Source organism: Benincasa hispida, chromosome 6 (assembly GCF_027475165.1).
Source record: "Benincasa hispida cultivar pf3 chromosome 6, pf3_genome.v1.1, whole genome shotgun sequence".
NCBI lineage: Eukaryota > Viridiplantae > Streptophyta > Magnoliopsida > Cucurbitales > Cucurbitaceae > Benincasa > Benincasa hispida.
The window spans coordinates 58,189,546-58,261,634 of record NC_143483.1 but is presented as its reverse complement, the minus strand read 5'-3'; the positions used below and the strand labels follow the sequence as shown (position 1 = coordinate 58,261,634).

The following is a 72,089-nucleotide window of genomic DNA, read 5'->3' as shown; positions in this document are numbered from 1 at the left end:
TAAGGTTTTATAGTTCCGTCTTGGGTATTGTTTTCCATTTCGGAGCGATACTCATACCATTCTATAAGATCTGAAAATGGCGGGTTTACACTTACAGAATTATTAAGTGTTAATACTGTATGACCAAAAGTGGTACCTAAATAACTAATGGAATATGAGTTATTTTGGAGGTAGTATTTAGTCAAGAATGTCTGGATGTAGTATCGTTGCAAAAGAATAATCTTGGGTAATTATTAAAATTGCTAAAACTTGATTTGATATTTAAATTTAAGAATAACAAGTTCATTAATACAAGTGTTGGCATTAGATAAATTTATTGGGGGATAATTATGTGAATTAGAAATCAAATTTGAACATGATACTTGTGATAGACAATTTGCGGTTTGTCTTAAACTGAGGACTGTTCTCCCACTTCTAGCTCTAACACAAATCGAAATGTTCAGGATGTATACGACGATGGGTCAAGGCTAATGATATATCCTGTGCTTATATCCTTGCCAGCTTATCTGATGTGTTGACTAAAAAAGCATGAGGATATGTGTACAACCAAAGAGATTATGGAATCTCTGCGAGGGATACCATTAACTACGTTTACAACAGTCGCATCAAAGTGGAGACCAATGTTTGTGAACATGTCCAGGACATAATAGTCCACTTTCATATGGCAAAAGTAAACGGTGTTGTCATGAACGAGAGAAGTCAAGTTGGTTTTATTCTAGAATCTCTTCCGAAGAGTTTTCTGCAATTTTGAATGCATTTATGAACAAAATTTGACTACTCTACTGAATGAGCTATAGGCTTACCAAACAATGTTCAGAATAAAGGGTCTGGTGCCAGAAGCAAATGTTACTACTGCCAAAAAGAGAGGAATGTCCTCCAAGCATGATGTTGCCTCTTCTTCGAAGAATAAGAGTATTCTTCTGAAGAAAGGCAAAGGGAAAAGGAAGAAGAAGCCTACTGGATTGAAAGGCAAGGTTAGCTGCAGAGGGAAATGTTTCCATTGCAACGATGAAGGGCACTGAAGGAGACACTGCCTTCAATATCTTGTTGAGAAAAGAGTAGAGATAAGGTAACCGGGCTAACTTGTCCCTGTGACCATTTGCTCAGCTCATCCAGTGGGAGAAGTTGCTACTTGTTTTTAATTGTTAAAACTTGTATAGAACAAATTGTATATATTTTTGTGATAAATGAAATGTTCATTTTCAAAAATTATGTTTGCTCAAGCAACCTCTGTTGTGATTCAAATTTTTAAATCCCATTTGTAGATATTCAGATATCAAAATGATTAGTTCAAAGTATAGAAAGTTTAAAGATTTCTAGACCTGATTGTTCACAAAGAGTTGTTGAGACAGGTCAGATGTATCTTGCTCAAGGAGTTGAGAGTGCCTCAATGTAGTGAGAGGACAGTGTGCTTCCTGGCCATTATTGAGATTAAGATGCAATCCCCTTATAGATTTATTAAAAGCCTATCGTATACCTAAAAATGTTTACAATAATTCTCTCAGCTAAAGTGTTTGAGAATTACCTAGTAGGACTAGGAATATCAGAGAACCTAGGGCAAGTGGGAGAAATATTGGGTATAGAGATACCGAATGGTAAAAGATGGGTATGAGATGCCCTAGTTTATTGTATTTCTCTATAAAACTCAGAAACTTAGTCTTATATATCAGATGTATAAGTTACCACTAGAGTTCTAGTCCAAGTGAAAGTTTATTGGGTTTTATGTCCTAAAACTCGTGGTATGTAAACAATGAAGCTTATTCTGAAAATTCAATAAAGGTGTTATTGAATAGATCTATTGCTTGAATAGAAATCCAATAAACCTAAAAGTTCTTTGACTATTGGATGAGTACTTGAACTTTATGTGGACACATAAAGGTGGATCAGGTTCAAGTAAATAGTCAAAATGATCTATAGTACATGGATAATATTGGGTACCTTATTCTAGTAACACTATTCGATACGGCCTGCTCTGTAGTTGTTACAAGGAGTTGTAAAGTGCTACAAACGAAGTGATCCTAATTTGTTCATATTGGACATGAGAAGTGGGGTTGTCCTTGTGCAAAAGAGTTTGTACAAGATCGGACCACGAAATGAGTCACTCTTACTTTATAACGTTGTTTACTATTTAAGACTGACTATTTCAAAGCGATGACTTAGGTAACTTGACTTTAATCCTAAGCTAACTATGAACTCCTGTTTATTCAGGATTGCCCTTTGATTTGCATAGGTGGGAGTTAGCTCAACAGCACCGACTTAATATGACTGCCATTTCAGGGGTAAGGCCAGCTTAGTCTAACTTTAAAGGTCTGTACGTTTCCATCTATACCTCTTTTTCTCTTATAGATCCATTTACAACTTATCGGTTTTACTCTAGCAGGTTGATCTAAAAGCTCCTAGATAAAATTGAAGTACATAGACTCCATTTCTTGATTCATGGCTTTAATCCATTCATCCTTGTCAACATCTTTTATTACTTGTTTATAAGACAATGGATCCTTAACACCATTATCGGCTATGATGTATTGGGCTTCTATTAAACTCATGTAGCGTACAAGTGGATTCATAACCCTTCCACTATGTCGAGGCAATCTCAACTTTTAAGATCAGATGTGAATGACTAGATGAACCATATCAACAATTCTTTTTTATGTATCAACCCCTTCAACAATCCTTGTTGAAGTCTCAGTAGATTCATTAAAAATTTCACTTAAAACAAATTTTCTTCATGGTTTATGATCCCTCATGTGGTTTTCTTCTAAGAAAGTAGCATTTGACAATACAAACACTTTATTCTCACTTGGATCAAAGAAGTACTCACCTCTTGTTTCCTTGAGGTAGCCTACAAATAAGTATACTTTTAAACAAAGTTTCAACTTTTTAGGATTTGTTATTAGCACATGGGCTGGACATCCCCAAATTCTGAAGTGGCATAAACTACACTTACGACCTCTCTAAAACTCGAAAGGTGTTTGAGAAACACTCTTTGAAGGATGTTGTTCAACATATAAACAACAGTCTCTACTGCATAGCTCATTGTAGATCGAACCATGTCCAACAGGGTTCTATTTCTCCTTTTTGATACACCATTCTGTTGAGGTGTACCAGGGGCTGAGAGTTGAGACGTAATTCCATGTTCTATCATATAGTTCTAGAATCTAAGTTCATATACTTTCCACCACAATCAGATCGTAGTGTTTTTATCTTTTTACATAACAAGTTTTCAACCTCAATCTTGCACTCTTTGAACTTTTCAAATGTTTTACACTTGTGTTGCATTAGGTATAAATACCCACATCTAGAATAATCATCTATGAAAGAGATGAAATATTCATACCCTCCTCGTGCTCTTACATTCATCAGACTGTAGAGATCTGAATATATAAGCTCTAAGATCTCTTTAGCTCTATAATCTTTTCTAGCAAAAGGTCATTTGTTTAATCTTGCACATTTTCTTTAGGAGAAATTCTCGGTCTTTTAACAGTTTTTGTCGTATTGAACATTTCAATATTTAACACGGCTTTTGTAACTAACGGCCTTAGTACATACAAGTTACTTTCCATTGAACCAAAGCCTAGCTCCATTCAGTTCTTTAAAAAAACATTTTATTTTCTGAGAATGATAAGAAATTTTGTTCAATCAGACGAGAAACGGAAATTAAGTTCCTCTTGATATTAGGAATAGAGATGTACAATTTCCCCATGGGGGCAGGGTTTCCCCGATTAAGCAGGGAATGGGGGAAGAAATGGAGAAAAAAAATCTCCGTGAGCTAAACGGGGGCGAGGATGGGGAATGCATTCCTCGTCCCCGACCCTGCCTCATTTCCCATCCCCGCCTCGATTAGCTTTTACATATTTATTTAGTATAGTTATCTAATGTTATGTTATTATTATTATTATATAAATATTATATTTAAATTTCAAATTTGATTATTTATTGGGAAAGATAATGAATATGTTTAAATTTAGATTATATAGTGAATAATTTGATTTATATTTGTCTCTTTCTTCTAAAAAAAATAAATTAGCTTTTTAGGCCAAAATTTGAGCAATTTATCTTTAAATTCAAATTTTCATATAAAACTAACTATAATAAAAAATTTAGTGATAAAGTTAATTATTTAATTAAAATTTGCTCAGATTAGTGATTTAAATTAATTGGCATTTTACAAAAAAACAATAACGGGGAAAAATTTCTCTGTGGGAACTCGATCCCCGGTCTCGCCCTCGCCCCGCCCCATGGACATCTCTTATTAGGAACTACATATACGTCATCCAATAACATATATCGTTTCTTGTCCAAAAATAACTTAAGCCTGCTTACGACAACAGCTGAAACAACCTCACCAGTACCAACTCTAAGAGTCATCTCTCCAACTACCAATTGACTTCATGAATCAAATCCCTGATAGGAAGAACATACGTGATTAGTAGCTCCTGGAACAGACTCAAAATCTTCAATGAAGGGAATGCATACCAAGTCGAATTGGGCTTGCGTTTAGCTAATCCCTCATATACTTGAACCCTCTTCACCAACTTCGAGCAAAATGGCACTAAAAATTTGCAACAGAATAATCTCTTGATTCTTATTGATGAAATTTTGATGACACGCTCTTTCTAGTAAGAATACAAACAAAATATTAGACATTCAAAGTTTTTCAAACAAAATTTTAAAACTCATTTTTCAAAAGAAACTTTCTTTTCCTTTTAATTTCATAAAAAATTGAATACTTAGTCTTTAGATTTCTTTAGAACCTTTAAACTCTTAGAAACGTCATATCAACTTAATTTTCTTTATTACTCTGATAGGACAAACTTTGGTCCAAATACAACCATCTTGTTTTAAAGGCAAGTCTAGAACAACAACTTAAAGCCATTGCAGTTGAATGATAACTTGAGTTACGAGGGAAAACCTGTAGAAATTCTTGCCAGAGAGGTAAAGACATTACGCCATGTGAAATTCTTGTGGTAGAATCACCAGTTCAAGAGGCTACCTGGAGGTGAGAGGATGAGATGAGAGCTAATTACCCAGAACTTTTTAGGAATGAACTTTTGAGAACGAAAGTTCTTTAAGGAGGGAAGAATGTAACATCCCGAATTTTGTTTCTAATGTAATTTAAGTATTTTGTAATATTCGAGAACATTTTTGAAATTTTTGAAATTTAATTAGATTACTGAGTTGTAATTACTAATAAAGGGATATTTCAGTTTAATTATTTAATCAAAGAAAATTGTGAAATTTGGACTTTTTGTCAGTTGAATTTAATTTTGGAGTTATTGTCGAAAATTGAAGTCATTTGGGGAAAAGGGAATAAGTATTGAAGGGAAGAAATAAAATAACATAAAATAAAATACAATACAATAGAATAAAATAAATATTTTTATTTTATTTTATTTATTTTATATTCTTATCCCTTTCCCCTTTCTTCTTCTACTAAAACCTCTTCCCCCTTATGTTTTCCCTCCAGCCGAGACCCTAACCACCGCCCAGATCGGAAGTCGAACATCCGCCGCGCACCGTGCCTCTGCAGAAACACAGTCGCCCGCGTCCGCACAGCTATGACACCTAACAGCTCACGTCCGTGTCGCTTCGTCTACCTAGTCGCGCCGCGCAAGAGACCTTTGTCGCTTGTTTGTCCTTGTGAGATCTAGCCACCGACTGGGTCATCTGTTTGTGCTCGTCGACCGACCACCGAAGTCGCTGCCAAGATCTGTTCAAGCCCCAGCCGCACGATCCCCGTCTCACTGTACGACGCTGTTAGTCTTCGCCGTCTCCGTCGAAGCACACCACCACAACAGCCGTCCTCGCTCCGCTCGTCACGCCTGGCTGATGTTCTCTTCTTCAGCCCATCACAGCAACTGGAACCCGTGGCTAGTCGCCAGAATTTTTGACCTTAGGTAAGGTTGTGCTACCTTTTATGGGTTTCTTGGAGGTTCTGAAAACCATTGAATTTCGATTTAAGATTTGGTTTGTTTCTGATGTCTTGATGCTAGAATCAAGCTTCAAGAATTTTGGTTAGTTGCCGAACTCGTTCGAAGCCATTTCTTTAGACATTTGGGTAAGTGTTATGGAGTAGATGAATGGATTTTGGTTTGAAAGTGTTGGTAAAGGCTGATGTTAAAATTATGTTGTCCTTAGGTTAAATCTTGGGCTTGTCTAAGGCGGGAGAAATTCATGTATGCGCTAGTGCCAGACCATGATGATTATGATTTATAGAGGATCATTAGTTAACATGATATTTATGTATGCCTTCCTTGACTAAGGTTTGGAAGGACTAGAGTTAGTTATTAATAATTATGATTTATAGAGTATCATTATTTAACATAATATTCATGTATGCCTTCATTGATTGAGGTTTGAAAGGACTAGGGTCAGTTATGGATAATTATGATTTACTGAGGATATATTTATGGTTTTATGTTTATGTATGCCTTACTGACACGAGGATTTAAAAGACTAGATGCGCATAGAGATGTTTGAATGCTAGCATAATTTGAGTATATTATTATTCTTGGAGATCCTACTGAATCTGGGGATGATGAGATGTATATATATGTTATGAAACTAGGATGATGAGAGGTATATGTATGTTGTAGAGCCATGATGTTGAGGTGTATATGTATGTTATAGAACCACGTTGTGATATCTGTGATGTTGAGATTATGATAGTGTCTTCACTGATTAGTTAAATGCCCATTAGATGTTGTGTTTCCTTCGGGATTTACCAGAGGTTGTGTTTCCTTCGGGATCCACCAAGGGTTGTGTTTTCTTCGGGATTCACCAGAGGTGGTGTTTCATTCGGGATTCACCAGAGGTGGTGTTTCCTTCGGGATTCACCAGAGGTGGTGTTTCCTTCGGGATTCACCAGAGGTGGTGTTTCCTTTGGGATTCACCAGAGGTTGTGTTTTCTTCGAGATCCACCAGAGGTTGTGTTTTCTTCGTGATTCACTAGAGGTTATGTCACCAGAGGTTATTTGCTTTGCTACAAACCAATAAACATAAAATCCCTATTTATCTGTCTGTAACTTAAGCATGTATGTGGTGACATACAAGTGGATTATGTCTGTAATATATGGATATAAGAGGGAAATCTTATCCTGGTAACACTACGGATGCGGCCCACTTTGTGGAATGGTCATAATTGTTGTGACTTGTCACAGCTGGTCAGATCGTGATCATTCGTGTTGGGGACATGCGAGCGGGGGCGTTCTATACAAAGAGTTTATATAAGACTTGACCACGAAGTGTTAACATCTTATTATATAACACTATTGATGATAGAGCCTTCACTTCACTAGGATGACCATAGGTAACATGAGTGAGTTGGGAACTCCTACCATTGACGACGTCCTTTGATTTGTATGAGTGCAAGTGCCAGGTCGCTGATTCAAACCTACCATTTTGGGGATTCGTCTGATTTTCGAGCTAGGAACTCAGCTACACAAGATGGAATTCACTCCTTCCCCGAGGGACAAGTAGATAGATAGCTCCCTTAAGGGATAATTCCAGGGCTTGAACGATATGGTGCCACACATCTTCTTTTAGCTCGAATGGTGTTCACACATAGTAGGACTATGTTGTATTGTTCATTAGAGGAATGAGATGTAACTACATGGGCAAAACGATAAATTGGCCTAACTGTACTTACGAGCATCTATGAAGGGTCATTGTACTCATGATTGGTTATATCCGATGGATACAGAAATATATCTGTGGTAAGAAGAGTTCAGTTGTTGGTCTCCTGACAGTTAACGGATGGTAGATCTCGTGGCTAAAGAGTTTAGTATCTACGATTAAGTTAGGATAGCTCTAACTCTAATCTATCTACATGTTTCTACCTCTATTGAGTTCCTTAGCAGTCATATAGAAGAGACAACATGCGCATTAAGTTCTAGGATTCAATTGCGTTGATTAATTGTTAAGATAGTTTACTCAATTAACTGAATTTTCTCCAAATCTAGCAATTAGTGCGTCCTAGGATAGTCAGCCATTCAACACACAATTACTATTGCCTCTTAAAGGTCTTAACTAGACATTGTATCGAACACATTAAAAGTAATATATTCAGTCATGAGTGAAAATTACAAAACCAAGCATCTAGGCTAAACATGTTCAAGATATAGATCATTCAACATGCTTCAAGAATTAAAAACAGATTCAAGAATGCTCAAATTGAAGTTGTTAATAATAAAGAAAAGTAGAAAACTCAAAATAATTTGCAAGAACTCTTGAAATAGAAACAAGATTGAATTATTCACAAATCCATAGACAAATTCATAAAGAATTACAAGTTATTGATTACAAATAAAAAAGAAATCAAAATCTAACCTAGATAGGAAACAAAATTACCCTAGAGACTAATTGATACAGAGAGAAATTCCAGCCTCCATTAAAATTGTGCTTTCCTTCTTCAGCAAAAATGAAAGAAATCTATTTATAGTTGCGGGGTAGTGTCGTGACACTGGGGTCAACGTTGCATCGCTAAGTCATAGAAAAAGCCAAGAAGCGTTGCACTTGAGACGTGACACTGGTGCTTGACACTCCATTGTGTGAGGCACGCGAGGGATAAATCGCGTCAAAATCCAAAGCGTAGCAACACTACCCCGTTTTGCAGCAAAAAATGAGCAATCTGTCTTCAAGCGTTCTGGATGCCTATATGGGAGACTGGTAACTTACTACCATTTCTGTGACATCCCAATTTTTTTTCTTCGTAATTTGAATTCAATTATTTTGTAGTATTTTAGGAAAATTTTGGATTCTTGGAGGTTAAATTGAATTATTGTGAGAGGATAATTAAATTTTAATATTTGATTTGAGAAGAATTTTGTAATTTAAAATTTGATTAGGAAAAACATTTAAAATTTATGTCAAATGGCTTCAATTTTGATTTAATTTTGGAAATTGAATTAAAATTAGAAAGTTTGGTTTATTTTAGAATTTTGAAAAGATATTGGGATTTGAAATACCAAAAAGATTGTGAATTTCAAGAGGAAAAAGGAAAGGGATTAAATATGTTTATTTTATATTAAAAGTAAGGGAAGCCAATTAAGCCATTAGAGTCGCACAAATCCCTAGGAGGTCATCTTCTTCCACTTATCCTTCCCTCAACCGACCCATACTTTTCTTATCTCTTTCTCACCGCTAACTGCAACCAAGTCACCATTAAGAGTACCTACCGTCAGTCGCGTTTTGCTCAGGTGCCGTGTGATCTGCTGTCGTCGGCATCGTGCATCCGGGTCGAGAAGCGTGTGTCCGCAGCTTGCAGTTGCAATAGTCGTTCACCCCTAGTCCGGATCCTGGCCCAGCGCACCACCACCAACGAAGGTCTCCCCCACTAAACTGCTATTCACCGCGACGGACTTCTACTTTTGCTTGCTGGATTTGAGGGTTTCGTCGGAAAGCTTGGTTTTGGGTAAGATCTTGGTGGGTTTTATGAATTTTCGTGAATGGATCTTGATTACCCATTTGATTTTGGGTTAATTTTGATAAAATCCATTATATTTGGGTCATAGATTCGAGTTTTAGTGGAGGTTGAAGATTGAAAGCATGTTGTACGGTGTTACAAAGGTTTGATTTTGGTTTGGTAAGTTTTGGTACCTTTGGTCCTTTTGGATTTAGGGTAATTGTTGAAAATTTAGTTATTAAATATTGGTTTTTATTTATGCTCAGATTGGACACAGACACATAAATCGAGCTTTGGAACTGAACTTGAACCAAACCACAACTTTTGTTAAGCTTAATTTGAGGACCTTTGGTAATTTGTTAAATTCAATTAGACCCTAAAGAATAAGTTGCAAGCATTGGATTTATTGTTTTGTGCCAGATATGCTAAATTAAACATTGTAATTTATATTATAGGAGGGATTATGGTCTTCCAACTGTGTTCAAGGAAATATTGCTTGGATTAATTTTGAGAATTGCGATTTCAGGTAAGTAATCCTACTACTGGAACTGCCCACGGGCTAGGCACTAGATATATGCTAGCATGATAGATGAATATTATGACAAAACGATAACATGATAGACGGATAGTATCGTATGACCGATATATGTTCTTGTATGATGATCTGAAAGATTTATTTGTGTACGTAGATACTTGCATGCTAGTATGAGATGATACTTGATTCAATGAGGTTGTATTTGATATGTGGATATTGAGACATATATGCATGTTGTAAAGCCAGGATGTTGAGGTATATATGTATGTTATAGAACCATGTTGTGATAATTATGATGTTGTGACTGTGATAGTGTCTTTACTGATTAGTTAGATGCCCACTAGATATTGTGTTTCCTTCGGGATTCACCAGATTGTGTTTCCTTCGGGATTCACCAAATTGTGTTTCCTTCGGGATTCTCCAGATATTGTGTTTCCTTCGGGATTCACCAGATATAGTGTTTCCTTCGGGATTCACCAGATATAGTGTTTCCTTCGGGATTCACCAGAGATTGTGTTTCCTTCGGGATTCACCAGAGATTGTGTTTCCTTCGAGATTCACCAGATATTATGTTTCCTTCGGGATTCACTAGGGGTAGGCATCTAGAGGACATAGATGCCTAGCCCGACCCCAGTAATGGGTTACTTACTGAGTATTTTATACTCATTCTTTCTTATGTTTTTGTTTTAGGTAAAGGTAGAGATGCACCGGCGATTGACAAGCGGAATTCGTGATCGAGCCACTAGGACTAGTTTTATGCTTTCGCTCATGATATTTAGATTTCTTTCCATGTTTTTTTAACTTTCAGTTTTGTTGTTTGAAACTTACTATTAAGAATTGTAATTCATACTTATTATTATCATTTATGATTTATAGTTACCTTATTATTTGTTTTAATATTTTAATTTAATGAAGGATTTTTTAACTTACCTTATTTATTTAGTATTTATTGCACCATAAAAGGGTGTCGTTTTAAGTTTCATGCATGCATGTATTTAGTAACGGCCTAACTTAAGTCCTAGGCGGTTGGGTCGTTACAATTTCCAATTACAAGTTTTTCATTACTTGTGTATCCAGAGCAAGAGGTGATGTAATTTGGACTGGTTGCAACATGGCTTAAAGCCCCGCTATCAGCATACCAGCATTGATCAACTACACACTCAAGATTTTCTATAGCAGAATTAGTTAGGAATGCAGATAAGTTTTGAGCAGGTTGAAGAAAGCCTTTACTCTGAATGACAGCCACAGTATAGGTGGATTCAATTCTCTTTTGTGTTTTTTTTGCATTATTCAACATTGGGTTATATTGAAGAAAACAAATGTCAGTAGTGTGCTCCAACCTACTACAAATTTGACATAAGGGACGATTTGTGGAGGCATTATTCCATCTATTTCTCTCTCCAATATTGTTCCCTTTGGAACCAACGTTTTGGTTTCATTGCGCTTCTTGATTTAGATGCTGATGTTGCTGAGTATTTTGCACCATATTAATAGAAGGATTAACATTAGTATTAAGGGACAAATTGGACAGACCTATCTTCATCGTCATCTAATACTCAAGTCTCTATTCATAAAAGAGAAGATCAGACTACATATCAGCCCAACTGATATCACATTTCCTTTGAGTCGACACAATTACAGGGTTATAGTTTTCATCGAGACCAGAGAACACTTAGGAAACAAGATGTCTCTCCTAGAAGTTGGTTAGCTACCTCTAATTTTGTTTTATGATTCTTCCTATTCGTAGGTCATTTATGGCATGCAGGAAGGGCTCGTGCAGCTGCCATAGGATTTGAAAAAGGAATTGATCGTGATTTTGAACCAGTTCTGTTCATGACTCCCCTTAACTGAGACTGGCGATCTAATGCTTGAAGTCAAAATCAATTTGATTCCACCATACATATCAGGTTGGATGGATCAGGTTATATTTTAAAAGTCTTCATTTTCCCTTCATTTCTATCTAATCTTGCTTACCAGAACGGGGTTACTTGCAAAGGCAAGTCTGTCAGAGTATTTTTAATCATAGCTAGATACTCTTCCATTTTTATCGATCCTTTCCATGTCTGTTGAAAAAGACACTTTAGATGATCAATTTTAGCTCTAGATTGCACAAACTGTGTGTTGATTGAAAACCCATGAACTGGGTTGCTATTTCTTGGGACATTGAGTTGTATAGCCATCCAAAAATAAGTTGATCAATAGCAACCCAAGTTTCATAAGTTGGGTTCGACATTTCTTCACTTTCAGCAGTGCTAGACCCCTCGCCATTGATGATCCTTTAATATTTTTACTAGGGTAGAGATTATCACCATTTGGATAACCCTCCAATTGATAGCTGCAGAGGATTGGCATGCTAAGTTCTGCCAAAGAAGAAAGTTCTTCCTATCCATCTTGAGAGAGGTGATTTGATTGAGTAGCTGATCGAGTGGCAGAGTTTTCATTCCTGCCGGAGCGACCGGAGATGAAACGGAAGCAGAAGATTGATTGACGATGGCCATGGAAAAGCTCTGATACCAAATTAAGAAAATTATGAGATAGAAGAAATGATATGAACTTCTTGTTAAGAGAGTAATTGAATGTATTCACAATTTCATTCAATAATCCATGGAGATATAGAGAGGAGGATTATATATAATTACAAAAGAACAAGGGGATAACAAAATAATCGACAAAGAAACTGAAAATGAAACAACCAATATATGTGGCACAAGATGATAGATGGAATGATAACAGAACGAATAATAAGAATCCCTTTTAGAAGAACCAATCTGATATTTGAGAGAAAACACGGAGTTCCACATCAGCGACCACTTAGACTTGAGTCATCATTGAATCATCAATTTGACTCTTCTAATGATTTGTCAGTTAATCCACAATAATACCAAATCTTATATCTTTTCAAAATTTATTCAAATTCGATTATCTTGTATATCAAATCATTATGTAAACTTATAAATTTATATCCCTTTGGGGACATCCGACGTAATCTTTTAAAATTTTAATATAATTTATGTTTTTATAATGGTATGAATTAGAGGTGACATGGTCTGAGTTGGGCCGGGTTGGAAGAATTTTGTGGACCAACTCAAAAATTTGAGTTAGCTAATAATGAACCCTATCGGTTTATTTTTGAAGGGTCAACCCAACTCAACCCAAAATTTTCGGGTTGGGTCATCGGTTCTTTTTTTTTTTCTTTTTTTTTTTTTTATAATTTTGAATTTTGTCTTTTTTTTTTGTACTTCCTTTTCTATTGAATAATTTGATTTTTGTGGGTCAATAAACCTTCAGATTTACAAAAATGAACTAATTTTAAATATATTACATCAATTAATAAAAATTTAATAATAATAAAACGTATAATATATGCAAAATTTTGACATTTACATTAAAATACAACCACCATAAATTCAATATAAACTTCAAAAGAAACTTTCTCAAATAATTCAATTCAAATGTTCAAGTTCAAAGTCTCTACCCAAAATATTCAAAGTCTATATTCAAAATAGAAACAAAAAGTCCAAGTTTAATAATAACTATTGGCCTATTACATAAAATTCCAAGTTCAGTAATAACATTCAAAAGCACCCTTCATCTTTGGTATTTTTACTTCTCAATGTCTGAAAAAAATTGTAAATACATTAAACAAAGAGGATCATTTATAAGCAATAATAATATTTGCTCTTATGGTAGTAAAACTTACTGTTAAAAATAAAAATTAAGGAAGAGAATAACAACAAGGTTACGTTGAAGCCCTAGTATAGGGAGAAAAACTACGATATAAAGACTTTTTCTTATTCTTTTTAATTTGATACACTGAAACACAGAGACACACTGTATAAATAGACAGTAGAAAACCCTAGGGGTCTACACAATTACATAAACGCCCCTAGGTTAATAACCCTATTTTCAACACTCCCCTCAAGTTAGAGCATAAATATCGACAAGGCCCAACTTTCTTACACAATAATCAAAGCTTTGTCTCAGTAACCCTTTGTAAGTACATCAGCAACTTGTTGATTTGAAAGAATATAAGGGATGCATATGTTTCCACTGTCCAACCTCTCTTTAATGAAGTGTCTGTCTATCTCTACGTGTTTAGTTTTGTCATGTTGAACCAGTTATTTGTAATACTGATGGCAGCTTTATTATCACAAAACAATTTCATCGGAAGCTTATTATCTTGTTGAAGATTTGATAATACTTTCTTCAACCAAATTTCTTCACAAATCCCTAGACTCATGGCCCGATACTCAGCCTCAACACTACTTCTAGCAACAACTCCTTGTTTCTTACTTCTCCAGGTGACTAGATTGCCCCAAACAAACGTACAATACCCAGATGTCGATTTTCTATCAATAATAGACTCTGCCCAATCAGAATCAGTGTAGGCTTCAATAGATCGTTTATCGGTTTTTCTGAACATTAGGCCTTTACCAGGAGTTTCTTTCAGATATCGAAGGATACGTTCATATGATCCTCACAAGGAGCTTGCATAAACTGACTCACAGCACTTACTGCATAAGAAATATCAAGTCTTGTGTGAGACAAGTATATCAACTTCCCGGCTAACCGCTGATACCTTTCTTTATTAAGAGAAACTCTATCATTCTTATCACTGAGCTTCGCATTGTACTCTACTGGTGTGTCAACAGGTTTACACCCAGTCCTACCTGTTTCTTTTAGCAAGTTCAAAGTATATTTTCGTTAAGAGACTGATATACCTTTTTTTGAGCGAGACACTTCCATTCCTAGAAAGTATCTTAGCTTCCTGAGGTCTTTAATTTCAAACTCTCGGGTCATCTCTGTTTTGAGCCTCATGATCTCTGCATCATCATCCCCAGATAAAACAATGTCATCAAATAGACAATAAAAACAACTATCTTCCCTGATATCGATCTTTTTATAAAAAGAGTGTGATCATAATGCCTCTGAACATACCCCTGTGCTTTCACAAAAGTTGTGAACCTATCAAACCAGGCCCTTGGAGACTGTTTTAATCCGTATAGTGACTTCCTCAATCTACACACCTTGTTTCTGAATTGACTATACTTCCTCCTCAAGTTTCTCATTCAAAAAAGCATTTTTAACATCAAGTTGGTGTAGAGGCCAATCTTTATTCACAGCGACTGACAAGAGCACTTGGATAGTATTAAGTTTAGCCACAGGTGAAAAGGTTTCAGAATAATCCACTCCATAGGTTTGAGTAAAGCCTCTTGTAACGAGTCTAGCCTTGTACCGGTCAATCGTCCCATCTGACTTGTATTTTATAGTAAACAGCCATTTACATCCAACTATCTTGTGCCCTTCAGGCAAAGCCACCGGTTCCCAAGTTCTATTCTTCTCGAGAGCTCTTATTTCTTCCATAACAACAGACCGCCATTCTGGTTTTTTCATTGCAACACTTATGTCATTTGGAACCACCTTAGTGTCCAAACTAGAAGTGAATGCTTTGAACTCGGATGTCAGATTACTATACGGCATGTAACTATGCATAGGGTATTTAGTACATGAACGAGTGCCTTTCCTCAGAGCTATAGGAAGATCAACGATGCATCATGTTCTTTCACTTCTCCACGCTCCTCACCATGATCGACTATCTGTGTATCAGAAACTTCAATAGTATCCTCCACATCATCATTAGCAAGAATCATTTCATTCTCTGCAGTTTCCCCTTCTGTCACACTTTCAGTATTATTGCTTTCTTCTCTCTTGTCTTGCCTGCCTTCATCAGTCTCCATACATATATCAACATCATTAATTTCAGGAATATACATACCTGGACCTGATGACGGGTCTGACTTCTGCACTGGAGCCGGCAGTTCTGGTTCAACAGGTGACATTGTTTCCTTCCTGAGATTCTTCCTATAGTAAGTTTTCCAAGGGACTTGGTTGGTAGGAAGGACCAAACTATCATGCTCAGAACTAGGGTTAGACAAGGTTTGAATGGACGTTGACCCTAAAGGAATAGTATAAGATGACCAGTTAGTCTCCTCATTTATGTTCTCCCCTTGAAGATGACTAATAGAGAAAAACGATTGATCCTCGAGAAAGGTGACATCCATGGAGACATAGTACTTACGAGATGACGGGTGATAGCACTTATATCCACGTTGATGGAGTGGATATCTAACAAAAACACACTTCTGAGCACGTGGAGTAAATTTTGTACGGTTTGGACCATGGGAGTGAACAAAAGCAACACAACCAAAAACCCGAAGAGGAACATCAAAGATCAATCGAGTAGTTAGAAAGGACTCTTTAAACAATTCTAAAGGAGTATGAAGATTAAGAACGAGAGGGCATTCAATTAATGAGGTGGGCAGTAGTGAGAACCACATCTTCCCAAAGGTATGATGGAAGTGGTAGATAACATAAGGGACTGGGCTACTTCAACCAGCGACTTAGACTGAGAGGAGGGTTCGAACTTTGAAGTTCGGACCGTTCGGCAAGGGCGAGCGAAGCGACTAAGTGAGACTGAGAGGAGGGTTTTCGTTTTCGTTTCGCGATGTGAGGGTGACTGGGCGAGGCCGAGGAAGGGCGACTGGCGAGGGTTTTCTATTTCTTCTCTCTTTTCAGCTTTGTTTTTTTTAATATATATATATATATATATATATATATATATACATATATATAATATGAGCGAGAGCAAGCGTCCGTCCGTGACTCCGTGGGGCGTGGAGTCGTGGACTGTCAGGCCGGTGTCAGCGCGAAGGAGCGTCTATGGAGGCGTGGACCGGTTTTTTGCTTTGTATATATATATATATATATATATATATCGAGCAACTCGAGAACCGATCTAGAATTTAATTTTTTAAAAATTTGTAACCCAATCCAATCCAAAATAAAATCTAACCCAATCCGTGTTAGATTGAGTAGTCTGGATTGTCGGGTTATCGGGTTTTGAACACTCTTGGTATGAATTTCCAAAATTTCAAATGAATTTTACCATTCTCAAAACAAAAATTTCAAATTGATTGAAGAAAATGGTGGACAATTTCCCGACTAAATATGCAATTTACACTTTATAGAAAATCGTGGACTTTGACAATGGTACGGAATTGCCGTTTTTCTCTCCGCTCGTTGTTAGACCTGAAAATCTCAGTGTTAGGATTCGAACCAGGCCCAAGACTCAGGCGTGACCTCCAGGAAGAAAAGCTCATTCGGAATCGTCGCAACCATCTCGATATCCCATTCCCCAACTGTATGTTCATTCTCTTACTCGGTTATCTCAATTTCTTCGGTTTTATCGTGGATTTTGGAGCTCAAATTTGAATGAAGTATGGAAAATTCAGTACTCTGCACGATTTAGATTTCTTATTCGATCTGATTCTGTCATCTCAGACTAATGAATCGTTATTAACTTTTGATAAATCTTCTTGTAAGCTGGGATCGATGGACATTTTACTAGAAAAAAAAAGCCATGGCATTGTGGAGTTAACAATAGCACGTCTTCCTTCTGCAAATTCTTTTACGTAGAAACCAACACAACACATTAAACTTCAATTCAATTGAATCCAACTCAAATTAAAACATTTAACATTTCTTTGATAACCGATTGATTTTTAGTTTTTGAATTTGAATAAAAATAAATTTCGCTTGATTTTTTTTTAAAGTAGTTGTTTTAAGCTTAATTTTCAAAATCCTGTAATCAACGTGGCTTGAATTTGTTGGGTCTTCGGGTTCTTTAAACACCCCTAGCTTATCATGCATCGTGGAGTTAAATTTCGATGAAGCATGGCCAATTTGTTATTCTGCCATATTTTTATCTCCTTGTCATCACCAGACTTTAGGCTAGTTTTTAGGTTATGATAGTTTTACTTATAAACCAGGATCATGGAAATTTTCTGGGAAAATGAAAATCGACATTGTTTTACGGAGAAGGATGCCTTGTTTCTGATCACGAAGTGGAAAATGCTTCAAGATATCCCAATTGCTCTTTTGTTCTTATTTCTTTCCATTTTGCATGTTTTCCCGATAATGTATTTGAAAGGATAAATGTACTCTATTTTGTTGACACAGTTTTTGTTAGATCACTAGTTTAATATGGTATCAGAGGAGGAGATCTCGTATTTGAATCCCCATGGCATAGTTTCCTGCATGCCCGATAAATATATTAAGTTCCCATGTACCCTTTTTGGCTTGGTTTCGTAATCAAGTCAGAGTTTTAATTTTAGCTCGCATACGAGGAGACAGGAGAGTCTTATAAAAGATTCAATGCACCTTAACCCATTAAATTAAGGATTTTGTGATAGCGGCAATTTAACATGACTGGAAGTAAATTAGGTTCAATTATTGCCTGCTTTAAGTCATAGTTTGGTAATAATTTGAAGATGTTGGAATTTGGGTCATGTATGTAGCCTGTGGTAGGAATCAGAAAGATGATGGAAGGCAATTTCTCGAAATATTCTATTTTGTGTATTCCTTGAAAAGTCCAGTCATCTTAGACGTTCTATGCGTTTGGCACATGCTTGGAGTAGTAGAGGAATTGTTGTAAGTAGCTTTCTTTCTGTACCCAACCCTTGGCAGTGCATGGTCCGAAAAATCTCTTGGTTCGAATTTTTTGAGTTAAAGAAGGGATGGAGATTCAAACATCCAACTTCTAAGAATGTGAGCGATCCCTTGGCTAATTGTCATGTCGGCAATCCTCTCGGTTCTAATCATAGCGTTTTTCCTCTTTTATTTTTGGGTCTGTTTTTTATTTTTAATTTAATAACTATGGTGCCAAGAACATCTCTCCTAACATTATGCTCATGGGATATCCCTACCAATTCTTCGGAGGCTTCCAATCCAACTCTTATCAAGTTTTTAAGTTTTGAACATGGAAGCTTCAACCTAGGACTTTGGAAGTATTTCATAATAGTCCAAACCCTTATAATTATAATTGTAGCCTGTTATAATGATAGAAGTTTATTTCTCTAAATAAACCATCTTATAGGAGATCAATAAAGTCCATTCATCTCAGGTCTCTCTCTCTCCCTCTCTCTCTCTCTCTCTCTCTCTCTCTCTAACTCTCTCATTATTTTATTTTTAAAGATCATATATTCAACAAATGGAGAGAAAAAAACAACCAAGAGGTTGGGTGGAGGGAACTTCAATTTGGCCCCCTGTTAAACCCTACAAATTATCCCTAAATTGTGTTTTACACACTTGTTAAACCTACATACTTTCTTTCATTTTTACTCTGTCCTAGACTCCTAACTCTAATTTAGTCAACTAATACTTTTACCTGAATAGAAGGCTATCACATGAGAAAAAAGTTATTAATATATTAATGACTAGGATGATTTGTGACCTTTAACTAAACCACAAGGACTATTTTGAAAATAAAAGGGATTATGCCAAAACTAAATTCAACCTATAGGGACTAAATTGAAACTAAGTCCAAACCTGAGAGATACTAAATTGAAAATTTTAAAACCACAATGACCGAATAGAATTTTTAGCCCTACCATAGGGACCAAATGTAATTTGACCTAAAACCAATGGTTATATGCATAATTTCAAAAACATATCTCTTAGTTTCATTTGTAGCATGCTGACTGTTATATCAAATTCTTTCTTGTAAACAGGGTGTAGACCATAGTTTAGATCTATGAAATGCAATTACCACCGCTCTTTGTCATTGTGATCGTTCTGAAAAGGATGAAGTATAAGAAAGAGGAAGAGGAGGCAGTACTAGTGTTGAATGCTGAGTCAAATATCCTCTGTTAATGTAAGTTTATATTGTTGTAAGAAGAATAGGATTAATTGGGTAATTAAGTAATTTCTAGGTTAATTCCCTTTTTACCCCACTTGTAATAAAACTCTATAAATAGGAACCTTCCCCTCTTATATCAAACACATTATTCATTCTAATAAAAGATCAACAATCTTGATTCTTGGAGAGAATTCTCCTTTTATCTCTTTTAGGCTACATCATTTGGTATCAGAGCATCCGTTTGGGCCAACATCGACTGCTGCCGGTGGAAGTCCGGGAAACTCTTGGTGATGTCAATCACAAGAGGGAGTTTTGTGAGTTGTGCTTGTTGCCAAACAACCCACATCTAATTAGGGGGAACCCTTGAAATTCCAAGAAAGAAAGAAGAAACCGAAAATTTATCAAGATTTTGCAAGAATGGACTATTATCGATCAAAGGACGCCCAAGAAAAAAATCAGCTGTTGGTATAGGCAAGAAAATCAAATTTACTTCCAAAAACAATGCTGGAATTCTGACTCACGTGATTCAAAAGAAAAATTCCAACATACTAATTTTGCTCATGCTCGATTTTCTCAGAGAACCTACCATTATCCACATAGGAAATTTGATTCTAGTGATTCTAGTGACTCCAATAATGTTTCTAAGGCAGTTTGGGATGGAATAAGAAGACAACAATATCGAAAAAGGGCCCAATGATCCAATCAAACCCATTTTTCAAGAAATCAACATAAAGATTAGGAGTTAGATGAATTAAAGAATCATCAATAACGGATTTTTACAGCCCAAAAAGAATGTTCAAGACTCAAAATCATTCTTTTGGTTATGAAACACGATCAAGAAAATTAGTGAATTAGTCCTATACCCACTATGAGATTAAAACATATTCAAGAATCCAACAAAATGACTACTTTGATCCGGTAGTATTGGAGGAAATAAATAAAACAACAAAAGAAATCCAACGTTCACGGGGAAAAATGACTCAACATATTGATCAACTATCAATTCATTTGCAAGAGTTCAAGAATGGATTGATTTCATAAACCGAAGAAAAAAATTAAAGGAATCATCGTTGGAAAATTTCCAAATAAAAAAATCTTGAAGATAAAATTGAAAAAAAAAAAAACAAGAATTTGAAGATGTTGCTTTGGAAATAGTTTCAAGTGAAGAAGAAAAATCCAACGAAGACGATGAAAAAGAATTATCGAATACCGAGCAAGAATCGAGTAAGAACATCGACACATTGATTGCGTTGGAAATGGATCACCAAACTGTCGAAGAACTTGAAGCGAATGATAAAGAAGACATGATTCTTGAACAATTCTCTTTGGAAGGTGATTTTTTAGTGATTGGTTCTTTGACTACAGTTTTGAATGAGCTTGAAGGAAACATCTTTTTTGGGTTTATAGTCGATGGAGAAGTTCATCTTTTGGTGGCAATATTGAATTTTTTGTCTCGAATTTATCCCTTTGATCATAATATTTTTGTTCAAAATGTAGGAGGTTGGTTTGGTCAGACTCCATTAAACAAGTTTATTTCGTTCCTTGTTTGCTTCATAAAATTTTTTTTTTAAAACTCGAGGACGAGTTTTCTTTTTGGAGGGGTAGAAAGATGTAAGAAGAATAGGGGTTAATTGGGTAATTGGGTAATATTCTAGGTTAATTCCCTTTTGACCCCCACTTGTAATAAAACTCTATAAATAGGAATCTTCCCGCTTGTATCAAACACATTATTCATTCTAATAAAAGATCAACAATCTTGATTCTTGGAGAGAATTCTCCTTTTATCTCCTTTAGGCTGCATCATATATCCTGACAAGTGAGAACGATAATATCTTGTTCGTTATTTTGGAATACCACTTGAAATTGAATACCCTTTTTCTTGTGATTTGGTTGTAGGCTGATATTGTTTGTGTAGTATACCAAAGAACTTAATCAACTCATGAACAGCGAGTACTGAAATTGCAGTATGCATTTTTGTACCCATTGGACTTGAGGTAGAAAATTTCTCCCATCGATTTTCTGCAAATTGGTAAGCTTATATTAACATTGCCTATTTGCACTAGTTTGCTCCATTCTTGTGTCTTATCAGTGTTTTAAATCCTAAAATGGTATAGAGTTGAAACGTGATGAAATTAAACGGTTAAGCTGTTTCAATATTTTGTTTTTCCTTTGCTTTTTGTTCGAATTTAATAACTCCATGAGTTATCCGAATCCCAATTACCGAAATGGGATATGTTATCAGGTATGAAGGCTCATCCCTGTTGTCATGTATAATAAAGCTATAAACCGCAAGGGCATTCCTGATATTGAAGCATCATATGGCCATGGATAACCATCGAATAAGGTGAAACAGGAAGAACATTTTAACTAATTGAATCAGTATAATTTGATGGGGCCTCTTTTCTTCATTTTTGGAACTTTTCTAGCAGATTCACGCTTCAATTATTTATTGAGAGATTCACGCTTCAATTATTTATTGAGAGCATCTGATCCTCCATAATCAGTAGATATGAAAAGCATTCTTCTTCTTCTTGCCTAGAATACTGACTTTAAGGTCCCTTTGCCTAGATTTTTTGCCTAGAATACTGACTTTAAGGTCCCTTTGCCTAGATTTTTTGCCTAGAATACTGACTTTAAGGTCCCTTTCTGTTTTCCAGATTTGGTGCAAAGCAGTTTACCAACAAGACATAACGACAAATTGTTGGTAAGCAATTTCGACTGTGGATGGGATCACTTTGAAGTAGTTTGCTTCCTCATCATCAGTAAGAGAAAGCTTCTTCCAACTATTGATTAGATTGTCATCCATTGGAAGGTCTTGAGAGCAGACTAGAAGGCTCTCACAAAACAAGGGGGAAACTCTCACGTAGAAGGGTAAAACTCTCACAGAATCTTGAGTAAAAAAACGAAATCAAACTGAAAAAGCCCTCCATCAAATGCTTTTTTTTTGTTAGTGAAGATATGTTTTCTATGTCGTTCTCGTTAAAAGTGAGATGGGACTATTTAGCACCTTCAAAAGTAGAACGGGTGTTGCAATGGGGACTGTTTAACTAATTGGTGGCAAAACTATGTTCAATCTGAAATGGGTTTTATTACATTCAGTCGAAGACTGTAAGAACTTAAGGATCTTTAGACAAATTCATGCTCAACTGGTAACATCAGGATTAGTTTGCGATGACTTCGTCACAAGCAAAGTGATAGAATTCTTTGCTAATTTTGTTGAGTATGGTGATTATGCCTGTGATTATTTAAAACAAGGCAGCACTCGCTTAGGTTCATTTCCATTCAACTCACTGATTAATGGGTATGTTGGTGAATTGCCACAATTGGCGGTTTCAGTTTATAGAAGGATGGTGAGAGATGGGTTTGTGCCTGATATGTTTACTTTTCCAGTCCTTCTGAAAGCATGCTCTAACTTTTCAGGGAGCAGAGAAGGCAGACAGATTCATGGTGTGGTGGTTAAATTGGGGCTTTTGGCTGATCATTATGTGCAAAACTCACTGATTTGTTGCTATGGAGCTTGTGGGGATTTTTCTTGTGCAGGTAGAGTGTTTGATGAAATGCTTGTTCGAGACGTTGTTTCGTGGAACAGTTTGATATCTGGGTTCATGAAAGTAGGGCATTTTGATGAGGCCATTTCTTTGTTTTTTAGGATGGATGTGGAGCCAAGCATCGCAACTTTAGTCAGTGTGCTTGCTGCTTGTGCAAGAAAGGGAGACTTGTGTATGGGGAAGGGAATTCATGGTGTGATTGAGCGAAGGTTTAAGTTGAATTTAATACTAGGCAATGCAATGCTAGATATGTATGTAAAGAATGGATGTTTGTATGAAGCTAAGAAAATATTTGATGAACTCCCAACGAGAGATATTGTGTCTTGGACTATCATGATCACTGGATTGGTGCAGAGTGACCATCCAAAAGAGTCCCTGGAACTGTTTTCAATGATGCGAACCTTGGGTATTAACCCTGATGCGATTATTTTAACTAGTGTTCTCTCTGCTTGTTCTAGCCTAGGAACTCTTGACTTCGGCACATGGGTCCATGAGTACATAAATCAAAGACGAATCAAATGGGATGTCCATATTGGAACTGCTATTGTTGACATGTATGCCAAATGTGGATGTATTGAAATGGCACTGCAAATCTTTTACAATATGCCTAAAAAAAATACCTTCACTTGGAATGCCTTGTTATGTGGTCTGGCAATGCATGGACTTGTGTATGAAGCATTAAATCTTTTTGAAGTGATGATAAAATCTGGTGTCAAGCCTAACGAGGTAACATTTCTAGCGATTTTGACAGCTTGCTGCCATTCTGGTCTGGTCAACAAAGGGCGCAAGTATTTTAATAACATGAGTAGTCAACTTTATAATTTGTTGCCAAAGTTGGAGCATTATGGATGCATGATTGATTTGTTCTGTCGAGCTGGACTTTTGGAGGAAGCTGTGGAGTTGGCAAGGACCATGCCAATGAAGCCTGATGTGCTTATCTGGGGAGTTCTACTAAATGCTTGCAAAACTGTTGGAAATGTTGATCTCTCTCATCACATACGAGATTACATCTTGGAACTTGATCCAGAGGATAGTGGAGTCTTCGTGCTGCTGTCCAATATATCTGCTACTAATGAAAGATGGTCCGATGTGATTCGATTAAGGAGGTTGATGAAGGATAGAGGTGTGGAAAAAGCACCCGGATCAAGTGTCATTGAGGTGGATGGTAAGGCTCACGAGTTTGTGGCTGGAGATATTAGCCACCTCCAAACTAAAGAAATTTACAAACTATTAAGCCTCATCAACTCTGTCTACCATGAAAGTCATTAGATGCACCCGTTGTAGGTTGTTGGACCATTTACAGACATGTCTTTTGGGGAACAATTTCTAACCCTGTGTAGGCTGGATTATCTTGAAGTTCTTGGCCAGATGAAAAGGATGGGGATCCCTATCTTCATGTTTCATTTCAAAGGCTTCTAACAAGAGAAGGATATTCCAACTTTGCCATGAAGGCAGCAACTAAATCCAGAAAGCTCTTTGGAGTTTCAAGAGTCAAGGTTGGGTTGGAGTTTGAAGGAAGAACATCTGAAATATTTTTCAATAATAATTGGACAAAGTGGCAAATTAATTAGATGATTTCAGAAAGCAGCCAGCAGTTTTAGTTGATCAAGTGGAAGTCTTGCAGCAAGGTATGTGATTAATGATTTAAGTTGTGCAGTTGTTTCTTTTTAATTTCTCTCTAATCTTATATTCTAAAAAAATAACTTGAAATGAATAGCCATTCGAAGAATCTCATGGGAAAAGACATCAATATTTCATTTGATAGTTCTTGTTTAAAGCTTCTTCGATATGCGATCTTTCTTTTGGAAACAAAATAGTTATGCAACTTTCAGACAGGGTACAATTCCTAAACATAATTGAAAACGGGTACAAATTGTTATGCTACTTTTACTTTTTTCAACTTTCAACTCTGTTCAGAGTATCAAACTCTCTTCTGCGTCATTCCAAAAGAATGTCTCTCTTTTAATATCCTTCTTCCCATATACCTGCACCATGGAAGATTCATATTACAGTAAGGTCCCAAATACCACTCAGTATGGCAACTGATTAACTTTCCAACTTATATAGGTATAATTTAAAATTAAATTCCTAGGTATAAAAGTCACTTCAAGGAAAATTTAGAGTCTCGGGCCGGCATGATGAAGATTTGATATGATTTGAAACAATGTCATTTGACAACCGAAACAATGTCATAAGATAATCCCTTGGCAGGGCATGATCTGAAAAATCTCTTGGTTCTAATTTTTTGAGTTAAAGAAGGGATGGAGATTCAAGCATCTGACTTCTAAGGATGTGAGTAATGCCTTGACCAATTGAGCTATGCTCATGTCGACAATCCTCTCGGTTCTAATCGTAGTGTTTTTCCTCTTTTAATTTTTTATCTGTTTTTTGTTTTTAATTTAATGATAATAACTATGGTACCAAGAGCATCTCTCCTAACATTAATGCTCGTGGGATATCCCAACTAATTCTTCGGAGGCTTCCTAAACCAACTCTAGGAGATATCAAGTTTCTAAGTTCTGAACGTGGAAGCTTCAGCCTAGGACGTTGGAAGTATTACCTAACATTCCAAAGTCCAAACCCTTATCACTATAATTGTAGCCTGTTATATTTCATGGTTTTTTCTTTTTTTCTTTTCTTTTTTTCTTTTTCTTTTTTTTTTTTTTTAATGATCATATATTCAACAAAAGGAGAAAAAGAGAACAACCAAGGGATTGGGTGGAGGGAACTCCTTCAATTTGGTCCCTTGTTAAACCTTACAAATTATTCTTAAATTGTGTTTTTCCCACTTGTTAAACGTACATATTTTCTAATTTTTCTTTTAATTTTTATTCACCCCTAAACTCTATTTTGGTCAACTAATAAATTTACCCGAATAGAAAGCTATCACATGAGAAAAAAGTTATTGATATGTCATGATTTGTGAACTTTAACTAAACAACAAGGACCATATTGAAAATTTAAAAACAATAGAGATCAAACCGAAACTAAAATCAACCTATAAGGACAAAATTAAAATTAAGTACTAGAGAAATTAAGTTGAAACTCTTAAAACCATAATGACCAAAGATAAATTTTAGCCCTACAACATGGACCGCATTTATAATGTAACTGAAAACCAATGGTTTGATGCATGATTTCAAAAACGTCTCTTAGTTTCAATTGTAACATAACTGACAGGCACATAAAAAATTTCTTGTAAACAGGGCGTAGACGATAGTTTGGGGCCATGAAATTCCATTACCACCACTCTGTCATGTTATCCTTCTGAAAGGATGAAGTAGAAGAAAGATGAAGAAGAGGCTGGCAAGTGTTGAATGCTGAATTTAGTATCCTCTATTAATGTAAAGCTTATATCCTGATAAGTGAGAAGGATAATATCTTGGTCGTTATTTTAGAGTACCACTTGAATTTGGATACTCTTTTCTTTTGATTTGATTGTAGGCTATTATCTAATAAAAAAAAATTGCAGGCTGTTATTGTTTGTGTACTTATATACCAAAGAACTTAATCACTCATGAATGGCAATTACTGAATCACAGTATGCATTTTCGTGCCTATCGGATGTGAGGAAGAAAACTTCTCCAATCAATTTGCTGTACCAAGCTTCTGTTAACATTGCCTAGCTGCACTAGTTTGTCGCATTTCTTGTGCCTTATCAGTGTTTTGAATCCGAAAGCTTAAAAATTAAAAAGAGTTCAACAAGTACACGGTTCTAATTATTTCACTAGTTTTTTAATATTATCAAATAGTATAGAGTTGAAAGTGAAACATATCAATATGAACCGGTGAAGCTGTTTCAGTATTTTGTTTTTTCTTTACTTTTTATTCCAATTTAATAACTCCATGAGTTTATCCAAATCCCAAAAACCGAAATGGAATATGTCTATCATGTATGAAGGGCCGAAGGCCCATCCCTGTTATCGTGTATAATAAAGCTATAAAACAAAACAAAGGGCATTCATGATATTGAAGCATCATATGCTAATAGATAACTATTGAAAGATAATATCAATTGTCTAGAGTATCAAATTATTATTTATATTTTATTTAATAGTTTTGATGTGATTTTAGTATTTTTCAATTTCATTAAGTAGGAGTATTTTTGGTTTTTTATTGTGATATATAATATAAATTGAATTTTAATCTTTGTGCTTCTTTCAAGTTTAGCCTTCTTGAATTTTGTAATTCATGTGGTGAGTTACATGCCAAGAACGTACAAGTGGAATTGATTATCCTATCTTATGGAGGAACTTGTTTTTTGTCTCAAGAGCTTTGATCTTAAGACAATCCGTGTCTAACTCAATCCTTAAGTTTGAAATTGAATCGATTTGGGGGTTTTAGTGTTTGAGAATTAGGAGTTCATATATTCGAAGTGTTTTTAATCCCATGTCATGGGGTTTCATATCAAAGGTTCTTCTAATCTCTTTCTCTCTCTCTTGCACTGGTATAAGATAAAACAGGAAACACTCTTTAACTCATTGAATCAGTATAATTTGATGGGGCCTTATTCTTCATTTTTGGAACTGTTCTAGCAGATTCACCGACTCCTGAGAATGACCTGCTTCAATTATTTTCTGAGAGTATCTGATCCTCCATAATTTGTAGATAGGAAAAGAATAACATTTTGATGTGGATAAGTTTTGTCACAGTTCCACAATTCGAAAGCAGCAAATAACGTTAGGATCTTCAATGACTTTTATATGCGCTTTTTAGAACTTGTGCTTAATTGAAATTATATATTTATCTCTCTTTTCTGATCTGTATTCAAATTGTGGAAGATATTGATATTATATCCTAGAATGACCATATCATCATAATTATTGATACTAAACAAATATGAATTTAGCCAGATTCCTGTTTTTGACATAAGAGATAGAGTGGGCTTTTTTGTATGGTTGCTTTCACTAAGGACAAATCAAGAAGAATCAAAATATCACCTCTTGAATTGCACTATAACTACTTCTAGCCTCACGCACTAGTTGAGGATAAATCGCTTAATTCTGATCATATTTAATTGTAATTAACAACTCTCTTGCTCTTTTAAATCCTTGAGTTTCCTTACTTCTTGCAGTCTGCAGGTATGGCCTCCGATGGCAGCCTTAGCGTTTCAGTTTCCACATCTCCTAAACATGGAAACAGAGATGCTGAGACGGTGAGGTCGAGTTCTCCCAAAGGCCAGTGTTTGTGCTCGCCCACGATGCATCAAGGCTCCTTTAGGTGTCGGCTTCATCGTTCAACATCGTCATCATGGATGAAACGATCGAAATCGATGCCTGCCAACAACCCTGGGGCTTCTCTGTCTCCCAAAGAATCTCATGAATCTTCCCAAGGCCATGGAGCATGTGCATGAAGCTGCATACATGTAACACACCTTATAACTTATATCCTTTTAATTCTCTAAAGTTGTGGAGAAGAAAAGCTTTAATTTTATATCTCAACTTTGTATGTAATAGAATATATATATATATATATTTTAATATGTTCACCTTCGCGTGTTCGCGCCCGCATCGTTTATCTGTGTATATTTATGTGCATAGTAATTTTGTCCGTATCATTCTTTCTTGAAATATAATAAACTGATCCTCTTCTACCTTTTGTACTTACTATCAAGATGTAGTTTGTTCGGCTTGGGCTTCATTAATCTGAAAATAGTTTGTTTCTACAAAATTCTTGCTTGAGGAAGGCATGAATTTTCAGCCAAACATTGATTGCATGATGAACAGTTCAATTTTTCTTCTCTCTCCCAATTTTAAATATTTCACAAATTCAGCAACCAGATGTGGGAAGAGATGTATCTTTTTATGATATTGAAGTGGATGAGATTAGCTATGGATTGAAAAGAAAAGAAAGGCAAAACAGGCATTGGTCTACCCTTGGAATATTATCAATGGGAATGTGATTTGGTTGTTGGATTATCTCTTTGTCTCTGTTACTTGTCAACCTCATTATCTTCAATTATTGCAACTCCTTACATACTTTTGTTCAAACCCAAAATTTGTGTCTTATCATTTTGTCTTGCTTTTTGTCTGCTAATTTCATCTTCCATCTTGAATTTGGTTTTGATTTATTTTCCTTCAAATCTAGACCACAAACTTATGTCTAATGCCTAATCCCCCCTCATTATCATAATAATTAAAAAGAACGAAAAAAATAATACGATGGTTGTGTTTTCCTTTTTGGACTTTGTTTTTCTAAAATTGTTCATTTTATTTTGTGATTTGTTTATGTCGTACTAAATCGATTGATGTTAATGTTATTTTTTATCCTCATGATCCCTCTCCCACACACACATAGAGCGAAAAGATCTTGTTATTTTGTTTTGTGATCTGTTTGTCCCATCGTATCAAGTCAATCAATGTTAACATATTAGACGTAATCATATAAATTTTAAAATGTTAGAGACTAAGGACTATATTTGTAATTTCTCTTGCATAAGGAATCTTATTGACTCGTACTGGTACCCTTGTGCTTGACATTTTAAAATTATTCTTTTATAACAAGGTTTTTTTTAAAAAAAAAAAAATCATATTTATGTGTGCGCGCAAGGAAAAGCAACTAATAATGTTGTTTATTCATTTGAGATGTTAGGGTCGAAGATTTGTTTATAAGCATGGTTAATAGAAGATGGATTTCTCATTTTCGTCAATATTTTTTTATTTTTTTAAAATGTGTGAATCAACTAGCTTAAGTTATAAACCATATATGAATATTCCATATTATTGTTATTTTTCTATTTTGGCAAAGGATTGTCGGATGATTTTGAGTATTAAGATTTTTTTTAGTAATATTTTGTTAATATTATGTCATCACAATATGGAAAAAAAAATAATTAGGGTACTACGTACTATATATTATTTCCATTTGGCATTTGACTCATCATTTGATAATATATCATTTTATTTTGTGGGTTTCATAAAGTTCTTAAATATTTTTTTGGGTCATTCAACAAATGGTAGTATAGTAAATTGTTCATATTACTATGCTACTACAAATTTTCTCCTTTAATATGACAACAATTCTACGTCGTTTAGTGTAAGAGAAAAATTGCAAAATTACTCGAGTATGCATATTTTATTCTCTTTCTTTTTTTTCTTTTGATACTTAATTTGAATATTTTCAAATCCATATCCAACAATTAGTAAATGATATCATGATAACCTTATTGAATAATTTTTTTATGGTGACAAGAAACATTAATTTAATCTGATCCACATGTTGGTATGACGAACGTTATAGGTAGAAAACATGAGTTGGGGTTAGGAATTCAAAATATGTCACGTCATTGAGAAAAATTCAGTTGGTTTTTTTTTTAATTCCAAGAACATGAAAATAGAGGTATTTTAACTTCTAAATTTTTGGCCTAAGGTATAGTCTCACTAGATTGAGTTAAGCTCGGCTTGCAACTCAAGTGGTTAGATATACTAATAATTGTACGCTTGTATTTTCTTCTTCATATTTCTAATTTCGGGCTAAATTATATAAATATCCCTACGTTTTGGAATGGGTAATAAGTGTGCTTATAAACTTCAAAGGGCCTGTTTAGGGGCCCAGTGTCCTATGTGGGGAGATCATATAGCCCCTAAATCACCGTTTGATCCACTGATATACTATTGAAATTGGTGTCCTGATTCTCCCGGAGTCTCATAGTTTGTAAACAGTTTGTACACATTGTTATTAATCTAATAAGAGTTATTTTATTTGCATTTACTCATATCCAATAAATTAAGATCCGTGGTTATTTCATGTAAACTTACATGTATGTGAGACATACAAGTGGATCATGCCTTATAATAACCTAAATGGTCGGTAGTATAAGGATAAAGGAGGATACCTTATCTTGGTGATACTACAGATACAACCCGTTTTGTAAATAGTTACAAGTGTTGTAACGTGCTACAAATGGTCTGATCCTGACCATTCATGTGGAGACATGCTAGCCGGGGTGTCCTATACAAAGAATTATAAGACCGGACCACGAGATGATTAGTCTCTTTATATAACGTCGTTGATAATTGAGACTTGTATTTCACTAAAACGACCATAGGTGATATGACCTTAATCCTAAGTGTTTTGGGAACTCATGCCTATGAGGACAATCCTTTGATTAGTATGGGTGAGAGTGGTCAAATTACAAACTCAACAAGCCTACCTTTTTGGGGATTTGTCTGATTGAGGAGCTGGGAACTCGTGTACACAAGACGGAATTCACTCCTTCCCCAAAGCAGGGGTAAGTAAATAAATTGTTCCCTTAAGGGTTAATTCCAGGTTTTGAACATAATGGCCACACCCTCTCTTTGGAAGAGAGGACTCAGTCATAGGAGGACTATGAACTATTATTCATTAGAGGAATCAGTGGTACTTAAGAAGTTAGATGTAATTATAGGGGAAAAATGGTAAATTGGCCTGACTGTACTTAAGAGATTTGTGAAGGGTTATCGCAACTGTTGATTGGTTAATATGGACACAGAAATATATCTATAGTACGAAGAGTGCAGCTGTCGATCTTTAGTGGAGTGACAACAGTTAACGGATGGTGGATCTAGTGATTAAAGAGTTTAGTCAGTTATTCACATACCATTGGAGCTTCAAGCTACAGGTCCATAAGATCCCCTTAGTAGCTCAATGGGTTCAAGTTGAGAATAAGAATTTGGGTTAGTTTGAAGTGTTCAAATTAACAAGAGGAAATTCAATTATATGTGATATAATTGGTATGATGCATGAGATACATTAATTGGAGGAATTAATATAAAATATGATTTATATTAAATACCATAAAATAGAAAAACGAACTATGGTTTATATGCTTCATGAGATGAAATACTAAAACTATAGGTTATGAATATAATATGATAAGTTGGTTATTATATTTATTTATAATATATTAATTATATGATAATTAATTCTTTTTCTCTAATAAACGATTGAGTGGGAGGTTATTGGAAGTTTTATGGTAACCGTGAGATAAAAGAAAAATTGTTTTCCCAAATTTATAAGTGCTTCATTCGGAAAGTACTCATGGAAAAGGGCTATCAAGTAAAATTGTTTTACTAAGTGATAGTCATTGAGAGACTAAACGATCGCTTAGAGTTGACTATACGATAGTTACTCAGCTGATCGTAGCTACACGATCAAGTAGCAAAGTCTATGCGATAGACTGTCATTTACTAAACGATCGAGTACATCATCTATGCGATAGACAGTATCATATCTCCCACTTGCTCGATCATCTACTTGATCGCATACCTCCTTCGTTCCTCAAGCCAAGATCGTACAGAGCTCACAACTCCTAGATTCTCACACCTAGAATACCAAGGTAACACTTTTGGTGGTGTTCGTACTCAGTTCGTGAATCGAGTTGAACTCGATTGGGTTCAAGGAGCATCAAGACGTTCGTGGAGCCTATGTGTTATTCATGTGCTGTTTGTTGCATACGAGTGCTGCATTTAGACGCATTGGAGATTGATCGAGGAATTTTTTAAGAATGGTTCTTCAAAGGTATGCATACTCTATCCATTGAATCTATTGTAGTATGTTGTAATTTGTATTTGTTCATGACCTGTTAGTTTCATTTTAGACTGTAATTATTTGTGTTCAATCTGAATGGAATTTGGAACGACCTTTCCACTGCTCATGGAATCCCCGGTTTTTATTTCCTTCATATACCATCTCCCCTTTTCACTTCCTTCAACATGTGCACAGTAATACTCATTTAACAACTCTCCCAGCATCTTCATCCCCACTTCCTATGTCTCCCTTTCTCATACCTGATCGTCACTCTTTCCTCCCTTCCTATGGCCCATTTACGTTTTTATTTCTTTATTCTTGTCTTGAGTTTATTTCATTATACTTTGGGTGTAATTTTTTTCCCACTATATCCATTTTATTAAGAAACCATGGTATTTCAATATAGTTCCATGCACCCATTTTTACCTTCAATTTACATACATTGTTTTTTCCTTCAGTATCCTATGATAAAGTATACTGATAATTTATTATCTATAAATTATGTCATTCAAGTTTTCATTTTTATTTGCTTAGTATATCAATTATTTATCCGTATAATATCCATTAAAGAAATCACAATATTTTGGATTAAATCTTTATACACAATTTCTCAAAAAAAAAAAAAAAAAATCTTCATATACAACATCAATATTCAAAATCTACTATTCAAAAGCCCATTATAAAACCTCAATAGAAAACTCATCGTGAATATATATAAAAAGCCTCAACGAAATCCCTAAAATCAAACAGAAGCAAAACCTTTGTTTATCTTTTAAATGTCTCACAAAAATATTTAACTGACGATTCATAACTTTTTAGTTCTCAATAGTTTTTAAAAATTAAATTTATCAATACTATTTTCACTCGTTTATTTTTATTTTTTATTTATCTTACTTTTGAAAACTCTTCTCAAAATTCAAGTCATGATTGAATATATATATATATATATGTATATATATATAGTATTAAAAAGTGGAAAAAGGTTTTAGAAATAAAGTTGGTACGTTCATCTCTGGTTTAGAATTAAATTTTGTAGTTTTACCTGTTGTTATTTCGCTAAATATTTACGATTAATCTTATATTTTGACTGAGTTTTTCTTAAACAACAATAATAAGAATAGCACTAAAATATGAACTCTACACACCCAAATACATACATACAAATTCAAACAACACAAATCTGTACCCCAAACACAATTCAGACAACACAACTCTGCACCCGACATCTTATATCATCTCAGTGTCCCAAACAACCCCAAAAAGTTTTCACTTCAATCCTTCTTTGAAATTATTCCAAAAAAACCCTGAGATTTGTTTATTAAAATCATATGTAAATTGACATCATAGTTATGTAAAAAAAAATTGAAAATTTTATGTGGTTTCATTTATAACGTAGTTTTAACTATATTTAAGTATAATTTATAGTATCATTTTTTTGTTTCTTAAAGTTTAGCATGTCAAGTGCTTATGCACACCTCAACTAATCTTATGGGACAACCCGCCTGATCTTAAAACATTTAGGTGTCGAAGAAACTCATAAGAAATTAATTTCTAGATAGATGGCCGTCATGGATTGAACCATTGACCTCTTAACCATTGATCGAAACTAGGGGTGCGGTTTGGTTCAATTTGGTTTAAGAGCCAAACTAGACCGAATCGCGAAATTCGGTTCAACTTGGTTGTAGTGCGGTTCAGTGCGATTTGGTTTTTGGTTTTGGGTTTCTCTTCCAGCTAGGAAAGTTTTGACACTAAAATTTAGGGTTTAGAGAAGAAAAGGGGAGGCCGACGAAGTGAGAGTCTAAGGAAGACGAGGGGTACTTTTGTGGTGTGGCATTTGGGATGAAGAGGAGGAAGAGAAAAAGAAGAAGGAGAGGTGGTGAAGTGTGACTATGGCGTTTGGGAGGAGGTGGCTGATTGAGAGGAAAAAAAACTCTAATGAGCATTATATGTATATATAATGCCGTTCAATTCGGTTTTATTTTGGTTTCAGTTTTGAAACCAAATCGAACCACATAATTTGATTTTGAAATTACATTAAACAAAATCGAACCATATTAATTTGATTTCAATTCGGTTTTGATTCGGTTTCACAAACGATTTGATTCCTGTGGTTTATGTGGACACTCCTAATCAAGGTTATGTCTCCATTGTTACCATTAGGCCACACACTGGATAGTTTTATCTCATTAACTTTCATCTATCGTTTTAACAAGAAAAACTTTCCAAAAATATTTCTTTTGGCACAACTTTGAATTTTATGGGTTAAAAGGAAAATTTTCAAGAATTGGGGGCATCATTGAAACCCACCTCAAGGTTGATAGGTATTTTGTATACTTTTAACCATTTTAATAGTGTGGTCATCTCAACGTAAGCTGCATGATTTAAATATAAAATATAACTAAACTCCATAGACATGTCTTAAACGTTTTAGATTAATTATTGACTAAATCGAATAGACAGGTATTGGAAATTTTCAAAAATAATATTCTCAATTTTCCATCTTTCAAAACTAGTATTCATCGATCATCGAGATTTAGTTAAAAAAAAATTACTTTTTCTAACTTATCTATTGTTTTGGCCCTTTTGGGCCTTGGTACATCTCAAAGAGAATTTTAGTAATTTTTCCAAACATTAGATAATCTATCCAAATCTTACACCAAATCCTATATATTTTCAAATTTTTTCCAGATTCGGTTATTTTTACCGAATATTATATTCAATTCTTATCTAATTTTAGATCAATTTATGTTTCCATAATTACATGAATTTCTAAATTTCCAAATGAATTTACCAATTAGATTTTTTAGATGGAGGATTGTATTTTGTTTTTTAAATTTTGGAAAAGGTTAAATTTTGTAAAATAAATAAATAAGATATGAAATATATATAAAATCTCAGTATTAATCTGTCCGAAAATTCACTGATCTCGGTGTTAATATGTCCAAGATTCATATCAAGATTTTATATATATTCCATATTTTAACTTTTTTTAAAAAAAATAATAATGTTTCCAAAAATTTAAAAAACAAATCAATCATCTGAGATCTATCTAAAAAATTTATTTGGATAATTGATAAATTGATTTGAAAATTAAAAATTTGGCTAAAGATTTAAAAAAAAAAAAATATATCTAAGATCTTGATACAATATTTAGTAAATATAATCAAATTTGGGGGAGGAATTACATAAGCTTTTGATATGATATTTGGTAAATATAATCAAATTTGGAGGAAATTTAAAAATATATAAAATTTGGTATAAGATTTAGGAAGATCTAATATTCGGTAAAATTTACTAGAATCTCGGTAATCTCTCCCATATATATCAAGAAAGATCCAAAAGGGTTAAAACAACTATTTGTACAAGTTTTTAGAAAGAATACTAATTTTGTAGGACTGAAAATTTAAAAGTGTAATTTTATGACATTTTTATAATATGATGTGCAAAATTTTTAAAATGATAAAATTTCAAACAACATTTCTTTTTAGGAACATTAAAGACCACATTGACTCAACATGTACGTACGTATATATATATTAAATAATAATGACATTTTGATCCCTTCAATTATTGAGTTATTAGAGAAAAAGCACCTTACCTAATAAAATTTAATTTATTTTAGTTAATGGTAAAATTGAAATATCAAATTAGTGACTTTAAGAAAGAGACTTATCTAATAAACTAGGCTAGTGTAAAAGAATAAAGTCAGAACGAAAAGACATTACAGTTGGCTATATAAGTTAAAATAATCATAGTTATTTATTTATTATTTTTTTTTAGAATAGGTAAAATAATCCTAGTTTCCACGGATATATAGTATGTGGATGTTATTTAAATTGTTAGGCCGTTTTTTCAAATTGTGGAAAGGTCCACATCAATTAGGTTTTAATTGTTTAAAACATTGATAATCGTTAAAAACGATTCATGCAAATCGAGAGAGTGTGCAATGTTGGTGAGAGAAAAAAAGTAAAAGTAACTGTTTCATAATCAAATTACCAGGGATAGTTATTTACCACTTCGAATGAGATTGTTTATCTTCTATTGTTATCGTTTGTTAATGAGGTTTACTAATCTTGAGATACTTATTGTGCATATCTCTGGTTGCGATTAGGGAGACCTGAGAAAGTTTTTTCATTTCATGGTTTTTTCTCCTCATCTTGAGAAGGTTTTTTTTAAGTTTGTATTTTTTTTATAAAGGTACTCGTTGAGTGGGGAATCAAATCTCTAATCTCGAGATAGATGGTATATGTCAGTCAAGCTATGCTTATTTTGACAAAATTGTTTGTGTTATATGCTTGATTATTGTTCTTGTTTCTAGTTAAGTAGTTTCCTATTAGAGTCGGCACAATAGAGAATTATTGTTCTTAAGAATATTGTGTTTTCTTCAACATGAATCTTCATCGAGGTTTAAAGAATAGATACCAATGAAAATATCGGTGGAAATATCGGTGTCTTAACTTTACGAAAATTTCAATGAAAATATCGATAAAATACCAATTACGATAGATATTTTTAGGAAAAAAACATCTAAACAAAAAATTAAAAAAATAAATTGGTAAATAAACAATTTATTATTTCTAAATAAGTAAACATATCTATTATTTATATTATATTCATATTAATGACATTTTGATACTTTTTTTGTGTTATGTAAATTTTTCTAAATGGAACTATCAATTCATCTTTTAAATCAATATTGAATCCATGGAAACATGAAAGTATCGACATGTCGATAAAAATTTAATATTATGATCTTCACCTCTATTATTCTTAAAAATTTATTATATAAATAAGTAGACTAAAGACTAAATTGGCTCGAACTTTAGAATGTATTTCGATTATATTTTTAAGTGTTTAATTTTAAAAATAAGTTATTCTCAAAGAAATTAAGGTATTTGACACCACTCAAAATAACTATTCGAATGTATTTTAATTAGTTTTTATCAAAAGTGTTTAAATAAAAATAATTGTTTTGAAAAATTACCACCAACAAAAATTGAAAACATTTTAGTCGTTTTCTTTCTCCATTTCTAGAATTTAGATCGTTGAAAAATAGCAATCACGTAGAAAAACAACAACTAAAAGCCATAAAATAAAATAAAATATTTTCTCAAATATAAATAAATAAAATAAAATAATAAAATTCAGAAACGGAAGTTCGAGGCCACGACGCAGCTTCGCAATTGGGCCTCCGGTCCGCTGCGCCTACTCCCACCTTCAGTCGCTTTCGTGTGCGTGTCCGAGTCAACGAGCCGCCAACTCAGTCAAACTCGCGTTTTTTGACTCGTCCAAATTCCACCCCTCAATTTCCCAGAAAATTCAAATCCACCCCCAAATTTTCCCCATATAAAAACCCTAATCTTCAAATCCGCAATTCCAAAATTCGACTTCAGTTCCACCTTCTCCGTATTCAATAAAAGAGAAACGTTTTCAAAATTTTTAGAAACTCTTCAAGTCGATTCAAAAAATATGAGTTCGTTGAAGCTTACTGCCGTTCCGATGGTCGGATTCATCTTCTTGATTCTTCTTCAATTGGCTCACGCCCACTCTCACGATATTTCTCCGACGCCGGCGGGTCCTTCTAACGACGGTGAGTTACCGGCGGTATTACAAATTTGATCACATGGTTTGGTTTCGTTACTGAGATTTTGAAATTATTACCACTTATTTTCAATTTAGTTCTTCAATCTAATTTCTGAAATGTGAATTTAGTTTTAATCGGGTATGTTAGATCTGAAATTTTGTTCGTTTGGTTTTATAACTTAGTTCAATTTTATAAATTTTCTTTATGTTTTAACATTTGATATTACAAATTTAAAAGACTGTTTCTAATAGGAAAATGGTTTTAAATGTTAAAATTATTTTTAAATATAGCAACATCTGTCTATCACCCTTTCTCACTAATTAACCGTAATATGTTGTTATATTTATAAATATTTTGATTACGTTTTTTATTTAAAAACAAATTTTTTATAAGACAAAAATGGTTTTAATTCTTTCAAAAATATTTATAGATGTAATAAAGTTTTGTTATTGTTATATTTTTAAAAAGGATTGTTGTATGATATGATAAAAATTATTGTCCTATAAAAATCATGAGTTAAAATCATTCTTATCATATTTAACTAGTTAAAAGTTTTTTTAAAAAAAAATGTTAAAATTATCCTTATCAAGTTTAAAACCACTTATCAACCTTTAATCACTAAAAATCAATTTAATATTATATTTTTAAATGTATTTTCGGACTAATAAAACTATTTTAAATTATTAAAAACATTTTTCAACCATCTAAAAATAAAAATATAAAAAGCGATTTTAACTATTTTAAATTATACTTGAATTACTCCTAAACTTAATTAATTGATTGATTAAATTAAATTGTATTAGTATTATTAGGATAATCGCTTTAAATGACAAATATAGTAAAATGACACTGAATTATTAGTAATAAATACTTATAGACATCTATTAGCATTGATAAGAATATTTTTAAATATAACAAAATTAATTTATTTATTTATAGAGGTATCTTTTTAAATATAAAAAAAAAATCTAAATTTTATAGGAAAAAGTTTCAAAATACAAACACTTTTGAAACTTTTGGCTATAAAATAGAATTTTTTTTTTTCTATTTATAAGAATTTCTCATTTATTTAAATATAAAAAAAAAATGTGACCATGTAATATTTGCGGTATTATTATCGTTGCAGGAGCTGCAATTGACCAAGGGATTGCGTATGTTCTTCTTCTAGTTGCTCTTGTTGTTACTTACATCATCCATTAATAATTGTTATGGAGTGGTCTCAGTGATTCAAATTATTTTGGCTTCCATATTTAATTTACCCCCTTTTTTTTCTTTTTTGTAGTTTTTTCTCCGTTTATTGATGTAAAAATTGCGTTAGAATTTTGAAATTCATTATTATTCTTTTTACTTAAATTGAATATAATTCAATATCTTAGTTCGTTGATGATTAAAATGGATTGAATTAAAGTAAAGGAGATTGGTTCTAATATTACAATTATTATTTTTTTCTCAAGAGAACAATTAAATGAAAACTAAACTATTTTAAAAAATAGTAAGAAAAGAATTGTCTGATTGAATAATTTAGTAAGATCATTTAGATATAAATGCATCAAATATTTTCCTACTCCAAAATTAAAGTTATTTATACTAAAGTTCATTATTGTTGAAATAGATTAATGACCTAATTTTTAAATGGAACTCGATGAAAAGTTAGTGGATTTTATAATACGATCCTAATTATAAACATGATTTAGTTATATACTCTCCATCAAAATAATATAAAAATAGACATAATATATTTATAAAATTGAATATAAACTATTACCAACTAACTTATGACGTGTTTCTTATGTATAATTATTATTTTATAATATCATATAATTATAAATAAAATATCATATGCATTAAACTAATAGAATATTATGTGCATTAAATTTTTCTATTTTGTTCTCTTTCAAATTCAAAATCATGAGGTAATGGAAAGAAAAATATTATTTTCAACTCAATGAAGCCGACAATAAATTAATATAATTATAATGAAATTTTATTGATAAATTAATCATAATTATTCCTAATTATAAATATAATTAAATTACTCTTGATTACGTTTTTATGTTAAAATTCATAAATTTTTCTCTAAAACAACAACAATAAAATTAAATAACCTTCCCTTATTAATATTTTATGTATCTTAATTACATATTAAAAAATAAACCTTAAATATCAATGCAAAGATTTTTCACATTATCATTCATTTATAACATATGTTATTTGAGAGAGATCTGAAAAAATAAATTTTCATGTATTCGTATATGTGTTTAACTAAATATTAATCAACAACAAACTACTATTTATTTATTTATATATATAAAATTATGTAATTATTAATTTTAATATTATATGATTCATAAGATAAATAAACATTTTTATCTCAATGACTTAAAAGAAATTAACATTTAGATTTATTGTGATCTATTGTTTATAATTCGAATTATCACATATGATTGGATAAAAACTTCATACTTACTTCATACTTAATCCCTAACAGTAGAACTATTTAAAAAAAAATTAATAAATTATATAGACCAAATATAAACTAACCATATAATATACTACATATTTCTTATTTATTTTATTTTTTAAAAGATTAATTGAATTCATAACTTGATATAATATATTTTAAATCTTTTTTATTTTATTTTAATATAATTATATATTTAAAATTTCAATGAAAATATAAAAATTTTGTTTCAAAATTATCACATAATCTAAAAATAATTGTGAATCCAAAAATAATTTTAAAAACCATAATTCACATTGTGTACCAGATACGTATTTGCCAAAGTCAATATGGATCTAAAAACATACTGCAGAATCCGCATTATGAACCAAAATTCACACAGTACAAAACAGGAAAAATTAAAAGGATATTGTCCTTTTAGAAACTATTTAGGAAAATATTGTTGTTTTCAAACTATTTGTAAAAATATTGTTTTTTTCTTTTTAAATAAGTCGAGGGTTGAAAATTAGACCTAGATAGGTCGAATTTTGAACCATCAACCTTCCCCTTTCGCTTTTCATTTGTAGGTCGAACTTTGAACCCTCGACCTTGCCCCTCATATTATTATTGAGTCTGTTTAATTATCATTCCGGAGACATTCTTCTATCAAAAGATCGTATTTCTAATTTTTCATAAGGTTCCCATGGAATTCCTTCCAAATCTTGTTAAATATTTTTTACGGATTTTGTCATCTCAACAAGTCTGACTAAATAACGAGTTAATGAATCTCCTTCTTTTTACCACTAAACTTCCCAATCAAATTCGAGAGCAAGAATATGAGAGAGAGCGAGAGCAAAATAGCGAGATTTTGATAGAGAGCGAGAATACCGTACAAATTTTCTTTTTTTCTTTTTTAATTATTACACATTCCACCTTCTTCTTTATTTCTTCCTTTTTTTCCATTTTATAACAACAATTTCTAAAAATATTTTATTATTTTATTTAAACTCTAAAAAGAATAAATTTAAAAAAAATAATATCTCATAAAAATAAAAAAATGTAAATTAAATATCTCATTTATATAAAAATAATTACAAAAATCAATGTGTCCCACAAGGCGGACGTCGTTGATTTCGAGCTGGTTGTTGTCGTCGACTTCGAACTTGAGGTTGCTCGAGTTCTTCTTGATGTTGCTCTGGTACCTCTGCAGGTGCTTCATAATATAAATATTCATTATGCTCTCCACGACCCCGACCATGTCCATTCACGTATCAAGACGAAGGACCAACCTCTGAGTTATAATGTCCTGAACCAAATGCTGGCATCATCATCATCAAACTAACATAATCAGTTTGACTCTGCGTCTGCATCATAGGGGGCAACTCTTCCACATTATGTGCAACCTCATCAAACTCATTATCTTCCCGAACAGGTCCTCTACGTCTAGGAGCTGGTGAAGGAACAATAGGTATATCATACATATAATGAATTTCCTCCATATAGCTTTGGTTGTCACTACATATAGCAAGAACCTGGTTCGGATCATTCGCAACCTCACGGAGTCTGCTGTTGTTCGATCTCTGTGAATTATAAAACAATTAGACAATATTTAAAATAAATTTAAATTAAAAATAATTAGATAATGTTCAATCATTTACCAGATGACCCACAACTACTCCCGGACGAGTGACGTAGCGTCTTGTGATATTATTATACCAATGAATATATTTTGGAGTGACATATGTATCAAACAGTTCAAAAGAAACCCTCACTGCAATAAACCTTGCACGATAGTGCCATCGCACTACCAAACGTGCAACTTTTTCGAATCAATCTACAGTCCTTTGGTCAATATCATGCAGTACGGGTTCAGTATTACAAGGCAATGGGACATCCTGCTGAAAACCGAATTGTCTCATCACCTTGTCAGGAAGATGTCACTCACCTTGTCAGGAAGATGTCACTCACCAATGTGAAAACATATGAGAGGACTCATCGTTCGCCATATGTTTTGACCATTTGTACAAAAATTAGGCAAAGTATGCATAATAATTTTGTACGGCTCCCAAATAACCTGAAACACAAAATATTATATTAGATAATATTAAAGACAAATACAATAAAAATGTGTATAAAATAATCGATTAGGTTTAGTGTAATGTACCTGTTCAGGTTGAAGCAGATCAAACATGTATCTATACTGGCTGACTACATGTGTGGCTGTCCTAGTCACACAAAATTTGTCTCTCCACCTAAATTTTTAAATTGATAATTTAGAATTTAAATTATGATATAAAAATTAAATTGAATTAAAACAACATAACGAGAACCGTAGGCTCATCCAACTAACTGAGCATCATTAACATGTTGTAGCTGTGGAGCCATTGTTGGAAATCGCTCCCAAGTCCATAGTTGCAAAAGTATGAAAGGCCCAACTATCTCTCGAACCTCAAGTCTTGTTACTTTGCATAGTTGTTTATACAACCATGCCAAGCATGCTCCACCCCACGAATACCATCCCGCGTCATGGAGGTTAACTAACAGTGGCAGGAACATCAAGTGAACAAAATGACTTTATTTATCTGAAAACATACTTCCACCCATCATTTGTAGTATATATGCTCGCACATGTCTTATTACAGTTTTCTCATCTGCATCATCTGTGAGCTCGCGAAATTGTGTTCCTAACCATATTAAACTTAACCTCGATTCTTTAATCTTGTCGGCAGGTGGGGTCGCACCGAGGTACAGTTGACAAACTTCTAACTAGTCATCGTACATCACTCCGGTGACCGGCTCACCGTCAACAGGTAACCCCAACAACACTTTTATGTCTTGTAGAGTGATAGTGCACTCTTCAACAGACATATGGAATGTATGCGTCTCAAGCCTTCATCTTTCGACCAAGGCTGTGATCAGATTTCAGTCAAACTGAATAAATTCTTATCTGGCAACCCCATCGAATCTAGATATGCGCAGTAGCGGTAGTATTCGAGGGTGGAGTGGGATAGTGCGCTGGAGAACTGTCTCTCAACGCCTGCAAGATATTTCTCCAGTAGTACGATCTCGTCATACAACAGATGATCGATGAATAGACTGATCGTACAACACATCGGGATCAACAGGTCCTGGGTTTAAAGCCATGATCTGGAAAAAAAAATATTTATTTCTCAATTAAAAAAATATTTGTTTCTCAATTAGAAGAATAATGTACAACTTAATTAAAATAATAATGTACAACTTTTTAATTAAAAAAATTGAATATACAATAAATTTATTTACTTTCTATAGAAATATATATATATATATATGTGTATGTGTGTGTGTGTGTGTGACCAATGAGAAAAAAAGCTAGTAATCGAGATTGAGAGAGCGAGATTGAGAGAGCGAGATTGTAGGAGAGAGCGAGATTGAGAGAGCGAGATAGCCTTCACTTTATTTACTTTCCATAGAGAAAAAAAGCTAATAATCATGACCAATGAGAAAAAAAGCTAATAATCATTAATGGAAAAATGATAACAATAATAGAATTTGTCCTAACTGGGTACGAAATCCACAACAATAACAAATATATTAAAATTGAAATTGAATAGTAGAGAAAAGTGTGAGGGTAGAGAATAATGTAAAACTTTGTTAATTACAATAAAAAAAATTGAATATACAATAGATTATTATAAAAAAAAAATTGAATATACAATAAAATGAATATATAATAAAAATTATTTATTTTTCAATCTCTAACTATCTGGAGCCCGTCTTAGTAACGAAGGACACTTTCTTCGATTATGTCATAACTGGTTACAAAATCCACATCGTTGTCAAGTGGCTGGTTCTGTCCAATCCATCTCGTTGTGATAACGTGAACTTTTCGGTCTACCAGGTTTTCTCAACAACGATGGATCAGAATGTAAGACGAACATATTAGGGTGCGTGATCCAGTAATCTTCATGCGGTACAGGTTGAAATTGAGGAGAGTAACATTCAACAAACGTTGACAATTTGTAGTAGTCCTCAATAAAATCTTCGTAGTTCATGTTAAAATGTGAGCAAACAGCCATAAAATGCGAGCATGGAATGCCGAATGCTTACCACTTGTTACATGAACAGTACCACTCGGACCTGTTTAGCCTCAATATTTGAACGTTTCCTCCTTTGGCATTGAGACTATGACGTCCGGTCTTGACATGAAACACACCTTCATACCGATCGTATGATTGTACTTCATGTTTACTAGATCGTGCAGCCCATTTATTTATTTTGTCGTGTGCGTATCTGGATTTTTACTCCACTTAGTATTATAAAATATGTTTGAAATAAATTATTAATAAAAAATATATACAAATAATAATATTACCGAGTGTATTTATCTTGACACTCCAATTTATCCCTTATTTATTCTCTTCTTTTCTCGAAATAGTTCACACATTTGAAGAATGTTATCTGAGCAAGAGCATTTATAGGCAACATTCGAGCTCTTTTGAGGACTCCATTTATGCCCTCGGATAGATTTGTCGTCATCCACTCATATCTGAATCCTCCATCACGTGCTTGAGTCCATTGCTTTAAACTAATATTGTCAAAAAAACTAAGACAACTTCGATTTATTCCTTTGATATCTTCAATTGCTTTGTTGAACTTTTGAATTTGAAACTGACACCCGGCATGATAAACATATTTTTTTAATGAATTAAATTTATACTTTTTAGTGAAGTTGCTGACGATATGTCGTAAGCAGAAACGATTATGACATTTCGGTCCCGTCCAACCATTTGCTGGATTGTTCACTGCTGGTGTTTTAGGAACCATCCCCATGAGTCTGTGGACTCGCAACGACAAACATAAGTAGAAGTAGATGGCCGTTCGAGTCAACTGATGTAGCAATCGACATTTTACTCTATATTTGTCGTACAAGTGTGTACTATCTATCTGAATGATCGACCGACATTTATTAAAAGCTTCTATACAAGGACCAAATGCCCAAAATACAGAAGTTAGGATAACATGGCCTTCAGTAAGCGTTTAACTCTCCACTCCACACGTGTTCCAGGATTGGTCTGCTTAACCATATATAACCACCTGGGCAACAATTTGTAAGACTCATCCCAATCACCGAACACTTTAAGCCAACGCTTTTCTTTTTCCCTCCCATACCCTATGGTAAGGAACATGATATCCAAACTTTGATTTGATGTCGGACTGCAGTTGTGCCACACCGATAGATGGTTTTTCTCTTACGGTGTCACAAAACTCCAGTGCAATCATTGATAAATCCAATTGCACGTGACTTTGACTTAGTTCTGAATAAAAACATGTATGTTGCTCATCATACTTAGTGATCTCGAACAAGCCATGCGATTTTTTATTTATTGCTCGAAGTCTCCACTTGCAACCTTCCTCCCACTTCTTACACCGAATTGTCCAAATCGTCAATATAGATTCAACAATCTCGTATGGTGTGTGACACTTTATTGCAAAACATTTGACCGCATATTGTAGCATTTCCTTGTCTCGACAAATCATCCCTTTAAACAATTGCATATTGTCAACGTCCACATGAGCTACAATTAGGTCATGTTCCCGAATACTATCAAGTATATTCATATCCAAATCATTGAATGTATCTGAAAGCATCTCATGTTCACGACCATCGAAATCCAACTCTTCAAATTCATCATTCGTTTCTGTTCTGAAGTTTCTGTACATGTTGTTATCCACCATATATTCATTATCACATGGCGATGCAACTGACTCTGGATCAGGATCGATAGATTGAGTTGGATCTTCAAACTGGTTAAATGATGTATTAAGATCTACCCCTATCCTATTTACATTTATATACAAATGCACTACATTTGGCACTGACATTGCCATCGAGAACATTAAGTTCATAGCTTGTGCATTCGAAATAGGGAATGACATATATCTTATTGATCCTGATGGTTCTAGATTGGGATGTCTATATATTATTTCTTTACTCTCATATCTACACTAAGTAACATCCCAACCATTTGCATAAATTGTTCAAATACAATTCCACTGTTCACATTTATGGTAAAACTCCAAACATATTACCATTTGTGAACAACAACAAAAATCCCAAACATTTGTCTGACATTTTTTTTAAAAAAAAAAAAAAAGAAAAAAAAAAAAGACAAACATCAATTTTTGTTTTATACTTTTTATAATAATATTTTTTAGTTTATAAACATAAACTTTTTAAGTTTTATGAACATCAACTTTTTAAATATAAAAATAAATTAAATTTTTTATAACTATTTTTAAAAATAACAACAAATTAAACTTTTCAAATTAAAATGAGGTAAGCTTTTTAAAACTATTTTTTTAAATTTAATACAAAATAGAAATTAAATTAAATTAAATATTTTCAAACTATTTTAAACTATATTTTCAAAATTAATACTAGAAAATATCAACTTATCACAATAAACCTAACAACAATAATTTTCATATGAATAAACTAAAAATTTCAAACTATATTAAACTTTTGAAACTATACTAAACTTAGTTAACTATCACAATAATTTTGTATTAAACTATAAATATCAACTTCTCAAACATAACAATAAACTAAACATTTTAACAAACATTTTAACACTATAAACATCAAAGACGGTAATTGTTCACTATTTTTTCCTATTATTTGTTATCGGACAACAATTACAATTTTTTTTTAAAAAAAATAATATAAGAACAAAAATAAAATTTATAATTATTCTTAAAAAATAAAAATTTAGTAGAGTAACGAACCAATATAGTTGCGTGCGAATAATTTGTGTTAAACGAAATACAAGAAGAGAAATGGAAATGAAAATGGGAGAAAAGAAGAGAAATGGAAATGAAAATGGGAGAAAATGAAGATGATTTCAAAGGCTTATTTCCAAAGAGCAAAATCAAGGGAAGGTGGTTTAAAAGGATGTAGGTCTAGTGTTAACACTTGACTCACGGGTTTGGGGTGATTGAAAAGGCATTAAGACTATGGCAGACGGGTATGAATACGTCAATGAATGCATAGAAAGACTTAGTCAATCTTAATATATGCACTTTTTCAGAATTATGGAAAGTAAATAAAGTGAAGAGACCGCGTTTAATCCATGTGACAAACTCAATCTCGCTCTCCTACAATCTCGCTCTCTCTTACAATCTGCTTTATATTAGCGAGATTTTCGTATTATTTACAAGTTGTTCTCAACGTTCGACCTCTACATTAGTCGAATCCTCAACCCTCAACTTATAGCTTTAAAGTCTCAAAACAACAATATCAACCATAACAACAATATTAACCATAACAACAATATTAATATTAAAGGTTGAAAACCATGCCTTTTTCAACTATTTCTTAAATACGTAAAGATCCATACACTTTTTACAACTCAACCGCCCTTCATTTCTTCATCTGAATCCCAAATCCCACAATATTCACACACGCCAAACAAAACAACTGCCAAAATCCACCAAAACGCGAGTTTGTTAAACGGTTTCGATATCAAATCTCACTTCCCCGATCTGCCTCGAAGCTTCACGCCCAAGACCTTCTCCATCTTCGCCAAAACCGCCTGATTCGGAACCGCCTTCCCGTTCTCATACTCTTGAACAACCTGAGTCCTCTCGTTTATCTGTTTCGCCAATTCCGCCTGGCTCATCTTCTTCTCCAGTCGAGCCTTCTGAATCGCCAGTCTCACCTCCGCCGCTACGCGGTCCAGCGCCGCCGGCTCGGTCAACTCGTCTAGCTTCCTCGCGTTCACTGGCGCCGCGGCGGCTTTCTTGTTCGAACCGGCGTCGAATTTCTTCACCGTCTGCACCGCTGCGCCGGATCGAATCGCTTGGTTAACGGCCTTCGGATCGCGAAGGGCCTGAGCCTTCGGCTTCGCCTTGTGGAGAACCACGGGCTCCCAATCTTGAGCTATGGCTCCGGGGAATCGGCTCGGCATTGTTGTTGAGAATTTTTAAGCAGGGGAAATTAGAGAGAAGAATCGAATTGGATGAATTGGCCGGAACGTAACTTGGGAAGATGGATTATATAGAGATATAAAGGATTGGTTCTCTGGAAAGTTCTTGCCCGCTTTGGACTGCCCGATTGTTTCTCGAACGTTCTTGAGATATCTATTCGAAGATGATGACGTGGCACGTTTGTTCGTATCTATTCGTTGGGGTCTTTTTTTTGGGGGGGGTCAAATGTGGAATTGAGATGCATGCGTGGCAAGGATTTTTTTTTTTAAGGTAAAATTACATTTTTAGATTTTTGACTTGTCAAATTTATTTTGATTTTGATTTTTAATAAATAGATATAAATAAAAATATTTGTATGAGTCCACAATCTTTGTTGTAAAATTGTAAAATAAATTGAGGATAATATTGCATAAGAAGAATGAAAAAAATACACAATAATCTTACTTGGAAAATCTCTAAATAAATTAAGATAAAAAATCATTGACAATGATAAAATAATTTCACTATATAAAATAGGATCTACTAACCGTGTTTCTTATAAGAGAATATTAAACTTTCTTATAAGAATAAACTCTCATTATTTTATCTCATACTTTACTCGCTTGTTCGAGATTTTAGGATGGTTTGGTAATCATAAGTTCAGTCCAGAAAATTTGACCATCAAGCACAATGACTTCATATGTACCTTGATAAATGTGAATGACCCAACGAATTCAAATTGTCTTTGATCAAGGTGAAATATTTAATGACCGAACAAAGTATATGATTCAATGGTCTAAAATTATCTTCTAATAAACTTCTTAAATAATAGGAAATCTTTTTGAAACACCATACAATATTATTTAACAATCGTTGAGTTGCATCCCTTTTATACATTTCCAATTAAGCGGCCTAACCTCATTTGTCTCGAGGGACTCTTATATATATCTTTTTAGTGCAGTTAGGATGAGCTCTATATATATTTGCTAAGTACGGTACTTGTAAAATGGTTAATTTCAATATATATCATGCTTTTAACATGAAATGAAACTCGATTAATATATGATAGCCGACTGAATGAAAATTTATAAAACTCTAATCTTAACATAATTTTGTTTTGACAAGTGTTATAACGTCTATTTTAATAGATTTTCAATATTTGATAATTTATAATTTCAAGATATATCCAACTAGTCGTTAAACATATACATGTTGTGTTTTGTCGACAATTAATTATCAAATATTGAAAATCTATTAAAGTAGACATTATAACACTTGTTAAAACAAAATTATGTTAAGACTAGAGTTTTAGACTAATATCGCAATACTTGTCAAAGTTCAATTCAATGTATGACTTCCAAATGAAAATCAATGTAAGCAAAATCACACAACTTGCCAAGGTTATATGGTAGAGTTTGATATTTTCACTTTAGCTTTTTATGATTTAGAGTGTACTTTCAATTCGGTAACTTTGATCTTGGAATTTTTAATTTAGTTGTTAATAGTTTGAGACTAGGGCCTATTTGGATTGACGTGTGAAAAAATGTATTTTGAAAAAAGATCTTTTTTATCTAAATATTTTTAAAATAAAAATTGAATAAGATACATTTGAAAAGATATTTGAATGGTTGTCAAACAGTCTAATTTATTTTTTAAATTAAATACTTGAAAATGAATCCCGAACATATGAGGATTGTTATGTAATTTCCGTTAAACCTTACAAGTCACGTTTCTACCCTAAAAAACGTGCATCCATTTTTTTTTTAATTAAATGTTTTGCCACATTGTAGAAGAATGTATCACTTAAGTAACAACGTCTTTGGTTTGTAAACATATGTCAACTATTAATACCAAACGAAAATTTTTAAAACTGTAATAAACTCATATGAAATAAAGTATACAACTATAACCAACCAACAGATATATGTTTGACCTAAATTATATAGATAAAGTTTGTAATTTAATATTGTCGAACCAGAACTTTCATCTAATCACAAATTGTCGTGTCATTAATTGAATCGATCACAAAATTATATATTGATTAAATTGTGATCAATTACAAATTAACTTATCATCCATTCAAATAAACGAACAATGTACGCAAATACAAAGTCCTTGAAAACTCTAGAAAGAAAATGTCACATTTTACTAGATCGACTCAATTATAAGTAATCAAAATCACAACGTTATAACTTAAAAGAGTATGTATAAATACTATACTAGTTGAACTCTGTTAATTTTGGCATGTAATTCAAAATATTTAAGACGTAGAAGATTCAGCAACTAAAAGATTTCAATCATCGATTCTCCATAGATCGAAGTTTTAATAGAAGAGAAAACACAAAACAACCAAACACCAGAGAGAGTGTAACACTTCTACACAAACTAATAAAATAAAGTTTACTTATATGAATTAATTTTTATTTAGAAAATATAGTATAGATATTAGATTTTTTATTTCAATATACGAGGTGGAAAATCGAATCTCATATCTAAAAGTCGATAGAACACGTTTGTGCTAATTAAACTATATGTTCATTTGGGTTTCTTTCGTGAAATTATATGTTAACAACTCACATTAAAAAAAAAAAGAAAAGAAAAGAAAAACAAATAATTCATGGTGAAAGCAAGGTCCAAAATGCCAATGAAAATATCGACATCGATGAATATCTTTATAAAAACAAAAACAAAAAAATAAAAATAAAAATACATTTAAATCAGGAAAAATTGTACAAAATGACCAAAAAAGCAAAAACTTTTCTAGGTTTGACACTCTCTAAAAACTTGTTTGTTATGCAGCATTTTGGCATGTGAAATATCATTTTTACCTTCGATATTAAATGACCTCTTCACTTGTATTACCTACGTCTCTTTGTCTTTTCCCTTAACAACAACGAAACGGAAATTTAAAGTCATTAAAAACTAAAGATATTTTAACATTTTGCTTACTTTATAAGCATGGTTGGAAAGAACGCAAAAAATCATATGAAAACAAGTGGCCATTTAGTTAAAACAGAGTTGTATCGAAAAAGATATGACAAAAACGAAATTATCGTTTGCGTAGAAAAAGTGTGCGATCGCTGACATCAGTGTACACGATCGCCCAGTTTTCATTTTGCAATTGTATTTTGGTCATATCTTCGTCAATACAACTCCGTTTTGCTAAATGACCACTTCTTTTTATACGGTTTTTTTTTCGTGTTCTTTCTAACCATGCATGTAAACTGAATAAAAACTTAAATAATCTTTGACTTTATTACTCCAAAAGTAAATTTTATCTAAGTTTAAATGTTATAGTGCCATTTATATTTATTAATTATTAGCATTTTGCTCAACTTAGAAGCATAATCAGAAATAACATAAAAAATGTATGGTCATTTAGCTACAAGAGAGTTGCATCGACAAATATATGACAAAAACAGAACTACCGTTTGTGCAGAAAAAAATGTGATCACTGACATCAGCATATGCGATCGCTTAGTTTTCACTTTGCAATTTTGTTTTGGTCATATCTTTGTCGATACAACTTCATTTTTGCTAAATGACTATTAATTTTCATACGTTTTTTCGTGTTATTTTCAACCATGCATATAAACGGAATAAAAACTTAAATAATCTTTTACTTTATTACTCCAAAAGTAAAATTTATCTAAGTTTAAATGTTATAATTCCATTTATATTCATTATTTCTTTATCATTTTGCTCATTTTATAAGCATAATAAAAAAAAACCACGAAAAAACGTAAGAAAATGAGTGGTCATTTAGCTAAAATGGAGTTGTATCGATGAAGATATAACACAAACAAAATTGCAAAGCGATCGCGCTCCATGATGTAAGCGATCACTCACCATGACATCAACGATCGTCCACCATGACGTCAGCGATCACCCACCTTTTCTACATGCACAATAATTTTTTTGTCATATCTTTGTCTATACAATTATGTTTTAGCTAAATGACCACTCGTTTTCATACGTTTTTTCGTGTTCTTTCTGATTATGCTTGCAAATTTAGCAAAATGCTAAACAATAATGAATATAAATGACACTATAATATTTAAACTTAGATAAATTTTACTTTTGGAGTAATAAAGTCAAAGATTTTTTTATTTTTTTTTATTCAATTTACATGCATGGTTGAAAAGAAAACGAAAAAATGTATGAAAACGAGTAGTCATTTAACAAAAACGGAGTTGTATTAACGAAGATATGACCAAAACAAAATTGCAAAACGAAAACCAAGTGATCGCATAGCTAATGTCAATGATCACTTACATCATCACTTCTGCTGACATAAGCCATCACTAGGATTGGCAAAAATCTCTGTGGGATCGGGTCCCCGCCCTGATCCCCGATTTGACCGAGGGTGGGGGTCAAATCGGAGATAAAAAACAGATCCCCGACCAAGGACGGGGAGGGGATGGGGATTATATACGTACATACATACATACATACATACAAATATAACAGTAGCTATTTTATTCTTTTAACCTTTTACTTTTTTAATTATCTTAAACTTTTTATTAAATTTAAAATGTTTTTAATTATTAATTTAAATGAATAAAATAATAATACTACTACTTTGTTATATTAATTATTTAAAATTTGAATATAAATATCAAAATTTAATTGATTTTAAATAAATAAATAATTAAAAAGAAAAAATATGAACAGGAAATTTTTTTTTCCGTGGGGACTCGATCTTCGACTCCCCAAAACGGGGAATGGGGCATGGACAGGGATTATAAATCCCCACAGGGACATGGATGGGGAGTGCATCCCCGGCCCCGCTCCGCCCGTTGCCAACCCTAATCATCGCGTCTACTACTATTAACGATCCCACATTTTTTCTATGCAAACGATGATTTTGTTTTTTATCATATCTTTGCCGATACAACTCCGTTTTAACTAAATGACCACTCGTTTTCATATGATTTTTCCATGCTTATAAAGTAAGCAAAATGTTAAAGAACTTTTAGTTTTAAATGATTGTAAATTTTCATTTTGTTGTCATTGGAAGAGAAAGCAAAAATGAGACGTAGGTAACACAAATGAATAGCACATTTAATATTGAGGGTAAAAGTGGTACTTCATGGCCAAAACAGTCAATAACAAACAAGTTTTTAAAAATAGGCCAGTTATAGAAATGTTTTTACTTTTTAGGTCATTTTGTATACTTTTCCTTAATTCGATAAACAACGGCCTATTCGGTAGAGAAATTAAAAACATAAGTTTTAAAACAATGGATTTAATGAAATGAAAGCATGGTTGTATTTCATATTCAACTTAGATTTTAATATAAACAATTATTGAAAATGTGTTTGATATTATATATTTATAAATCATAAAACTAGTTGTAGTTACCTACTGCTATTTGGTTGACAATAAACTATTATTAATTTATTTCTGAAGATTACTTATGTTAAAAATTTTATATAGTTATTATTTTTGTAATATTATGTGATTTATAATACATTACATTATACATATTTGTTGGGGTCGATACCTTAAATCTCGCGGGCTTGTAATTTGTAATTGTATTTATACAAACTCATTATTTATCTAATAAAATAAATTATATTTTATTTGACATTTAGTTGCATTAACCCAAAAATTGATAAACGAGACACACACATTCAATTGCTTCCACTTTGGGGTATTTCAAACCCTTCAATTGGTATCAATGGTCATGCCTCTAATTTTTTTTTTCAAATATCAATTTAGAATTTTTGATGGGTGTATAATCTTCATTTTGGATGTTGATGGGTTGCACTTGGATGTTCCGAAATCGGAATAGAATTTTCTGCTTTAGTTCAATTGGTTTGTAAGGATCCGGTGTATTTTTGGGCATTTGATTATTGCAATTAAGTATGTGTTTAGTTCTTGTTGTTTGCGGTGAGATTCCAACTTTAATTTGGAGAAATTTGGAGTAAGAATGGAGTAATAATGGATGAACCGACGAAGCAGATAAAGCATTATGTCCTAGAGCATAAGGTTGGAGTGTCGCGACGCTTGCTCTACGTTGTAATGCAGAAAGCCCAGCTTCGCTATGCTCCAATTGCAGTGTAGGGGTACGCTACGGCAAGACAAAAGCTAGCGTTGCAACGCTCCAGAACATGGTAGCGCTCGTCAAGTTACAGTTTCAAATCGTGGATTTAGCTTACCTGAAGACAATTTTGCTATTTTATGTATTTATTAATTATTAATTTGTAATAATTAGTTATTTTATTTATTTTTCATTAATTAAATTAATATAAGTGTTATATTAATTTAATTAACGTTTTGGATGCCAATTTCGGTTCAATGTTGCTTTTATAATTTTATTATACATGTGATGTATGGTTTATTTATTAAGTATACTCATGCATCATATTCAATATAGTCGTTATATTATATGATAGCATGCATTTATAACATGTTTATGTATCATTTTATACTATAAGTGTTATAAATATATAGTCTGGATGGATAAATGAATGTTGTTTTATTTTCATTACTTTATTATATAATTATTATGTGTGCTGTAATAAAAATGGAGATACATGAAACATGATACCACTTTAGAAAAAAAAATATTTTTTTTATTTATTTTTAAAGTATGTTATTAGATGCATATATATATTTTAATTATTTCATTAAACTTTATAAGTGTTATAAGTTTGTGAAATTAAAATTAAAATCTATAAACAATAATTGCATGTAAACATAGGTTAAATAAAATTTAAATGATTTAAAATTGATTTCACATAGACCTATGTTAATAATATTTCTAATGAGATTATAAATAGATTTAAAATTTTAATTCTCTTTTAATATGATTAAATTGGATTAAATAAAAGATTAAATTTATAACATAGTTATCTATAAGGGACCTTTGTCTAAGGAATATTTTGTCTAGGTTGAGGTATTTAAGCTGACGGAAATGGAACACCCCCTACCTGGGAACTGACCTAGAACATAAATTAGATAAATATGTTATAAGCATGCAAGGAATGATTAATGTTTATTAAAGTGTTTAATAAACAATAATCATTGTTGTTAAACTATCCAATATAAAAGTTATATTGGACAAATTTAACAATCACTTAGCAAAAATGTTACCCAGTTTTCTCTAAGTAAATGAACCCTAGGTTTAAAACACTCAGTGGGAGGAAAATGATGTATATGATACTTCACTTTCCTTTCACATTTCTCCCTAAAGTTTACACTGTGAGATCTATGCTTGGCCTCAAGGCACCTTTGCTTGTTGATAACTTGTAGAAATACAAGTTATTTTTTGCTCTTAAGTTAGAACAACTAAGGTTTTTAATGATAAACTCTCCTCATTTTTAGTAGAAACGCATGGTTTATTCAAACATCAGCAAACTCATGCAAAATAAATTTTATTACTGAATATCGCGGCACTAACGCATTGTATTGCAGGATTTCAACGCAAGAATTAACATTAACGCATTAGACAAGTGTCGCAGGAAAGGCTCTAACGCATAACCATGCGTCGGAGGGAGTTCAATGCAGAGAAGAATTATTGCTCCAGGCTGATTGTGTCACATCACTACTTGCAAGTATAGGCACCTGCAGCAGGCAGCGTCTGAAAAGCTTCAAAGAGTCAGGCAGCCAACCAGGGCATGGACTTTAATGCTGACCAGGGCATGAACTTTAATGCTGCTCATTCACCAAGTGGATGTGACCAACACCTATAAATAGATGAAGTTCCTCCAAAGTTAAAAGTTTGAAAAATCATCAAGATCCTTACTCTCTGTACATTGTAGTTATAGTCTTAGTTCTATAGAAGTTGTGTCGTGGTGTTGAGACGATCAAAATGGTTGAGAATCACCAACACCGTCGGTCGGGGAATGGAGGAAACCACTCTTGAGAAAGGTACTCCGTCCACTGCCTACAAATGATTGTACACAACGAGATTGAGCCAAAGAACTACAAGAGATTGTATTCTTTGGCTTGACTCAATTTCCTTCTTATTTATCGCTTTCACTCCATTCGATTGAATATTGTTTTTGTAAAGACTCATTGTTCTTTATAAAATTCATATATTTGATCCATCATACTTACTATTGTTTATCTCTTGTTTATGTTGAACGCATTAATACTTTATGCACAACTTCATTCTAACGCTCAAGCCAACTTGATAACTTGGTAAAAGAATCTTTAACTTAGATTTTTCGAAAGAATAACTAAGCTACATCAAGTAGAACGCCTAGTACAGCTAGTGATAGAGTTACTGGTGTTTCCTGATTATGTGTTAGATGCATACATCCTAGAGATAGGCTTTGTATGTTATTCGCATTGAGAAGTATTGAATAAGGTCTAACACATAAACAAAAAGATAAGCAAACCATTCCATCTCATCCATATCACATCTTAGTTGTGTACATTCATCTTAGATCGATGCGTCCACCTACCTTAAATTCCATTTTCGCATGACCCATCATTCACCACTCAACTCTTTTGTATCTTCTTGCACAGGCACACCAAGTTAGTGTAAATAATACATTTCTCATATTCATTTGGGAAAACCCCTACAGTAGATACAATGCAAGATCTACGTTTGGTTAACTGAATCCCTGAGATCGCCTGGACTTGCCAGGAACCTAAATTAGATTTATACTTGGGTTTGGTTTAGGAAAACTTGAACGTCATTAGAAGGAGTTGTGTGCGTTCTGTGCATATTACTAATGCCCCAATGTGTTACCATTACTTAGACGTATCAAAGCATAAACGCATCACTTATACTTAGAACTTATTTCTCCTATTTATTCTATACAATACACTTCTAGAACATCTCACGATAGCAACGAACACTTGTGTCCCTTATGGATAGTGTCTGCATAGGTCAATAACAAGGTGAATGGAGAGAGTGTTTATAGTAAGTAAGAGAGGGACGTGTATCAACTGAAAGGATATGTAAATACTCATTGCAAAAAATCACGTCCTAATTTTAATTTTACATAACGCATAAAGAATATATGTGATGGGAACATAATACACATGATCAATTAAGCATACATATATTTATAGAAATTAAGAAGAAGAAAAGATTTGGAAAACGTACCCTTAAAGACTAGTCTCTTCACGATTTCCTCTCCAAAAACTTCAAACACGAACAATAAAAAACACAGCAATAAGTGTTCAAAAACAACAAACACCACTGCGAGGAGACCTCGGTATTCGCGTGGTAGAGAACCGTAGAGAGTTTGTGGACTTCTTTGAATAATTTGAAGAGGGAATGATTTTGTTTTGAGAGAAAACACTGTTCCAAAATCTTCAACAACTTCAATAGTTTCAACACCTTACAACTCCAACACATTTTGGAGTATGTATAATAGTGTAAGTTGAAGATGAAAGAACATTTATTTTCATCTTCCAAATAATAATGAGAGAAATTATTGAAGAAAAAGGAAGGTTTATAAATTATTTGAAGAAAATGAAAGGTTTATGTAATTAAAAACACATATAATTAAATAAAATTAATTTTCATTTAATTAATGTATACTTTAATTAACAACCTATTTTATGTAATTAAACAAATTAGATGTAATTAAATAAAACTAATTTTTATTAAATTATATATACACTTTAATTTAATATTATAAAAACAAATTCTCTCAATTATTTAATGACCCTTTGGAAATACAGAAGCACAGAATACTCAATTCTCATTGTAGAGAAACTCTGACAATACCCAACTCCTTAGTGTTATTGTGCAGAATTTTCTCTAAACCATAAATCCTCTTTACTCTCCAAAACCTTATTCTCCTCTCCCTCTCTCAATAGTTGGATACCACTTATCTCTCTATTGGAATCCCAGAGAATAACGAGGTAATTCTCGTGGTAGAGTTCGAGATCGCTCAAGGAGTTATTCGTGATCAAGACCATTTAGAGATTCGTTTGTTGGAACTTTGGAGAGGATTGTTCGTGGAACTTGGGGAATCTACAAATGTAAGAATCGTTCTAACCCTTTCCCCTATAGCATGGTATTTTACATGTTTATAAATTATGTTTAGTACAATGACTTTGTTTATTGTAAAAATAGAATTGCGGGATGCAAGGCGATCTCACATGAGAACGCTTCTGCTGCGAGATCCAACCATTCACTTTTGTATTAGTATAACTTTTATGATGTATACAACACTAGCTTTAGGACAAGCGAGAGATTGTTGGGGTTGATGCCCTAAATCTTGTGGGTATTGTAGTTTATAATTGTAATGTACAAACAATTTATTTATTTAATAAAATCTGAGGTATTTTATTTGACATTTAGTAGCATTAACCCACAAAACCAATAAAATAACATATGAGGTTATCTTTTGTAGCTTAAACATGTGTGTAGAGACATATAGGTGGATCATGTTTAAGTGATGATCTAAATGGTCTATAGTAGATGGATAAGGTTGAGTACCTTATCCTAGTGACACTATGAATATGACCCGCTTTGTAGATATTAAAATTGTTGTAAAGTGCTACAAATGATTTGATCATGATCATTCATGTAGAGACATATGAGCGGGGGTATTCTATATAAAAGGGTTTGTACAAGATTGGAGCACGAAATGAATAGTCTCATTATATAATGTCGTTAATAATAGAGACTTACATTCACTAGGATGACCATAGGTGATATGACTTGAATCCTAAGTAAGTTGTGAACTCATATCTATGAAGGCTTGATTTACATGGATGAGGGTGGCCAAATCGCTGACTCAATAAATCTACCATTTTAGAGATTCGTCAGAACTGGGAACACATGAATGATTAATGCAAATTCCTTTTTCATTGTAAAATATAACTCCTATATTTAACAATCATTAAGCATCATCAACCATCATGTCATCCTACATTATAACAATTATAACATTGTATGATGCATGAACATGCTTCATGTACCATACATCTAAATAATATAACATTTATAATAAGATGCATGAGCATGCTAATTTAATCATGCATCCAAAAACATGACATTTATATTTAGACATGATGCATTAACATTTTTATCATAAAGTGGGATTTTAATCTAAATGGTATACATTATGCACCATTCAACTAATTCAATTCATACGTTTCATGCATAATTAAATTAATTAGCAATTAATTGGACCGAATTTTGGCATTCTAAAATTAATTAAATTAATATAACTAATTTATATTAATCTAATTAATTAAAATAAAATAAAAATACAAAAAAAATACATTAGAGGATTCAAAACCACAACCCCAAAGTCTAGGTAAAGGCTACAACCAACACACCAACCAACAAAATGATATTACTACACGTGTGTTTAAAAGATATGTTGTTTTGCAGCGCTACACGTAGTACAACAACCTCGAACAAACACAACGCCTGCCTTCTGCCTCACATTGTAGCGTTGCGACTCTACTAGGCAGAATGCCCCTTTTTAGTGATTTTTACTCCGAACTTGCTCTGTTTTGCACTAATCTTTTCAGGCAAACTTGCTCATGACTGACATGGACTTACAGACTCGAAGAAAAAAAATTAGATGTCCAAAATACAACAAGCCCTTACATTTTAATCAAATTAAAACACAAGTTCTATGTGCCAAAAATCGTAAACATCCAATATTGTTAACCGATGCTCAAACATTCAAAATGCAGAACAGAAACCCCACCTCTAAGCTCATTTTTTGTTTAAAAAATATTAAGAACGAAGATGTAAGAAATTGGCTCTGATACCAATTATTGGAATCGAATCTCGAAAGGAAGCGTGTGAAGTATTGCATCTCGAAATTCTATTTTTAAAGAAACAAAAACAATCTTCTATAGAAGATAAACATGTGAAAAGCATGCTTGAGAAGAAGCGAAATAAGAAGGAATAACCATTCTTACCTTTGAAGATTCTTGAGCTCCTAAAACGATCTTTTCGCTTTTTCGACCAACACAATCTCGAACATGAACGTCTCCTCAAACAATATTGAACACGACCACGAGAATAACCTTGTTATTCTCTAGGATTCTAATAGAAAGATAGGTAGTATCCAATTATTGGAAGAGGGTGAAGAGTAGAGATGTCCACGAGGCGGGGTGAAGACGGGGAAGCCATCCCCGTCCCCGTCCCCGCCTCCCTATACTATTCCCCATCCCCTCGAATTTTCCCGCTGGGGATAGGGTTCTCCGTGAGAAAAAATTCCCCTCCTTTGTCTTTTTAATTTTCTTAAATCAAATATGGACCTTTTCAATTCAATTTTAATTGAAACAAAACATTTTTTAGTGCAATTTTCAATAGAATATCATCAATTTTTCTATTAAAAACATTCATTCATAATCCATCAATTATTCTCATTAAAATTCAACATAAACTTAAATAATAAAAACATCCATCTCATTAAAATTCAACTTAAACTTAAATAATATTCATTCATAATTCATCAACTAATTTGAAAAAAAGTTACAACATGACAACAAACATCTTTGTTTAAGACACAACAAGCAACAACACTCCATTAACATCACCAAACTAAGCCACCATCAACGAATTTCATCCAATTTTGCAAGGGATGATTCCTAAAAAAACACACACAAATAGTGTACATATTAATATAAATTAATATTAAATTATTAATAATAATAATAATACACGAACTTATAACTTACATCATCTGGATCTCGACCCTCAAGAACATTTTCCAAAACTTTAGCATCTATAGGAGTATGCTTATCTATTTAAGACATGTAAAAGGAAAATTATATATCAAATTATAAATAATAAAAGCTTATTAAATAAATTAAACGATTCATACCTTCCACCCATAACCAATCTTGAGTACACATCAAAGCTTCCAATAAATTTTTATGAATTTGAGAACGATGTGGACCTACGTGTCTACCACCAATACTGTTTATTGGGGTTGATTCGCTCATGTTCATGGATGTTGGAGTTGAACCACCTTGTTCTAACTCATCATTATTCAATAGAGTCATTTTCAAATTTCACCTACAAATAGTCAAATAGTAACATTCAAATATCAAACATACCAAAATTTCAGACATACAAAAAAATCAAATTTGAATTTATAACAGATCAGATTTCTAACCATTCAGAAATACCAAATCAAACATATCAAAAATCGTACATACATTCAGATTTATAATCATTCAGAAATACCAAAAATCAAATAAATAAAATAACTATAACTCATTTTATCTTTCAACAAAGCAGATCTGAAAGTAATATTCAGATTTTGGAGTCTCGAATATACCTTGGGGGAGAGTTGGCAAATTGGACAGCATATCGGTGGCCGAGTGACTGTGAGGGAGAGCCGGCGAAGAGGGATTCGAGTGACTGAGCCGGCGGGCGAGTGACTCTGACTGTGACGTGACTGTCAAGTAAGTCGATGGGCGGTGGGCGAGTAGGAACGAGTCGAGATGATGGGCCGGTGGGCGAGTAGGAACGAGTCGAGACGATGGGCCGGTGGGCGAGTAGGGACGACCGGACAAGTGGGCGAGGAAGGACGACCGGACGAGTGGGAGAGCCGACAGAGAGAGTAGGGACGAGAGTGGGTAAGGAAGTCGGAAATCGGAGCCGAGAGGGAGAGCTCACACGAAGACGACTCAAACAAGAGATGGAGCTAGAGTAGAGGGGGTGACTGGGGAGAGTTGAGGAGGGTGAGACGACTGGCGAGACTGAGACTAGAGCAGAGGGGGCGGGCAACGGCAGCAGAGAGTATGAAATTTCTTAAGTTATCATATACACACACACATATATATATACACTCGGGGCGGGGCCGGGGACGGGGAATATATTTCTCGTCCCCGGCCCCAAAATGTAAATGAGGAAAAAAAATCCCCACTCCTTCCCCCATTCCCCGTGTATTCAGGGATTCCCCGCCCCGTTCTGGGTGGGTCCCCACGAGTTAAATGGACATCTCTAGTGAAGAGGAGATAATTCTTTGGAGAGAGTAGGGAGGATTTCTTGAGTGACTAAGGTAAAAATTATCAAATGAGATATTGCCCTAAATGGGCCATAAGGAAGACTTTATATGGAGAAGGGTTAGCCCTTCTCCAAGTCTTTCCCAATTAAATAAATAACCTTTTATACATTAAATCCAATTTAACGTATCTATTTAATTACTATAACCATCGCATGTCTATGTGTAACAACTCTCTATTAATAAATTATTTTTTTTGTGAATCTAATTCACTTGAATTAATTATTTAATTATCCTTCAAATATTTATTTTCAACTTAATTTAAATTATAGATCATATCCATAATCAATTATATATGGATAATTTTCTCAAATTGATTTGAAAAATTTAAATCATTCCTCTTTAATATCCTTGAGTGAGTTAACAAGGGACTTGGTAGACCTGCAGATCAAACGCTTTAATGATATGAGATTAATTGGTTAAACTCATTAACCAAATTAATCAATATTCGTTTAACTGTGGTACACTCCACTAAAGACCCACAACTGCACTATTTTCACTGCATATATATTTCTGTGTCCACGGATATAGGCCAATAACAACAAGTTAGTCATTCACGAGTGTTTGTAACACTAACTGGGTCAAATTATCGTTTTACTCTTGGATTACCTCTGACTCCTTAAATACTAATGCTTCTCTAATGTGTTGGAGTTAGCATGCAATTAGCGGAAGCAAACAGAATCATTAAGCACTCTAATTCATTAATTTTAGCATTTAAGCAAGCATGTTCATAATAGAAAATAGGGTTTGAAGATATACCTTTGAAGACCTCCTCTTCAACTTCGGATTCAACTTGATTCTTGACCCCAAAAGTATAGTAGACCAACACTTGATCTTCCATACTATTCTCTTGGACCTTAGATTGAATAGTGGGATTCAAAATGAGTTGAATTTAAGGAATATTTTTTAAAAGAAGACTGGTTTTTAAACTGAAAGTTGAAGAACACTTTCTTCAACAAAACCTCAGCCAAACCCACCATGCATGACATCAATTTCTGCTCATTTGACTGAGCTTTTAGTCACTAGTTTCATGCCGTCCAAATTCACATGAAGATGACAACTCCTTGGAGATTTCAGTGGATTTTGGTGGAATGGTGAGTTTGAAAGTGGGAAAACCCACAAAATTTGGAATTTTCCAATTTTAATTTGAAATTCAAAAAAATATTTTAAAATTCAATTTCCTTTAATCTTAATTTTCAGAAAATTAAATTAAAATAAAATGAAAATTTATAAAATTCTATTTTCGCATAATTTAAATTTCTAATTCAAAATAAAATTAATAAAAATAATTAATTTTAAATTTAATTAATTAAGATAATTTAATATCTAATATTAAATTAATAAAAATCCAATTCCATTATCATGAATTCTTATTCATGTAATTAATATTTAAATCAAATTTAAATATTATTCAATTCTCTAATTTCGTTTAATTCATCAATTAAACGTGTAATTATATCGTATATAATTATTGGTTCCCTCAATTTGAATTTGAACGTTTCAAATTTTCTCATCACACTATTCTAAGGTTGAATCCATTTATGACCTAGTAGGGGACCTAATGGACCTATAGATCATGGGCTCCAACGATTCGAAATTAACTGACTAAACTCTTTAACTTGAATTAACCAACATTTGTTAACTACCGGGCCACTCCACTAAAACCCAGTAATCGCACTCCCCTCACTATAGATATAATTATATTAATTCGATATGACCATAATCAATAAGTCAACCCTTTACAGGTTGTTTGTAATAACGATTGGGTCAAAAACTGTTTTACCCCCGAGATTACATCTTGTTCTTAAGTCCAATGATCCTCTAATAAACAATTGGTTTGTGATCCAATTACTAAACTGAGTCACTCTCGGGCCAATGAGAGGGTGGGGTCCCTTGTTCAAGATCTAAAGTCAGCACTTAAGGGAACAACCTCTCTACTATCTCTAAAAGCAAGTAGGAGTGTTTTCCATCTTGCACTCTATGTCCCCAGCTATCTACCCGAGCTTACCACTGAAATGGGGGGCTTATTGAGTGGCGTTGTTGAGTCAACCCTCGCCCACACAAATCTAAGGATAATCCCAAATAAACAGGAGTTCATAGTTAACTCGGGATTAAGGTCAAGTTACCTAGGTCATCGCTTTGAAGTAATCAGTCTTAAACAGTAAATAACCAAAATTTTATTTGTTGGGAATTGGTTGGAAATTTCTTATATTTATTTTATATTTATATAATATGATAATATTTTATTTTATAGTTATATAATATAATTATTTAATAATAATATAAATATATTGTATCATGGGTTATAGAATAATTATATATATTATATTTATTTATTTCTTTTTTTTATGAAAAATATTTTTATTTTGAGAATGGACGTGGAGTAATAATTCCATATTGATCAGAACCAATCCAATGCGAGTCGAAGCATATGGTTGCCAGGTTGGTTAGATGTTGTTAATGAGAATAGTAATTCACTATTCTTAACAATAGAGCTCGGAGACTTCTTGGTCCAAAAATTTACTAGATTTGGGTAGGTGTCCTAAAAAGAAGAAATATTCCTAATTTATTGGAATGACTCATTTCTTGGTTCGATCTTATACAAACTCTTTGCATAAGACGCCCCCACTCACATGTCTCCATATGAATGAATCAGGATCACTTCGTTTGTAGCACTTTACAACAATTGTAACATCTACAAAGTGCACCGCATCCAACAGTGTCCCTAAAAAAAGGTATCCAGCCATATCCGTATACTATAGACCATTTTGACTATTTACTCGAACTTGATCCACTCTTGTGTCTCCACATAAAGTTCAAGTACTCATGTAATAGCCATGGATCTTAGTTTATAGGATTTAGGTTATTTCTAAAATGAAATGAGCACTTCAAATATTCAATAACTTTATTGAATCAAACTTCAATAACATCTATATTGATTAATAGAATACGTTTATTGTTTATAAACCACGAGTTTTAGGACATAAAATCCAACATAATGAACAGTCCAACCAATAAACAAAAATTCCTCTCGAGCCAATGAGAGGGTAGAGCCTTTTGTTTAAGTCCTAGAGACATCACTTCAGGGAACATTTATCTACTTACCCTGAAGTCGAGAATGAGTGAGTTCCATATTCTATTATTATGTTCTCGGCTCTCCACTTGGTCTTGTCCTCGAAATGGTAGGCATGTTAAGTTGGCAAGCTGGCCACTTTTACCCATACAAATCAAAGGACAATACCTCTTGAACAGGAGTCCATAATACACTCAGGATCAAGACTAAGTTGCCTAGGTCATCCAATGGAAATAGGAACCTAACTAGTTAACGACGTTATATATAGTAGTTACTATTTTGCAGTACAGTCTTATGCAAACTCATTGAATGAGATATCCTCACTCGCATGCCACCTACACGAATGTGTTGAATCATTGCATTTGTATCAAATACAAAGTGGGTCGTATCTATAGTGTCACCAAGATAAGGTACCCAACCTTATTCCTATATTATAGACCTTTTAGGTTGTTTCTTAAACATTGATCTCCATATGTTTTTACATACAGTTCAAGACTCTTAAAACAGTCCTGACTGTTAGTTTATTGGGTTTAGGGTTATTAAGATAAAATAGAATACAACACAATGAATAATATTTATTGAATCAACATCAATGATTCTTTATTGATGACGGTCAACTAATAACATTTACTATCTACAAGTTTTAGGGCATAAAGCCCAACATAAAGAATAAATCCCCAAACTTTTTTTTACCTTAGAATATGGTTGCTGAATTTGCATTGTGTCCACTTATGTATTATGGTTCTAAATGGTGGGGTTGTCTTCTTTAGATCAATGGATTGGCTCGAAGATACCCTGGCTCAATGACATTGAAAAGTGTCTATCTTTCTCCAGCTAGTTGGATGGTTGTTGCCTGGTCTATTTCTCAACTTGCTTCTTGACTTACCATACATTTCTATCGTCAATTCAAGGTACAAAAAGTGGTTTGTTTTGATTTGATGAGATAGATTATTGGATTTGTCTTCAGAAGCCAAGTCATGGACGATGAGGTCGAGAGCTTAAACAAAATGTACGATCTAAGTTTTCTTCTCTCAATTCTAATAAAAAATTACTCTAGGTATTTTTCCATCTATTTTATGTTTTTGTGCTCTGATTAAAGATATGAGAGGACTATGTTCTCATTTTTCTTGTTCAGATTCACACTTGTGTTTCCTTTGTGATAAACCAAAACATGTTATGTTATGGTTAACATTGATGTTCAGTGAATGCTTTTATAATTGCTTGCTAAGATCCATTTAATGCCTTCAAGTTTGTAGGAGTAAGCTTATTCTCACAACTACCATAATGATATCAGGTCTATTTGGTTATGCTTAGTAAGTATCGACTCAGTTGGAACCCATTCCAACTTATTTAAAGTATTTTAAAATTGTCCCAAACATTTAGAAACTTATGTTGGTAGGTGCAGACTAGTTCCAAACTCATTCGTATTGTTCCAACAAAGACTCGAGCTCTTCTAGGAAATATTAGGTGATAAAACTTTATTCATACATTTTTCATATTTCTTTTAGGTATTGTAAATTACTTATGATTTGTTCATGGATGCAATTGTTTGGGATTTCTTGTATGATTTTATAATATGGTATGACTCATGAGGCTAAACCCCATTGGTAGGCGAGAAAAAAATGTATTTAATTAGTTTTAGACATTCTTTGTTAGGTAAAAACTCTCTTTAGATCCTTATAAGCTCAATTAATGTGCTATAAAGTAGTTTATAATATTGGAAAACTCTTTTTGTAGTTTAAGACTAGCTACTTCAGTATTTGAATTAATTTGTAAGGTTATGATTAAGGTAAGAACATCCCCTTGAACATTATTGTAGTTTGATTAATATCATTGGACTAAGTTTAACCTCTAAACTATATTAGAAGAGAGATTTGTGTTGGAGTTGTGACTAATTTTAATTGCTTTATAATTGTTCCTAACATTTAAAGCTTTTATTTGAAGCTCTAGATTCGTTTCAAACTTATTTGGATACTTTTCAGTTAGGTTTCAAATCATTTTTGGTAAGTTTTTCAAGTGAATTTGTTGTTAAGTTTGTTTATGGTTTCCATTGAGTTGTATGTGTTTATAAATATTTTGGTTTATGTTTATATATTTTGCCAATTTCTAGTTTGTTGTGTTTTCGATTAAGTTCATGAGTGAGTTTATGTTGAATCTTTCATGTGTATTTTTTTTTTTATACATTTTTCCAAATGAATTTTGGATTCATTAGTCTTTTCTCTTAGTTTGAAAACATTCAGGACAAATAGGAAGATGGTTGAATTTAAATTGGGTGTGGTGATGCTGACGACTTCATTAGAAAAAAAACTAGGTGTGGTGAAAATGACAATGAGACTTTATAAAGCATTTAAGGAAAAAAAATACAATTATTTAGGGTCAACAAGTAATTTTAAGGTTTTAGAGTCTTGTACTTGTTATAGTTACCAATTTTATTTATTTTCGTAAGTTGAATATAGTTTGTGGAATGACAATAATTATATTACTTGTGTTGAAGTGAATAATTAATTGTTATGTTTGTTGAAAGTTATGTATACAAATATCTTATTACTTTTATTATATCCATAAATTATGTTTAGTCAACCTTCTTCAATGCCGGTCAATACTCCTATAATGTCGGTTTTCGACTAACATTATAGCCAAGTTTTGTACTAGTGATGATAGGTTTATATATTAAATTGAATATTAATTTTTTTAATTAATTAAATACTTTTACAGACACTTACATATGTTGTAAAAGATACTTGCAATGGTCATTGATCCACATTTAGCAACAATCTTATATGTTGTTAAAACTTAACTCTTAGAGATGAATTTTCAACGTCATTGTATAACACAGATAGTGATAAAAACATGTTTTACTAAAAGTACTTTTAGTAACGCGTTAGCATTGGTAAAAGTCACATTTTAGAGGTGTGCAGTGAGTATGTCATCGAAACTTTTGACTATGCCATTACCACGACATCCACAGGAACGCGTCTCTACGTGTTGCTAAAACTTTTAGTGGTGTTTTTTTGTTTTTAGCAACGCATTTTATTCGTCACTGAAAGCTATTTTTTCTTGTAGTGAACATTTTTGTTTTCTCTTTTTGAAAAACGTAACATATTTAATTTGAATAGCCAATTGTAAAGCAGTTATATTTTTCCACCCAAATACATGTCATATTCAATAAAATGGACATTTTTCTTTCTACCGACAATCACTTTTTAACCTTCGTATTACTTATGAATTGATTTTTTTTTTGTATATATTTAAACTTACTAACATAACATTGTTATAAAAATTAAAAAAAAAAAAAAAAAAACATGTTCTACACGTAAATATTGAAGCACTTAATAACGGAATAGTTTATGTTTACTTAACATGCATCGTTTATGTTAGAATGAAGGTGTGCTTAAAATATTTACCTGCCATATCATAATGATGTTCACAAGATGCTAGTATAGCAAAGTTAAATTATTTTTTACATCACAAAATAATATAAGACAACAAGCATGCATGTGTCAGGTTCAAGAAACAAGTTCATAGGAAAAAAAGAAGAGAAAAGAAAATATCGATGAGGTCTATTTTTATGTCTGTGCCAAGGATGTTAATAAAGTCGCATTTATCATCATCAATCAGCCTGTCAATAGCAAATATGGTGTCAATTACCTCCTTCCGATGTCCAAATTTCAGCTCGCACTTCTCCTTTTGCCACAATACAAGTCTGTCCATGCATGTTAACTGCATATCAGCGATTGATTGTAAGATGTCTATACTGAGGGGTAGTTGGTTGGGGGAGTTTGGTGCATTTAAGTGTATCTAACCTCATTAAGTTTAAATATTAAGTTCATTAAACATAAAACAAAGAGAGTTAAAATCAGTATTAAAGTAGGTGGGGTCAAGTCAATAATAAATGGGTGGTTGAGCATATTGTTTAATATTATTCATGAGTGTATTACATTAAATACAATATAATATATCACACGAAATTGCAAAATGGAAAAAAATAAAAAAAAGGCCTCATGTGTATGATTTTTCTATTTTATTTGAAGAAATCAAACTCCAATAAACAAAATTAACCTATGAAAAACATGAAAATAAAAACAAAAACAGATTTTAATTCCAAGACAAAAAACAAAAAACAAAAAAATATATGTAGAGAATTTCAACTCTAATAAACAAATTCAACATTAATTTCAATATATGGACAAGAAAAAAAAAAGATCAATTAACTGAAAACAATTTTAATGAAAACAAAAACAAATGATCAATTAACTGAAAAAAAGATGATTGAGATGGATATTTTCTTAATAATACAGATCAATGCATGAAATAAAAAAAAAACATGGAATGAATTGACTGAAGCAAAAATGAGAAAACATGAATTTTAAACCGAGCTCAAATATTTTAATACGAATTTTGGAACACAAGTGACATATTGAAAAAAAGAATCATCAACGGTCTCTATAAAAAAAATGATTGAAGACAAACTTGTTGGGTGGAAGATTTAACTTCCCCACCAAGTTTCAATAACATGGCCCCTGCTAGGAATTTAATTACAGATAAATTTGAGGAAGAGCAAAAAAAAAAAAAGGCAAGGGACCAATTTGTTATTAAAGTGGCAAGGGGAGATATGTAAAAAAAAAAAAAAAAAAAAAAAGAAAATAAAGGTAGAACTGAACCAATGAAACTGTGAAGACATAGTAAAAAGGGGGAAAATAACATAAAAGTAATAAGGAACCTCGAGAAAGAAATCGAAACCAAAAAATCCCATGGGAAAAAAACCTACAAATCTAACATACTCAAGAAATCAAAACCAAAAAATCCAATGACAAAAACCCTACAAAATTAATATACTCAGGATATGGAACCCAAAAACTCTAATAAAAAAACCTACAGATTTAACATATTATCATAAAATCGAAAACAAAAAATCCAATGAAAAAACTATATATCTAACAATCTCGAAAAATTGAACCGAAAAATCTATTGAAAACAAAACCTACAGATCTAACATGCAGATAAATCCGACCTAGGGGTTTAAACTTTGCACATGCCAGATAGACCCGTCTCAGAAAATACTGAGATGTATAATCGTGCAACAGAAGCAATTAGAATCAATAAGCACTCTAATTACACTTAATTTGAGTTATAAAAAGCATGCAAAACGTAATTTCACACAATAGGGTTTCAAGATGTCAAACCTTTGAAGAATCTTCCAAAATCCAGTCGCTCTCTTCAAATTCTCGGCTTCAAAAACTCAGTGAACTACCAAGAGATCTTCTCTACTATTCTTAGCCTTGAATTTGAGTGGTGGAACTCAAGATTGAAGTGAATTTTCTACAAAATTTTGAAAGGGTTTTAGGTGAAAAGAAGAATTGTGCAAAAACTCTTTTCCAACAGTTCCATCTGAAGGAACTTGATTTATAAGAGCTCCATGAATGGAAGCAGATCGTCCAAATCCCATTTCGATTGAAAACAAATATTTATAGCAAATATACAGATTATGCATCTTAATAAAAATTACAACATGTTTTTTTAACAACAAAAGGGTTCAAGTAATTATACCTTTGAAAAAATCTTCTTCGTGTGAATCTCTCGAACTGTCGCGAACTCCTCGAATAGTCACGAACTCTTTAAACAGCAACAAGAATGAACCAAAAAGGTAAAGACACTACCACTTGGTATCCTCGGTATTCTCAGGGTGAGAACCTAGGAGTGGTGGGCTCTTACTATTTTAGTTAGGAGGGAGTTTTGTGAGTTTGGAGAAGGAAGACGATTGAAGAAGAACACACTATCGCATAGCAGATTCTCCAATCATGTAGTTCAAAGCTCTATCGTATAGGTTCTCAATCTATCGTATAGATTACTTACAATTCGTGTATCATGGATGTAGAAAAAATAAAATAATAATTTATTTATTCCATTTTGCTATAAAAACCAACCAACCTCTCACTAAGGTGGTTAGAGAGAAAAAATGGATTAATTGTCCAAATAATTAATAATATAAATAAATATGATAATCAACTTATCATATTATATTTATAATTTATATTTTTAATATTGCATCATATATAATATAAACTATAGTTATTTTTCTCTATTTTATGGCATTTAATATAAATCATATTTATATTAAATTTAACGACTGTGAATCTCATTCATAGAAAATATATTTGAATCATATTCAAATTATTCCTCCAATTAAACTATAGTGTATCTAATACATTATATCAATTATATCATATATAATTAAATTCTCTCTTATTAATTTGAACAATTCAAATTAACTCAAAAACTGATTTTCAACTAAATCCTTTTGAGTTACCAAGGGGACCTTATGAACCTATAGCTCGAAGCTCTAACGGCACGTGAATAATTAATTAAACTCTTTAATTACATTATCCATCATCCGTTA

At 32.9% G+C, this 72,089-nt stretch overlaps 2 protein-coding genes and 2 long non-coding RNA genes across 10 annotated transcripts; 3 read left to right on the top strand and 1 right to left on the bottom strand.

The window, feature by feature from the left end:
- Nucleotides 1-5,432: 5,432 nt before the first annotated feature.
- Nucleotides 5,433-26,741, top strand: LOC120079696 (Pentatricopeptide repeat (PPR-like) superfamily protein). Of its 7 annotated transcripts, XM_039034004.2 has the most exons (6): nt 16,947-17,139; nt 19,508-19,650; nt 21,532-21,664; nt 21,878-21,979; nt 22,293-24,811; nt 26,390-26,741. In XM_039034004.2, the coding sequence occupies exon 5, from the start codon at nt 22,701-22,703 to the stop codon at nt 24,450-24,452; it is 1,752 nt and encodes a 583-aa protein (XP_038889932.2). In that variant the 5' UTR covers nt 16,947-17,139; nt 19,508-19,650; nt 21,532-21,664; nt 21,878-21,979; nt 22,293-22,700; the 3' UTR covers nt 24,453-24,811; nt 26,390-26,741. The 7 variants fall into 7 exon arrangements, with proteins under 7 accessions (XP_090170676.1, XP_038889932.2, XP_038889936.2 ...); XM_039034008.2 differs by lacking the exon at nt 21,532-21,664; XM_090314547.1 differs by having other exon boundaries at nt 21,532-21,979.
- An 11,120-nt stretch (nt 26,742-37,861) lies between these two features.
- Nucleotides 37,862-39,667, top strand: LOC120080126 (uncharacterized). Its single transcript, XR_005482429.2, has 2 exons — nt 37,862-38,280; nt 39,401-39,667. It is a non-coding gene; the product is annotated as an uncharacterized LOC120080126 (long non-coding RNA).
- A 1,008-nt stretch (nt 39,668-40,675) lies between these two features.
- LOC150035806 (uncharacterized) lies at nt 40,676-43,995 on the top strand. The gene is made up of 2 exons (XR_016530359.1): nt 40,676-42,182; nt 43,444-43,995. It is a non-coding gene; the product is annotated as an uncharacterized LOC150035806 (long non-coding RNA).
- A 4,016-nt stretch (nt 43,996-48,011) lies between these two features.
- MBF1C (multiprotein bridging factor 1C) lies at nt 48,012-49,043 on the bottom strand. The gene has a single exon (XM_039034533.2). It carries the CDS (start codon nt 48,661-48,663, stop codon nt 48,226-48,228), a length of 438 nt encoding a protein of 145 aa, XP_038890461.1. The 5' UTR covers nt 48,664-49,043; the 3' UTR covers nt 48,012-48,225.
- Nucleotides 49,044-72,089: the final 23,046 nt, after the last annotated feature.

Excerpts from the sequence above, each read along its gene's own strand:
- MBF1C (XM_039034533.2), bottom strand. The coding sequence starts at position 48,663 with ATGCCGAGCCGATTCCCCGGAGCCATAGCTCAAGATTGGGAGCCCGTG.
- LOC120079696 (XM_090314550.1), top strand. The coding sequence starts at position 22,701 with ATGTTCAATCTGAAATGGGTTTTATTACATTCAGTCGAAGACTGTAAG.